This window comes from Pinus tabuliformis, chromosome 8, assembly GCF_031772625.1.
Source record: "Pinus tabuliformis cultivar Carrire ecotype Pingquan chromosome 8, CPIR1, whole genome shotgun sequence".
Lineage (NCBI taxonomy): Eukaryota > Viridiplantae > Streptophyta > Pinopsida > Pinales > Pinaceae > Pinus > Pinus tabuliformis.
The window spans coordinates 1,770,353,532-1,770,425,156 of NC_142294.1; the positions used below are offsets into that span (position 1 = coordinate 1,770,353,532).

Below are 71,625 nucleotides of genomic sequence, written 5' to 3' on the forward strand. Positions count from 1 at the left end.
TAACCAACAAATAACCAACATATAAACCATGGCAACTCAGCCATAATATCACTAACACATTGCAAATAAATATACATGAATCACAATATAAGAATAACTCTTATTAACATAGGAAAATACAAACCAAGTCAAGGACTTCCACGTACCACCTGACCATAGATTGGGTTGAACCAAATTTCTCTTTCATCCAATCACCCCCGTGCCATATTCCAAGTGTGAATGTGGGATCTCATGGAATAAACCAATCAAAACCAAACTAGGGCTTCCAAAAGTGAAACCACCTCAACCCTCAACCAGTGATTCCAACTCAGGGTCTAACGTCACTAACACGAACTAGATCGGTCTCCACCCAAGCCCTCCAGGGCTCCATGAACTAATAACTCAACCCACATCCTTGCAGGGCTCTAGAGCATTTGTTTGACCCAGCTCTAGGACTAGTAACTAAACCCACCAAGGGCTCCAGAGCATTTATCCAACCTAGGCTCTAAGACTAGTAACTAAACCCAAGTTGTTCCAAGGTTTCCAAAGCATTTGTTCCAACCCACAACCATAAGTAATTACGATCACCAACCAGAAAAAAAATCATGGAAAAAAACCCACAATGCCATGGCTATCAAGGAAATGGCAAGGCTAGGCTAAAACCACTATAAATATAGGAAATCCTCCATGCCAATGAAAAATCATAAGCAAATAATCACATGCATATACCATGCATCCATAAATCAGCAAGGAAATCATACATGCAACTAAATATATGCAAAGCAATCTTGTTGTAGTTGCTAATCCAAATATTCCCTTACGCTTTCCTACTTTCCTTTTCCTTCTTTCTCCAAATCCAATGTATGCCAAAGTGCTCCAATAATTCTCCAAGGATACGCTAAGTGTGCAAGAGAATGAGAGAATGATAGAATAGAAGAGAGCTCCAAACTGAACTGACAAATGTCTCACACACTAACAAAAGTTGTGAATTGGTCCTCATAAGCCTTTTTATTATTGAGGCCTCTATTTTCTTCAATTTCCCTCTCATGCAAACCTCTAACCTTTCATCTCACTTTTTTCCTATTTTCCTTTATTTTCATAAATAAAATGCCAATTAATTCCCCTTTTCCTTTGCCAATGCCTTTGCCAATTTCCTTAGCCATAATAAACTAGAGTGAAAACCCACTAGGATATTTTAGCCAGTATTAAGCTTGGAATACATGTTCCATGGCCTTGGTCTCATTATTTTTCCTTTATTAACTTTATTACATGAAATTTTAACCCAGGGATGTTACATTGGTTTACTGATGTTAACTAACTATTATTAATTTCTTGTAGAGGTGAAAACTGGTACACTTGATTAAAAGTTCATTTACTTCCATATTTCTTAAGCTTGAGGAAAAATTTGAAACATGATTTGTCTTGTACTTCCATGAATGTTGCACTATCATGTTCAGTTAATGCAATAGTTGGGATTAATTTCCAACAATCCCCCTTAATCAAAACTTCTGATGCTCATAATTCCCAAGATATCTCTTTGACAGATTAAACTCTCCTTTTCCAATGGTTTGGTGAAGATGTATGCAAACTGCTCTTGCGACCTGCAATGCTACAAAAGAATTTCTCCATTGTTGATCAACTCCCTAATGAAATGATACTTTGTGTCAGTGTGCTTACTTCTTTTGTGAAAAACTGAATTTTTGGACAACACAATTGCAAAAATATTGTCACAATAATTTTTTGTTGTTTCTTATTGTCCATGCCATAAATGTTGCAACATTCTTCACATCGAAATTTCCTGGCATGTTTCCCCTTTTGCTATGACATACTCAACTTCAGCTATGGACAATGATACTATTGGTTGTTTCTTGGAGTCCCATGAGATGACTCCCGAACCAAAATGAAAAACATAGACTAATGTGCTTTGTCTATCATCTACACATCGTGCCCAATCATTGTTAGTGTATTCAACGTTCCTAAAATCATTTGCTACAGTATACATAATGCCATATCATTAGTTCCATTAACATACCTTAAAATTCTTTTAGGTTCTTGCTAATGTATCTCAAAGAATCTTGAAACTAAACTCATTACATATATTAAATCAGGCCTAGTTGAATTCAAAGACAACCAACCATATTTTTGTATAGTGATGGATTTACATTGTTGCTATAATCTTCTTTGCTGAATTTAAAACCCATGGCTATTGAAGTTATTGCAAGATTGTTGTTCTGCATTTTAAACCTCTTTAAGATGTCTAAAACATGCTTTGATTAAGAAATAGAAATTCCATATTCCATTTTCTTCACATCTATTCCTAGAAAATATCTTAACAATCCCAAATCTGTCATTCAAACTAACTTTTCATGACCTCTTTGAAAGAAAAAATGAGGAGATCATCACTCCCTACAAAAAGCAAATCATATACATATAAAACCACAAATACAATCTTACCTTCACTTTCTTTGATGTAGAGTGTAGGCTCACTATCACATTTGTTAAAGCCATTGTACAACAAATATGAAGCTATCATGTTTTACCATGTGTGTGGTGCTTGATTCAGCCCATAAAAATATTTCTTTAGTCTGTACACTTTTTCTTCTTGGCCTCGAACCTCATAACCAGGTGGCTTCTCCACACACACTTTCCATTTCAATACTCCATCCAAACAATTTGATTTCATGTCCATTTGATATACCTTCCATTTATGTTGCACTGATATTGCTAAAATCATCCTCAATATCTCCATTCTTGCAACTCATGGAAATGCTTCAGCATAATCTCTTTCTTTTTGTTATTTGTATCCCTTAACGACCAACCTTGCTTTATGTCTTTCAATTTTTCCTTCAACATTGCTTTTGGTCTTATAGAGCCACTTGAAACCTATCACTTCTTTTCCTTGTGGAGATTCACTAACTCCCATGCATCATTATATTTTATTACCTCTATTTCTTCGTCCATTGTTGCTACCTATTTTTCTTCCTTGATTTCATATTGAAACTTGATTGGATCATGTACATGAGAAAATAAAGAAAACAAAGAATTCAAACATGTGCTGCTTTCACCTTCATTTTTCTCATAAATGTCAATCAAATTTCTAAATTCTTGTATTCTCAAGCTTTCCAAAGATGGATTTGATCTGTCACTTCAAGTTGTACTTGGAACATGTTCAGTTGTTGATCCTTGTTGTGCACTTGGGTATTTGCTTGAATGTGTTACATTGTCCTATTAATTGTTGATGATGTCTCTTGAGCACTACCTTGTTGAGCTTGAATAGGTGTAGGAGGAGTCGCCATTGAAGAATTACTTGCTATTTCTAATTTCTCTTTGTCTTCTTGTGATAGACTTGTTGCTACATTAATTATATTCTCCAAACTCTCATCCCATGCTTCCTCTTCTATGAACTGCACAACTCTACTGATTCTAAAGTTTTTGGTTATTGGATTGTAGGCTTTATATGCCTTGGATTCATCACTCTAGCCAAACAATATACATTTCTCCCGCTTTCTTTCCAACTTCTTTCTTAACTCATCTGGGACATGTGCATAAGCCACACATCTAAATACTCTCATCATCATGTTTTTTTGTGTTTTTTAGCCTATGATGTTTCAACCCATTGTAATATAATTATAATAAAGCAATCCAATCCATGTCAATAGACTGGTATAAATCCATCTTAACCATGGATCTAGCAAGCGGTGGGAGGGAACAAATCTCTTAATGTGAAAACCCTTTTTACAGTGCAAACTTTGAAAAATGCACCTCCAAATATTGCATCTCTAGGGACTTGATAGATGACGGTTGACGTTGAAGCATGGAGCCTACTCCTAACCAAAATTGACTCCAAGAAGCTTCCAGAAGGAATCTGTGGCACCCGACAACAAAGGATATGAATTTCTGATCTTTTTGTAAATTTTAACCAAATATTTGTACGCATGTCATGGTAGAGGATGACATTCCTCATTCTATGGTTTTTCTTTTAAATAAGCAACCTACAAGATATCAAGGGGCACCAAATCCTTGAAAATATTAGGTCAATGGAAGAGGCTAGGGAAGTTTTAGGTCAGGCCTAAGACGTCGTATGTAATCATTTCCATTTTAATATAAGTATTCCTATGTGTTTTAATCTACGTGTTCTTGTTTTTCTTGTGCCTCAAACCCCTGTCTCTGTTTGTGATTACCATGTGTGTCCAAATCTTGACTGCCAATAGAAGAACCTTAATTAGAGAGGGTGACAAAATTAGTATTCAAAATAAAAGAGGGCGTTAAGTCACACTTAGATATGGGATTTGGGAAACCCCTGTCTCTGTTTGTGATTATCATGTGTGTCCAAATCTTGACTGCCAATCGAAGAACCTTAATCAAAGAGGGTGAGAAAATTAGTATTCAGAATAAAAGAGGGTGTTGACTCACGTCTAGATATGGGATTTGGGAAGTTCATGTAGAGCAACGAGGAATGTCGACCAAAAGTAAGTGTGTATGCACTAAGAAGGGTGTCAAAGTAACCAAGACCTCATTCAATGTAGTCAAGACAAGGAGCGAACCAGCAAACCACAACACCGACTTGTTGGGGACCTAGTTAGCCCTTGAACTAGTTAGGCACCTTCGAGTTGAAGGTGGGCGAGAAGTGTTTGACCCGACCTTTGGCGGGCTAGTGACCCTTCAATACAAATGGTGCATGGAATTCTAGTTAACCCCAGTCGGCGAAGTTAGGCCCTTGTGTATTTCGACAGGGAGTATTGTAAGTTCTAACCTCTGACTAGTGAACTAACGTCGATGCTCGACCTATGACACCAGGTGGACCTGTGAGGCAGTGCTGGAACATGGATATTTGTTTCGCACAACAGGAGTATGGTGAGCCATCAACACTCTGTCCTCGAATTCACGTGAAGTTGCTAGTGGCCTAAACATCAGTGCCGACATTGAAGATTGGATTGGAATTAGGGTTTGATTGGAAGGAAACTTCGTTGTCGCAATTAAAAATGCAAGAAAATCCATAATCGTGGACACATAACCCATAGGGATTTTAATCATTTAAAATATATTTTAATTTTATTTTTAAAATCACACCTGTAAACTCCATATTAAACATAAAAGAAATCATACATCATTTTTATACTAAACTATAAAATAAACCTCTAAACTTAATAATAATTATTATTATAATTACTAATTATTATGAAATTTTTTAACCTTAATTAATGATTAGAACTTTCACCACACTCTCAAATAAATTAATTCACATTATAAAGAACCTATTTATCATTTTACATTTCATCTTCTCTATATAATTATATATTTTACATTTCATCCTTCTCTATATAATTATATAAAACAATATTAGTTGATCTCAAAATTTCTAAGCTCTTGAAGTTGTCTTAAACTTCTAACCTCTTGAAGCCCCAAAAATTAAATGCAAACCATTCACCACAAGTTTTAAAAATTAAATGGGCAAACCATTCGCTACGTGTTTAAGACCCTGGAAGCCCACACTAAAAAGTTTCAAATTCTAAAGTCATGAACTTCTAACCTCTTGAAGCCCTAAAAATTAAATATTGAATAGACAAACCATTTCATCACGTATTCAACCCATTAGAAGTAAAAATTAAATATTGAATAGACAAACCATTTCATCACGTATTCAACCCATTAGAAGTCAACACTAAAAGGTTTCAAATTCGCATTCATCTAAGGTAAAAACAAGTTACATTTTTACATGCTATGTGAACCGAAATATAATAAAATTAATGAATGTTTAATCTTAATTTAAATTTAAGATAAAATGAGGTGTAAAATTAAAAAAATACAAAACATAATTTAATAATTTTAATAGTATTAATATATTAATTAATTAATTAATAAAATTTATAAAATAATTAATTTTAAAAATAAAGCGAAAATATAATTTAAATTTCTAATAAATAAAATGTTTCATTAATATATTAAAAAAAGTCTAATTTTCAAAATGAAAGACAAAATAAAATGAAACAACATTAAGTATTGCCCAACGCTACAACAATTTATTACCCGATAAGGTAAAGTGCTTCCACATGATGCCAACTCTTCCCAAGCCACCACATCCGCACCAACGTGGGTAATTCTGATAAAGAAAGCCGAGAGAACAAGTTACTTGGAAAATTTTGTGTATACGGAACGGAAGATTATAGCAAGGAAATCGATAGAAAGACAGGTGGTTGAATCGCAACACACAAAGACATGAAGTATAACTAGTGTGAATTTATTGAAAGAGCCCACCATGATAGGTTGTCCCTCCTTCAACTAATTCTACTAAACATGACTCTTCGATACGTCCACACTTAGGCTTTTCCCTGATTATTAAGGGGATCTAAAAGGTTTATACTAGCGACTTGTCTTCCATGATAAAATACAGGCTATAAGAGCTCCTGTATGCAGGCTATGCCCAGCTCGACTGGAACACATCCCAACTACGCCATGTGCAATGGAACGGATACCGGAGAGCAACTTCACAGGCCTTATACAGCGAAGACGCCTGAGCAGTAGCTTTAATCCACAAGGATTTGTGATTTTAGTTTTGAGATTGAGATGAAGCCCAATATTTTGATGGAGAGGTATGAATTAGGGTGCCTATTGGGGCAGGGGATGTTTGCCAAGGTGTACCAAGGTAGAAATCTCAAAAGTAGCGAGAGTGTCATCATTAAGGCAATGGACAAAGAAAAAATATTGAAGCTCGGGATGACAAATCAGATTAAACAGAAAATCTCCGTCAAGATATTGTCTGACACCCCAACATCATTTGGCTTTACGAAGTCATGGCGAGCAAGTCCAGCATTTATATCGTCATGGAGTGCGTTAAGTGCGGCGAGCTCTTCAACGGGGTTGCCAAAAAGGGGAAATTGAAAGAAGGTGAAGCGAGAAAGTATTTTCAACAGTTGATCAGCACGGTGAATTTTTGCCATAGCCGGGGCGTGTACCACCGGGACTTGAAGCTGTAGAATTTGTTATTAGATGATAATGGCAACATGAAGGTCTGCGACTTCGGCCTCAGCGCACTTGCAGAGAAATTTAGACAGGACAGACTTCTCCGCACCACCTGTGGCACACTGGCGTATGTGACGCCAGAGGTCATAACGATGAAGGGCTATGACAGCGTGAAGGCTGACATATAGTCATGTGGGATCATACTGTTCGTGCTTAGGGCGGGTTACCTGCCATTCCAGGATGCAAATCTAATGGCACCGTATAAGAAAATCTACAAGGACAACTTCAAGTGCCCACCCTGGTTCTCCTCTGACCTCCGGCAGCTCATCTTCTGACTGTTGGACCACAATCCCCAAACAAAGATCACCATTCCACAACTCATGGAGGTCCCCTACTTCCGACTAGGCTTCAAACCCCCACAAGCCGACAATGTCGATATCGGCTTCCTTGACGATGTCGAGACAACGTTCTTTGTTCCAAAGCCACCCCGCTTCAACGCCTTCGACACAATTTCTGCCATGCCCCCATACTCGTGGTAATCTTCCAACCGCACTATAGCGAGGTGTGGCACCACCGAACACTTTCTTTTCACCAATACTTATGTTCATGGACTACGCCTAACCATTCATACTTAGTTTATTTTTCATTACCAAGTATTATCTTTATCCTTTATACAAATGAAAACCCATACATATTCATCATCAACAACATTATACAAGAGAAATGCACAACAGTATAAAGGGAGGGGCAACTCCCTGCAATATGACTCTGCCCGAATCAATATATATAATTTTCCACTTTTACAAAGTATAAGCTAAATCTTGGGAAACCCCAAATTTACACTTAACCAAATTTCCAACTTCGGCAACCTCGGTTGCCCAGCTCGTCGGAGCCTCTGCACGGTCACTACACGACTCACCAACCCTTTGTTCACCTCATCGCATGTCTTCACCTGACTCGCTCTCCGTTTGTTCAGCAAACGCCCAAATCGTGTTATCCTGCCCAACCTCCGTTCGCTGGACCACACATAGTCCCGCCTGCCCAACTCTCGTTCACGACCTTCAGTTCCAACCTTCGTTTCGGCGTGCACGGCGTGCCTTCACCTGGCCATCCATCTGCACGTTCACCCACACCTTCGCATGACTCACCTGAGTCACCTTCGCATGACTCACCCGAGTTCGCCCAAACGCCTTCACTCGAACTCGTTCACCTGGGTTGCCCGACAACCTCACTCGGCTTGCCCGAATGACTTCACTCGGGTCACCCGATGACCTCACCCGGCTCACCCGAACGACTTCTCCTGGGTCACCCGACGACCTCACCTGGCTTGGCTGAACGACTTCACCTAGGTCGCCTGACGACATCACCCGGCTCGCCCAAACGACTTCACCCGAGTTGCCCAACAACCTCACCTGGTTCGCCCAAACAACCTCACCTGAGTTTTCTACCCAATGACCTCGCCTGAGTTTTCTACCCAACGACCTCGCCTGAGTTCTGCCTGAACGACCTCGCCCGATTTCTACCTGAATGACCTCGCTTGAGTTTTCTGCACGAATTTCCTGCATGAGTTTTTTGCTCGAGTTTCTCACTCGACTTTCCTACACGAGTTTCTCACCCAAGTTCTACCCATCGTGCGGGCTCATCCATGCACCGCAGAACTCCTTGATCGAACTTGTGTTGATTGAATGATTGATGGCTCATCTCCAAAAACGCTCCACCAATATATACAAGCAGGTGGCAAGTTGTGTCACCCGGCCGACCCATGCCCAATGCCCAAGCCGACTCGTTCAACATGTTGCCTTTTCCCTAGTGGAGGGTCGGCCCACCCAACTCGTGGGACCGCCCTCTCAACTCACCCAACATCGTATAAACTCATCTCTTGGTTGTTTCACTTCACATTTTGCATGAGCTCCTCGCTCATCCTTCACACGGTGAAGGTGACCCAGACCGCAGGCCCTTACATCCTCCCCCACTTGAAGTCATTGCTATCCTTGACAATATCTCGTCCCGGCAACCATCTATTACCAAGATATCCATACCAAGGCATACACCTCATCGGTATGTCATACATCAGAAAATCATCTCAATCCATGATCATCAACCATCTCATCACAATCTCCACATGCTGCTCCCATTGTGGAAGGCTCACCCCTCCATCCCAAGCTACATGCTTCTTGCAACATATCATGTCGACCTCATCATGTATCATCATCGTGTGAACTGCTACCATGATACTCCAACATAATGCTAACACATCTCTGCACACTGGATCCCCTCATGACTCAAACTAGTTGGGTAGCTAATCCAACTGTCATGCCCAAACCACGAGAATGCACATCCTCATGCCATCATCAGTCATTTCTCAGAGTATCCTGTCACATCCTTAACTCAATCAAGAATCCATCTCCATACTAGTAAGCCATGCTCAGGTCCATGAAGTAGTCTCCATATCATCTGCAACATGTTGTCCATGAAGTTTGGTACCAATGTGCTGCATGAAATCAGCCGCATCTATCCCAACATCATCATCCATCTGCAAAACATCCATCTCCTCAAAGTGAAGAGATCATCTCATCAAACCCGACTCTCGATGTGCCACATCCAGGTCCATGAAACAACCTCCATCATCTCTGTTATGTGCCATCCCTTAAGTCTGCCATAGAAACAAGTATACACCTGTCTCATTTATCCATGAGCTGCCCACGATCATAGATCAATCATCTCCCATGTGTCAAAAGTGGTTGAGTCTCGGTGTTGGGTCCCTATAATACTAGTGATTATCCCATTACTATTGTAGTTATACCCCTTATTTACATTGTTGTGCCCCTATTATCCCCATGTTGTTATTTTTGTGCCCCATAGAATCCCTCTATTTTTATTTTTGTGGCTTTATATTATTATTGTTAGGTCGGCTGGATTATATTGTGACTCCTTAGACTCCTATATATAGAAAGGAGGTTTTGTCATTTGTATCATCCAAGAATTGTTCATTTATGTAATGTAAAGGAGGTTGCCCCCTCGAAGAGGCTGAATTCTAAGGCATTGATCTATCTTTTCTATCTTTTCTTGAGTTGGTTTCATAACATTTGGTATCAGAGCTTTGGATTTTAGGGTTTCGCTGCTCTAAACAGGTCATCGTGGAATTTTCGCTATAACGTTTTTTCTGTGACATTTCAAAAGTCACAAAAAAAAAACCCATTTGAGAAGAAATCGCACTGAACCTTGGGTCCAAATTTCAGATCTTTTTGCGCAATATTTGTGGAGATATGATCTAAGGAAGTTGGTCTTTTTGTAGACTCCTGAATTACATTCATAACAGGTGACCTGGGGAAAATCTTCATAACTTTCTCTCTGGGGATTGGATTGAAATTTCGTAAGAAGGTACATAAAGAGGACGGACTGTAGTTTCTCTTATGCATGTTTCAGATCCAAAGGTTGAAACAATGACTTGTGGCACGACGTACAAGTTCTCTCTACTGAACTAGTCTAAAAGCAAGTCACTGTGGGAGATTTCACATAACTCTTCCTTGGAGAATCCAATTTGGGTCAGACTTGTGGCATTGGAAAGAGGACGCAGAAGGCTACTACGGGTCACAATTTCAAAACTGGATGATCCGAAATTATAGAGATACATCAGATTCAATATCAGGCTTCTATAAAGTGAAAAAAGGTGTGTAACTTTTTTTTTTAATTTTTGTGTAAGCTTGGTTTAACGGAATTCAAAGGGCATAGTAAAGCATTATTATCAGTAACTGATGCCCCGAGGAAAGAAAATGCAAACACCTAGTAAGGAACCTGAAAGCTCTAGCATGACTCATGAAGAAGAGGAAGAAATGCTACATGATATATCAAAATTACAAGAACAAGTGCAACAAATGTCACGCTCACAAAAGCTAACAGAAGATAAGATAAATGGCGTGGAATCTAAGATAAATGGCGTGGAATCTAAGATAAAGGGCATGGAAGCTAAGATGGATGATTCGAAGACAGATTTGAAGAGACACATGGCAGATTTGAAGACAGACATGGTAGATTTAAAGACAGATTTGACAAATTTTCTACAAGAAATACTTACTAATGGTGAAAAGGTTGTAAAGGAAACTCATGATGTGAACAAAAGTAATGTTAATCATGATTCCATAGACTCTAATGTTGGATCGAAGACCCACCATATTCCAAAAATCGATATGAGGAAGTTTGATGGCAAGGATCCCGCCACATGGATATTACAGATGGAGCAGTTCTTCGATCTCAATAATGTGCAAAACACACAAAAGGTACGTATGGCAACTGTATATTTGGAACCAAATCAGTTTGTATGGTATCAATGGCTTTGCTCTCGTAAACAATTTATCACTTGGGCAATTTTTACGGAAGAATTGATAGCACATTATGAAGATACAAAAAGCAACACTTTTTTTAGCCAATTGATAAGTCTCAAACAAAAGGGTTCAGTAATGGAGCACATTGAGGAGTTCCAAAAATTGAACATAAGGGTAAAAGATATTCCAGAGGAGCATAGGATTGATGTGTTCATAGGGTCTTTAAAGGATAATATCCAACATGATGTTCGCCTTTGGGAACCTGATTCATTAGAGAAGGCATTCAGGTTAGCAAGAAAAATGGAAAGCAAAATTATGGCAACCAGGAAGCATACCACTCACAACTATAAAGACGGAAGTGTTGTTGCCCCTAGTCTTCCACAACCTATAAGGTTGACACCACAACAATTGGAAGAAAAAAGAGCAAAAGGGCTTTGTTACAGTTGTGATAGCAAATACACTAAAGGTCATAAGTGTGCTGAGAAGAAATTATTCTACATAGATTGTGAAGAGGAAGAAGAAAAGGAGCAAGAAAGGTCAAAAGAAGAAGATATACTCCAGGAACAAAGCCTAGATGAAGAACAAATAAATCCGACCATATCTTGTAATGCATTGGCTGGAATTACCACTCCTCAAACCATCAAGATAGAAGGACAAATCAAGAAGAAAAAGGTAATAGTGTTGATTGATTCAGGAAGCACCCACAATTTTATTCATTGTAGGGTAGCAAAAGAATTGAATTGCTTCCTATATCCAGCACCAGAGTGTCAAGTGATGATTGCAAATGGAGGAACAATAAATTGCTCTGGAAAGTGCCATAATATCAAGCTATCCATGGGAGAATATGTATTGACTAGCCCAATGCTTTCCATTCCAATGGGAGGTGCTGATGTTGTACTAGGAGTCCAATGGCTACAATCCTTGGGTACAATAGCTTTTAATTTTCAAGAACTTTTCATCAAATTTTCTACGGAAGGAAAGGAAGTTGAATTAAGGGGTATTGCAGGGAAACCAGGAAAGATAATCAGCTCTAATGGTATGACAAAGCTTCTAAAAAAGGAGCAAAGAGGTGTAATTGCACAATTATGTTCGCTAGATGTTTCCACATCGGAATCATCTATTTCTCCAGATCTCCAAAAAGTCCTGGACAATCATTCCAAGGTATTTGAGACTCCCAAAGGTCTCCCACCTATGCGTGATCATGATCATGCTATTCATCTGATTCCAGGAAGTGTTCCTCCAAACATCAGGCCGTACAGATATCCCTATGTCCAAAAAAGTGAAATTGAACGTATGGTTGCAGAAATGCTAGAGGCTGGTATAATTCAACCAAGTCAAAGTTCTTTCTCTGCTCCAGTAGTATTGGTGCACAAGAAGGATGGATCATGGCGCATGTGTCCGGATTATAGGGAGCTCAACAAGCTCACTATTAAAGATAAGTTCCCCATTCCTGTCATTGATGAATTGCATGGATCAATTTACTTCACCAAGTTGGATCTTCGTTCGGGATATCATCAAATCAGAATGAAGATTGAAGACATTCCGAAAACGGCATTTAGAACTCATGAGGGTCATTATGAATTTTTGGTCATGCCTTTTGGCCTTACCAATGCACCTTCAACATTTCAAGGTTTGATGAATTCAATTTTCAAACCATTCCTTAGAAAATTTGTGTTAGTATTTTTTGATGATATACTAATCTACAGCAAGTCTTGGAAGGATCATGTTGAACATGTTGACAGGGTGCTACAACTATTGGAGGAGAAACAATTATATGCAAAAAGATCCAAATGTTTCTTTGGAGTCCAGGAGGTGGAATATTTGGGTCATATTGTATCTCATGAAGGAGTTAAGGTAGACCCTAGCAAAATTAAAGCCATTAAGGAATGGAAAATCCCCACATCCATAAAGCATCTGCGAGGATTTCTTGGGTTGACAGGGTATTATCGCAAGTTTGTTAAGAATTATGGGAGAATAGCAGCACCTCTAACAACATTATTGAAGAAAGATGCATTTTCATGGACTCTGGAAGCAACAAAGGCCTTTGAACATCTTAAAGAGGCAATGTGCCAAGCACCGGTCTTAGCTACACCGGACTTCACAAAAACCTTTATTGTGGAATGTGATGCTTCAGGAAATGGAATTGGTGCTGTTCTAATGCAAGATGAAAGACCCATTGCTTTTGAAAGTCGTCCAATCAAGGGAAAGTTTTTAAGCAAAGCTATTTATGAGAAGGAAATGTTGGCAATACTCCATGCACTTAAGAAATGGCGACCCTACCTAATGGGAAGACACTTCAAGGTAAAAACGGATCATGATAGCCTTAAATACTTTTTAGAACAAAGATTATCCTCTGAAGAGCAACAAAAGTGGGTCACAAAGATGTTGGGTTATGACTTTGAAATCATCTACAAAAAAGGGAAGCAAAATGTGGTGGCAGATGCACTCTCAAGAAAGGATGAGGATGTGGAAGCATTGTTGTGCGCCATTTCTATTATCCAACCAGATTGGATAAACGAAGCAAGGGAGGAATGGAAGAATGATGAAGAAGTGTGGGCACTTATTCGAAAGCTACAACAAGATTCCAGTACGTCTGATACATTTAGCTGGAAAAATGATTCGTTATGGTACAAAGATCGCTTATACCTCTGTAAGAATTCCCAGCTAAAACAAAAGATTCTTATGGAATTGCACACTTCTCCCTTAGGAGGGCACTCAGGATTTTTAAAAACTTACCACAGGGTTAAGAAGGAATTTTTTTGGGATGGCCTTAAATCAGATATTCAAAAGTTTGTGGCGGAATGTTTGGTTTGCCAACAAAATAAAGTTGAAACAATTAAGACACCGGGTCTATTACAACCTTTATCCATTCCAAGCCAACGTTGGGAGGAGGTTTCAATGGATTTTATCACAGGTTTACCCAAGTCTGAGGGAAAGAGTGTCATCATGGTGGTAGTTGACAGACTTACCAAGTATGCACACTTTTGTGCATTATCACATCCATTTAAAGCCAGTACAGTTTCTACTGCATTTATGGAAACAATTCAAAAGCTACATGGAAACCCAAAGATTATTGTAAGTGACAGAGATCCCATTTTCACTGGAAATTTTTGGACAGAATTATTTTCTTGTCTTGGTACTCAGTTAGCTCATAGCTCATCTTATCATCCTCAATCTGATGGGCAAACTGAGATAGTAAACAAATGTTTGGAAGGATATCTTCGTTGCTTTGTATCTGATAAACAGACACAATGGGTCAAATGGTTGCCTCTGGCTGAATGGTGGTATAACACTTCCTTCCATACAGCAACAAAAATGACCCCATTTATGGCACTTTATGGGTATCAACCACCATCCATCACATCATATTTAAGAGAAAATTCTAAGGTTCAGGCAGTGGAACATCACATCGAACATCAACAACAAGTCCTCCAACTCTTAAAGGATAACCTCGTGTTGGCACAAAATAGAATGAAACAACAGGCAAATCAACATCGCAGTGAAAGAAGTTTTGATGTAGGTGATTGGGTATTCCTACGGCTACAACCATATAAGCAAATGTCCCTAAAGCAAGCTAAGAAGGATAATAAATTATCACCAAAGTATTATGGTCCGTACAAGGTGTTGCAAAAGATTGGTACTATGGCATACAAATTGGAGCTTCCTGCAGCTTCTCGATTGCACCCAGTTTTCCATGTTTCATGTTTAAAGAAGGTTATAGGCAACAAGCTCCCAATTCAAACAATATTGCCAGAACTTGACGAGGAAGGAAAAATTATATTGGAACCAGAAGCAGTCACAGAAACAAGAACTCGACAGCTACGAAATCGATCAATTTCAGAGTATCTTATCAAGTGGAAGAACTTATCCGCTGAAGATTCCACATGGGAGGATGAGAATTTTATGCAGAAGTATCCAGAACTACTCAAGCGTTGAGGACAACACTTTTTTGAAGGAGAGGGGCATGTTGGGTCCCTATAATACTAGTGATTACCCTATTACTATTGTAGTTATACCCCTTATTTATATTGTTGTGCCCCTATTACCCCCATGTTGTTATTTCTGTGCCCCATAGAATCCCTCTATTGTTATTTTTGTGGCTTTATATTATTATTGTTAGGTCGACTGGATTATATTGTGACTCTTTAGACTCCTATATATAGAAAGGAGGTTTTGTCATTTGTATCATCCAAGAATTGTTCATTTATGTAATGTAAAAAAGGTTGCCCCCTCGAAGAGGCTGAATTCTAAGGCGTTGATCTATCTTTTCTATCTTTTCTTGAGCTGGTTTCATAACACTCAGCTCAATCCATGCCCAAGTGTTGCCACCAAGGCATCATCATCGCTGCAACTCTATCACTCCAAAGTGTCTCATATCGATCCTCCACATCAAGTCACTCTCCCAAGCCACACCCATACATGTACTCAAAAGTATGCACCCCATTCTGCATCAAAGTCTCTGACCTGAGCTCCTCAATGCATCAGATCCTCCAAGTCCATTATATATGAAGTCCCTAAAAGTCACAACCTCATGTCATCATGAGCTCCATGAGTCATCTCCAACCAACATCTCAGCAAGCATACAAGTCTCGGCCCAAGGGTCTCTGCAAGATGTCTCAGCTCTCCATGTAGTAGGAATGCTCCATAGTCTGCTCACAAATCCATCCAAGTACCTGGCCTTGTTGTACAAGAGTGCAAAACCTTTCGATCGGCTCATAAGTAAAACATCTCCATGTCACATCAGCAAATCTACCTACACAACATCCCTGCCTTGGCACTCCTCATTGGATGGCCATAAGTGACACATCTACAAGTGCTCCTGCATAATGTCCCTGCATAGATTGCCATGTTCCATGTCTCCAACCTGATGTCCATGACTAAGTTTCCCATGTGTCCAACTAAGTAAACCCATCACAACAGTCAATCATCCCCATCCAAGTCTACAAATTGGTCTAGTGAACTTGGTCACCCAACCATATCATCATCACATGCATCTCTCCACCATAGCTCCCCCACTTAAAGGTTCCACCAAGACTTTCTCCTGGTCTCAGCCATGAGAAGTCCAACCAAGCAACTAAAGTGTTTGCCCTTCTCCAATTTGTCCATGAGTCATGCCGGGCACTTAGCCAATTTCTCCATGTGACTAGAGCATGACCTAATCCTCTGCAATGATCATCATGTTCCTCCCTTGTCACGGGCCTTTGGACCTTCTACCATAAGGTCACAAACAACCCCAACAAGTCTTGCAACAATCAACAATCCTTGCTCCTCCATACAAGGTCTCATCGTAGACGTCCATGGTAAGATGCTCCCTTGCATCGGAAAACTGACTTTGCTCTTCCCTGCATACGGTTCATTTACCAAATGCTCAAGTGAAACACAAGTATCAATAATACTTACTTCATCATCATCATGAGGCTCCTCCATGTGAGTATCCTCATCCACCCATGTCTGCAAACTGCACGATCCTAGTCCAAATTGATCAATCTCAAGTTCATCCTCCATCACTGTCATATCTGCAACATCCTCAATCATCACAGCTTCCTCTTCCTTATCAGCACAATCTGCAACTTCATCCTACTCCATTTTCCAACAAAATTGAAGAAGTTCGTCTTCAACATTCTTTTCCAAGACTTCAAGTTTATCCCGAATCCGTGGGTTCTCTTCTTTCATCCACTTCAACCTGTATAAGGTAAGCAAGAGCTTCCCTTCGCATTCTTCCAAACCTACCATGCCTTGTCATTCAGCTTGGCCCAAGCACAAGGCTTCACCTCTGTTAAACCTGCTTCACCATTCACCTGAATCACCTTGATATTCCACCTGTCACCTGCAAAACTTGAACTCCCTTTGAAGTCTTCAATCTTCGTAGAATCAGTTCCCTGTTTCAACACACTAGCTCTGATACCACCTGTCATGCCCCTACACTGGCGGTAATCTTCCAACCGCACTATAGTGAGGTGCAACACCACCGAACACTTTCTTTTCACCAATACTTATGTTCATGGACTACGCCTAACCATTCATACTTAGTTTATTTTTCATTACCAAGTATTATCTTTGTCCTTTATACAGATGAAAACCCATACATATTCATCATCAACAACATTATATAAGAGAAATGCACAACAGTATAAACAGAGGGGAAACTCCCTGCAATATGAGTCTGCTCGAATCAATATATATAATTTTCCACTTTTACAAAGTATAAGCTAAATCTTGGGAAACCCCAAATTTACACTTAACCAAATTTCCAACTTCGGCAAACTCGGTTGCCCAGCTCGTCGGTGCCTCTGCATGGTCGTCGCACGACTCGCCAACCTTTCGTTCACCTTGTCGCACGTCTTCACCTGACTCGCTCTCTGTTTGCTCAGCGAATGCCCAAATCGTACTATCCTGCCTGACCTTCATTCAGTGGACCACACGCAGTCCTGCCTGTCCAACTCTCGTTCACGACCTTCAGTTCCAACCTTGATTTCAGCATGCACGGCGCGCCCTCGCCCGGCCACCCGTCCGCACATTCACCCGCACCTTCACACGACTAACCCGAGTTTGCCCGAACAGCTTCACCTGAACTCGTTCACCCGGGTAGCCCGATGACCTCACCTGGCTCGCCCAAACGACTTCACCCAGGTCGCCTGATGACCTCACCTGGCTCGCCCAAATGACTTCACCTGGGTCACCCGACAACCTCACCCGGTTCACTTGAACAACTTCACCTGGGTCACACGACGACCTCACCCGGTTCACACGAACGACTTCACCCAGGTCGCCTAACGACCTCGCCCGATTTGCCCAAATGACCTCACCCGAGTTTTCTACCCAACGACCTCGCCCGAGTTTTCTACCCGATGACCTCGTCCAAGTTCTACCTGAACGACCTCGCCTGATTTCTGCCTGAACGACCTCGCCCGAGTTTTCTACATGAGTTTCCTGCACGAGTTTTTCGCCCGAGTTTCTCACCCGACTTTCCTGCACGAGTTTCTCACCCAAGTTCGGCTCGTCGTGCAGGCTCATCCACACACCTCAGAACTCTTTGATCGAACTTGTGTTGATCGAATGATTGATGGATCGTCTCCACAAATGCTCCACCAATATATACGGGCGGGTGGCGGGTTGTGTCACCTAGCCGACCCACGCCCAACGCCCAAGCTGACTCCTTCAACATGTTGCCTTCACCCGAGTAGAGGGTCGACCCGCCCAACTCGTGGGACCGCTCTCTCAACTCGCCCAACATCATATAAACTCATCTCTTGGTTGTTTCACTTCACATTTCGCATGAGCTCCTCACTCATCTTTCACACACTGAAGGTGACCCGGACCGCAGGTCCTTACAATCTCCCTGTCATTGGCGTTCAATCTGTCGGGGTTGTTTGACGACAAGATCGTGAAGAAGGAGTTGTGGTTCACATCAACTCAACTGGCATCGAGCATTATATCGAAGCTGGAGGAGATCGGTGAAGTGATGGGATTCAGTGTCAAGAAGACTGAGGATTGCAAGATCAAGTTCCAGGGTTCAGAGGTGGGGCTGAAGGGTCGTCTATGTATCGATGCCGAGATTTTTTAAATCTCCCTCTCTCTTCATGGTACAACTTCACAAGTTCGGGGGAGATACGCTGGAGTACAGTAAGTTGTGCAACCAAGAGCTGAGACTGGCTCTCAAAAACATTTTCTAGATTTGGGATGGTAATAGCCAATAGAATAACGGATATCGTTTGAGTTATGGTCTTATTACACAGGGATGGTGTCTTTTGGTGGTGCCTTGACATTTAAGTGGGAATTTTCCAAATGATATGGTTCAAAACTCATTCTTCATTTACTGTAATTCGGAGAGATCCCCGAATACTGCAGGTCCTTCGCACAGACAAAGTTGAACCTTAAATTGTTTAAATTTTCGAATCTTTCCATCAGAGAGATTCCCAGATGGTGGAAGTCCTTGGGATAAACATTAAATTGTTTGAATTTTCGAATCTTTCAAACATGAGTGTTCTCTTGAAAAGCAGATTCTATGAAAAAGTGATACGTTGAAGGGCATTGCCTTTCACATTGGTCAAGAGCCAATTCATATCTTCTGAAATTGATCATTCAATTGACATTCAATTCAAAATAAATGTGAACTTTACCTTTTATATCGAATAATAAAAAATAATGGAGTTGTTTTGACTGTGATTTTTTTGGAAGTATTTACGGTGCATTTTTTTGGTGTAATTTCTTTAAAATCCGGTAGAAATTTATTGAAATCGCAAGATTGATGGATAATCGAAGTGTAATCGAAGCATCTTAGGGGTTTTCCAGGGTGCTGAATCCATATATACAGTCAAAAAACTAGTTTAAATAACACAAATCAAGATTTCACCTCAAATATTTCCACCGAAAGTCTAAAAAATCGCACTAAATACAACTCCAAAAATAATTGTATATATTAAAAAATTCTTAGCTTTGAGGTTTAGATGGATTGCTTGAGTTTTAGTTTATTATTATACAGAGGTTATTGGTTCAATTCTCTTCACACTTTCGTGAGTGAGGCTTTTGTAATTAAGTCCAAAAATAGTGATCATTTTAAGTGAATCTGTCTAATACAAATATGAATCTGTTTAATACAAATATTCAATAAACATAACTATCACCAATATCAATAAAACTCATATTATTTATATATATATAATTAAAAAAATTAAAAAAATATCATATTAAAAGAACAATTATGAAACAAAGAAAATAATCATATATGAATTTTTGTTTACATGTTTATTTTCACTTTTTCCTTTCTCCTTTCTTTAAGGTTGTGGTTGTGAGTGTTTTTCTTGCATGATAGTTTGGTAACTTTGTGACTTTTTCCACTTAAAGCTTGGACAGAAACATGATAATGTTCCAAATTTCCTTTAGATTATTAATTTTTTTTAATATTGTAAGTTAATTTTGTTAATATATAGCTTTATGTAACCAAACAAATACTATAATGTATAGAATTTAGATCATATTAAATTTAAATTATTTTTGAAATTTATTATTTTTTTAATTATATTTTTAAAAATAAAATTTATTTATTATAAAACTAATTTATTTAATTTGATTTGGTTTATAATATTTTAATATATTCATAAAATATTAAAAAATATCTCTAAATTCATTACATATTAATATATACCTCTCGGAATCTTAGTTTTGAATCTCACTCATCTTATTATTTTTATTATCCATCTCTTTATTTTTATTATATATCTAATTTTTACTACATAAACATCTCTGCCTTGCATTTTGCAATAGTTATACTAGCAATTGTCCCAAAAGGTACAAAGAGAGGCTGATAGGATTATTAAATTAGAATTGTTGAATTTCTCTAGAAGAGATGTTGGTTCAAGCCTAACGGATGAGCAATTTGAGCTGGCTAAAGGCCTTCTAATTACACTATTGTTTGGGTCTTGAAGTCTCGAGTGATTCTACTCAAACTTTTCTGTCTCAAGGAAAGTATGTCAGGAGATTTTTGAAAATGTTCAGAAAGGATCAGTGCAAAGATGCATCGGTGCCTTTACAACAGAATACCAGACTTCAAAATAATTATGGTTCTAAGAGGTCGATGCAACACTGTATAGACAACTGGTTGAGAGTCTAATTTACTTGACTACAAGTAGGCCCGATTTGGCTTTTGCAATTAGTTTATTGAGCCAATTCATGTCAAAGCCTCTTGAGAATCATTGGGTTGCAGCGAAAGGCGTCTTAAGGTATCTTCAAGGAACCTTAGACTTTGGTATTAAATATACTAATTCGTTTGATGTTAGATTGACATGATTCTCAGACTCAGATTAGGTCGGAAATATAGATGACCAACAATCCATAACAAGTTATGCATTCAACATTGGGTTTGGGGTCATTGAATTGAGCAGCAACAAGCAGAACAATGTATCCTTGTCTTCAGCTGAAGCAAAGTATCAAGCAATGTGAGGAGCAACACATGCGGTAGTTTCATTGAACAAAATTTTCCAGGATGTTAAAGAAGAACAAAAGGATGCAACAGTTATCAGGTGTGACAACAAGAGCTCAATCAAACATGCAAATAATCCAGTGTTTCATAAAAACACCAAGCATATTGATACATAGTTTCACCTTGTTAGTGAGAAGGTTCAGTAAAAGCAAATCCATATTGAATATTGTAATACTTGTGATGATGTTGTAGACATTTTTACTAAGCCTCTTGTAAGAATTAGATTTGAGTTATTTAGGGAGATGTTAAGAGTGCTACGGAACTCTTTCTCCATTAAAAGGCAATGTTAAAATTAATGGAGAAATGTACTCTTGGAGAGAGTTTGTTCATTAGTTTCATGTGAGACTTAGATTAGGAATTTGTTCCTACATTCCAAGTGACTGTTCTAACTTCCCTATTTGATTGTAAACTATATATTCTTGATTGTTAGTGAGAAGATCGTAGATTGTTCCGCTAGAGGCAGTCTCCAGGTGAAGCTCCTCACCTGAGATTTGCTATGTTTAATGAATAAATTCTTTTTCTTCCATTTTTTAACAATTACTTCCATAAGTTGCACCGCCGAGTAACTGAATCTCCGATTTAGCTTCTTGCATAAACACTACCTTGTCACCTTGTAAGTAACGATTAAGAAGATAATTCAAGACATGTGTAAGTGTTTCTTATGTTTCCTTTTGGATAGAACTCATATTCTTTAGAGAAGCTCAAGAGGTCCTAAAAGAGAGAACCAACTATACCAAAAGGACAAGCTTAGAGATAGCTTGGTTAGGTATTGAAACAAGTTGAGTAACTTGTTATTGCAGTGTACAAGTGGACAAGGTAAAGTTCACAAAGAAACTATTGATAGTCATGACATGGGTTCAAGGAGAAGTCATAGTAGATGAAAATAAGATTCCAAAGTAAATGACATAAGAAGAAGGATGATTCAAGAGGAAGTTCACTGAGAAGTTGGTGAGATAAAAGTGCACCTGAATGTACTAATGTAACAAGAAGGTAAAGAAGACCAAATGTTTAATGGATTATGTGGAAGAAATTAAAGTGGCATAGGTTACAAGTGAAGCCAGAGCATAGGTTTAATGCTTAATTGAATGATGAAGAGCTCACAACAACCTAGATGGAAGTTTACTTTTGTGAACTTAAACATGGACCAATCCTTAGCAAAGATGAGGATGAAGAAGTTGATGAGATCCAAAGATATTGTGATTTTAAAACTAGTGAACTGTTTGTGAATACAAATCATGTAGTTGTAGATGATAGAGAGTTTCCTCATGAGGTAATAATGAGGAAATTCCAATCAATGTAATTGTAAATGAAATTCTTATTAAAAAAAAAAAAAGACATCTACGAAAAAGGGGATGAAGAGAATGACAAACTTATTGCAAGCCTCACGAACTTTGCGGAAATATTTCAAATTAGCATGATGATTTCATGTCTGAAACATCAAACAAAGCTGCACAGTCTTGTGATTTTAAATATGACATTTTTTTTTCAAGTTTGGTTGAAGGTTGACTACCAACGTAACCCAAGATCCCTGGCATATTTTATTTTCACCATGCTTTTAAATTGCAAATTAATAATTCGTATTTCCTTTGGACACTTGTGCCTTCAATGTGATTTCTTCCAGAAATCATTTTCGTTAGTGGGTTGATGCTCTTGCATCAGACTTAATTATGATAAGACTGCAGCTTGGGCTCGTTTATTATGGATAGACAGTTATAAATTTGTGCACCTGAATTCCGACTTCTAATCAAAGCAATGTGATAAAATTCGATGCAAACGAAGCGTATACTAAATATAAAAAAAATGAAGTAAAGAACAATTAGCTAAACAACTACAAGAATTTGTTTTCTTGATTTAATTGCAATAACATATACAATAGATTCACGTGACCTTATTCAAGTATTTCACCAAATTTGTTTCCTCAATTTACAAAAGCCTCCTAAAGAGCTAAATACCATGGACAAACGCGTTGGATTTATGAGAAAGTGTGAGAAACAAACCATGCGATTATTTTTCATTACTTCATATATGCCATTCAATTCCACCAGCTGGAGGAGGAGATCTCTGAGTTCTTTTACATTTTTTTGCTATGTGAACAATTGAGTAACAGTGATAAAGATTTAATGAAAATGTGAGAAAATGTTTCTTCATAACATCAGATATGTCTTTGAACAAAAATAAAATCCACCAGAAGTATCTTTTTCTGAAATTCGATCTTCGTTTTATAGTTTTGCGGTTTGGAAAATCTTTCCCAGAATGTTTAAACCTTCCGCGCGAGCTTGAAGATCTTCTTTCTTTGCACTTTTATCTTGCAACAGCGTGTGGCACACATGTGAGAGGGTCTTATCTTGCAACACGATCTGGCAAACGTGCGAGAGAGTGCGTTCAATGTCAGGCACATTTACTTTCCAAAGTGAGTTGACAATCAATTCTTTGTTGGACTGTAAAAATGCTCCCAAATCGGCTTCACTATAATTCTCCTCCGTACTCCGCTGCTCTTTGATATCTTCTAATAACTGCAACAGAGCAAAAGCACCTTTTCCCGCTGTTTCTGAGCCATTCAGCTATAAATGACAAACCCAAATATAAGTCTCTATTCTTTCCAAGTTCCTTCGCCGGTTCTCTTTCATAGATGTAACCAATTGTCTACAGTACATTGTTTCCATTAGCTGCACCGTAACGTCAGATTTAGCTTTTTCTATAAACCCACCCTTGTCACCTTGTACGTACGGATAAAGACGATCTTTCAAAACCTGTGCAAGCTTTTCTTCTCTTTCCTCTTGTACTTTCCCGTTATCCGTGTGCTCGGCTTCAGTACAGATCTTCTCGAAAGAAGCCATAGAAGCAATTGTGGGGTGGCCTATATAGTCTTCAAATAACTTGCTTCCAAACAGCATCGCAAAGACTACTGCTGCCTCTATTATTGTTTCCATTGATACACCTGCCTTTCCATGTGCATCATATGATGCCCGCTGTGCTGGATCACTGGGAACATGGTAAGCTTCTCCTAATACCTGAAAATTTTGTGCCGCCTGAGGATCATTTTGACTTTACGAGGAAAAACCTGCCTGTCCTTCATGTAATAAGCATTCTTGATCTCTGCTTCAGTGGCCGTCGCACTCACTGCGAGTCTGTCGTAGTAACCAGTTTCCTTAACCAGTGCTAAAAGTCTGCAACAGATTCCAGAGTTCTGGCAGAATCAGATGACAAATCGATGTCCACCGGGAGATCTGGTTGTTCATGATTGTTGGGTATTTTTGCTGGGAAATACCAAAACCAATTTTCAAACACACACACAGAGACAATGCTCTGTTTTACTTTACTCCAGGATCTTTTATGCAGGAAGACTTAAAATTTTTTTTACTCAGAGAGACAGAGTATTTCACTACCATAAGAACATTCTATTCATTAAAATCTGATGCAAAGATTTACCACTGTAAAATCCTTTTTTTTTATATTCACTGGTGTGAAAAACAACTTATTGCTGTAATAAAAGGATTTACATAAGTTTACTGTTGTGAAAAACAAAATTACACAGGCTTACAAAATTTCACGCTCCACCATTTCCTTTATCCACTACTTGTCCAAAACCACACATGGTTTTTCAATTTTTTACTGCATCTTCGTATTACAATGCTCCAGACAAAAACATTACAACATATTTTGTGCACTGCTGTGCATTCAACCTCTGGTTCTTCACATTTTACACACTGCTGTGTGTTTTTCTTTTTACTGCACCCTCGTTCTTCTTACGCTGCTGTAGAAAACACTCTGTTCTCTCCCATGTGCGATTCATACAATATAAAAGTCAACACACTCAAAACATATATACGAGCTTCTTTTTTTTATTACATTGCATTAAAAACGACCATACCCATCTTTAAATGCTACATACCTTTTACGAAAAAAAACTTACGTGCTATAAAAAATATATATGTATATTGTAACGTGCCCATATTCACATTAAAAGGGCCCACCAAAAACTTGTACCAATCATTAACTCATTCATCTACCGCGGTCAACCATGAATCTTTCACTTCACGCAAAACATTGAATTGATGTGGGTTCGTATGCAGCTCCAGGTAATCAACGACGGAGAACACGGAACTAGATCGGACGATGGAGAGGATATCGGAAGGCAGATTTTCACCGAGCTTTAACTTCCGATGGGTTTCGTTTGCTGATGTCATGCGGGTGACACGCGTCGCCTCCAAATCGCATCGGAGCTCAACAATACGGAAACCACTTTTCATGGATGGCGGTGCGATATGATCCTGGCCGGTTTGTGGTTTCATGCTGGCGGTTTTGGACTGCGTACGTAGGGCGTTGAAATTACATTTTCAACACTCCCCTTTAATTTCAACAGCTGGGCATTCAGTCATACCCAGACACTTTCTCAAAAATTCAAAGCTCTTCTGATCAAGTGGCTTTGTCAAGATGTCTGCAACCTGTTCTTGAGTCCTGCAATGTTCTAGGACTATTTCTCCGTTGTTCACCAATTCTCTGATGTAGTGGAACCTTGTATCAATGTGTTTCGTTCTCTTATGAAACACTGAATTCTTTGACAATGCAATAGCTGAGCTATTGTCACAAAATATCACTGTCGCTTTTGCCTGCTCTTGGCCTAAGCTTCTCAACATTCTTCTCATCCACACTGCCTGACAAGCTGCTGCTATCGCTGCCACATATTCAGCCTCTGCTGTAGACAATGCTACAATGGACTGCTTCTTAGAAGCCCATGAGATGGCTCCTGAACCCATATTAAAAACATAACCGGATGTACTCTTCCGATCATCTACACTTCCAGCCCAATCACTGTCAGTGTATCCAACCAAATCTGAGTGTTCTGAGGCATGATATAAAATTCCAAACATTTTGGTGCCTTTGACATACCTTAAAATTCTTTTTGCTGCCTGCCAATGTGCCTCCTTTGGCATCTCCATGAACCTGGAAATTAAACTAACAGCATACATTAAATCAGGCCTAGTTGCTGTTAAATACATAAGGCTGCCAACAATACTTTTATACAAGCTAGGATCAAAATCCTTGCTGCTGTCCTCTCTGCTGAGTTTTAATCCCATCACTGTGGGAGTGATTGCTGCCTTGCATTCTTGCATGTTAAATCTGCTCAGTACTTGATTTACATACCTTGCTTGAGATATAAAAATTCCTTTTTCATTTTGATCTACTTCTATGCCTAAGAAGTATCTCAACAATCCCATGTCAGTCATTTCAAATTCATCCTTCATGACTGATTTAAAATTCTCAATGAGCTGATCATCATTACCTGTGAAAATCACATCATCAACATACAAGACAACAATTAAAATTTTACCATCCTTTTCCTTGATGTAGACTGTGGGTTCTCCTTCACATTTGTCAAATTCATTATCCAATAGATATGAGTCTATCCTGCTGTACCATGCTCTTGGCGCTTGCTTCAGCCCATAAAGAGCTTTGTTCAACTTGCACACTTTGTGCTCTTCACCTTTCTTCTCATATCCGAGAGGCTGTTCCACATAGACCTCTTCCATTAACACTCCATTTAGGAATGCTGATTTCACATCCATTTGGTAGACTTTCCATTTGTTTTGTGCTGCTATGGACAGCACTGCTCTCACGGTTTCCATCCTTGCAACCGGTGCGAAAGTCTCCTCATAATCTCTCCCATACTGCTGCTTGTACCCTTTGACAACCAGCCTTGCCTTGTGCCTTTCAATCTTGCCTTCAGCATTGCTCTTGGTCTTGTAAACCCATTTCACACCAATGACTTCTTTGCCTTTTGGTAACTCTACCAAATCCCATGTTTTGTTTCTCTCTATGGCATTCATCTCCTCATCCATAGCTTCTATCCATTTCCTATCTTTAATTGCATCTTCGAAATGAATAGGATCATCAACATGACAATACACGGCAAATAAAGAATTCATTCCTTCATTATAAATGTCACTTAGATTTCTAAACTTCTTACCTCGTTCACTTGGTGTGCAAGTGCTTGAAGATGCACTTGAATTTCCTCCTTGTGGTGTGCTTGGAGAAGCACTCTCATTGATCCTCAATGGTGTTCCTTGCTGTCCTTGTGTTGGCCTCAATGGTGTCCCTTGCTGTCCTTGTGTTGGCGCTGCTGTTTGGGGATGTATCTCAGCCACCTCCTCTTCATCTTCATCATGAGACAAACAGTTTTTAACATTCACTGTTTTCTCTATGCTTCCATCCCAAGCTTCCTCTTCAATGAATTGAACATCCCTGCTGACAAAGAACTTCTTGGTAGATGGAATGTACAGCCTGTAGGCTTTGGATTCCTCACTGTATCCAATGAAGATGCATTTCTCCCCTTTGCTGTCCAACTTCCTCCTTAGCTGATCTGGAATGTGTGCATAGGCCACACACCCAAAAACTCTCATGTGGGTGACTCCTTGCTTTCTCCCACTCCATGCCTCTTCTGGCACTTTGTTCATGACTGCTTTTGTAGGACACCTGTTCAATATATAAACTGCACAATGTACAGCTTCAGCCCAATACTCATTTGGCAAATGCTTTGCCTTCAACATGCTCCTTGCCATATCCATAATGGTCCTGTTCTTCCTTTCAGCAACTCCATTTTGCTGCGGAGTGTACCTTGCTGTAAACTGTTTATGAATTCCATTTTCTCTACAAAACTTAAGGGATTCATTGGAGATATACTCACCTCCTCTATCAGTTCTCAATACTTTTATGTGCAGCCCGCTTTGGTTCTCCACAAGTGCTTTGAAATTTTGGAATTTCTCAAACACTTCACTTTTGTTTTTAAGGAAATATATCCAAGTCTTTCTTGTACAGTCATCAATGAATGTTAGGAAATATAGGCTGCCTGCTAATGATGGAGCTTGCATTGGTCCACATAAATCTGAGTGGATGATTTCTAAGGGTGCCTTTGCCCTTATGCTTTTCCCTGATGGAAAACTTTCTCTATGTTGTTTTCCCAATATGCAGCCTTCACAAAGGCTGTCCGGCTTCTCTATCAATGGCAATCCTTTCACCATTCCTTTCCTACTCAACAAATTCAGACCTCCAAAATTGAGATGTCCAAATCTCAAGTGCCACAACCAATTCTCATCCTTTGGCACGCTTTGGAAAGCCTCTTGGGTAACTGCTGCAATTTCTCTTTTGTTTTTCAAATCTGCCCGGATCCTGAGAGGGAACATCCTGTTCCTTGTCATCTTCACTTCAGCAATGCATCTTTTGCTGGGTGGTATGTCCATGATGGTGCACACATCATTTACAAAGTAAACATTGTAACCCTTTTGGATAAGCTGTCCAACACTCAATAGGTTACATCTCATTCCGGGGACATAGTAGACATCTGCTATGGTTTTCCTTTCTCCTTGTTTTGTAAATATTTTTATCTCCCCTTTTCCCATAACAGACACTTTACAATCAGTTCCTAGTGTGACCTCTGATTTCAAATTCTGATTTAAGGCTGAGAAGAGGGCAATGTTTCCTGTCATATGGTTGCTGCAACCTGAGTCTAAAAACCATATGTCCTCACTATGTGTTTCAGCCATGTTACAAGCTAACAGGACATTGTCTTGACTGCTGTTTTCTCTTGTAACATTTGCATTTTGTCTGTTGTTCTTATCATGCTGTTTCTTTCTACAATCACTAGCATAATGTCCATACTTTTTGCAATAATAGCATTGAACATTAGATTTATCATACCTTTGTCCTTGAGCATGAAACTGTTCTCTTTGTTGGCTGCTGCCTTGGCCTTGGTTCTGATTTGGATTGCTGCCTCTTCCTTGTGCATTTGATGGGCTGTTCCTTCCACCTCTGTTCTGGCTTCTGCCTCTTCCTCTTCTGTTTCCTCTGCCTTGACCTCTTCCTCTTCCAAAGGACATCTGGGTCTTGAAGGCTTGCTCAAGAGATGAGTTTTCATTCCTACTCAACCTCTGCTCATGTGTTATCAGTGATGCATGTAGCTCATCAACTGAATAGCTTGAGAGATCCTTTGTCTCTTCAATGGTGGTGACTATGGCATCAAACCTTGAGGGTAAGACCCTCAATATTTTCTCCACTATCCTTCTATCTTCAATGGTTTCTCCATGAGTTCTCATTTGTGTGATTACACCAATCACATGAGTGAAGAAAGATTCAATGTTGTCTGACTCCTTCATTTTCAAGTTCTCAAAATCCTTTCTCAGCAATTGTAGTTTTGCTGTCTTCACTCTCTCCATGCCTTGATAGGCTGTCTTGAGGGTTTTCCATGCTTCATTTGATGTTTTAGCTGCTGCTATCCTTGGAAATATACTCTGGTCTACTGCTAGATGCAACAATAAAATGGCCTTTGCATCCTTCTTCCTATTGCTCTTCAGCTGATCTCTCTCTCCCTGAGTTAGTGCATTGAACTCATTTTCATCTGCTACTTCTTCAAACCCAGATTCAACTATTTCCCATAAATCTTGAGAGGCAAATAAAGCTCTCATGGTTATTGACCAGTAGTCATAGTTCTTCCCATTAAACTGTGGGAGCTGGGTGTTGAACATACCCATGCTTGTGCTAGCCATTCCTTGACTGTGTATTTTTTTTAAAACAACTAACTGTCTTCTGCAATAACAAAAGAAATGCTTTTGAAGAATACCTGAATCCTGAGCTGTCTGAGTCTTCTAACTGCCTGAGAGGTTTTGCTGCAGCAACAACCTTCTCCCTTCAGCTTCTTTAACTTCTTTAAAGAGCCTGAGCCTGCTCTGATACCACTGTTGGGTATTTTTGCTGGGAAATACCAAAACCAATTTTCAAACACACACACAGAGACAATGCTCTGTTTTACTTTACTCCAGGATCTTTTATGCAGGAAGACTTAAAAAAATTTTTACTCAGAGAGACAGAGTATTTCACTACCATAAGAACATTCTATTCATTAAAATCTGATGCAAAGATTTACCACTGTAAAATCCTTTTTATATTCACTGGTGTGAAAAACAACTTACTGCTGTAATAAAAGGATTTACATAAGTTTACTGCTGTGAAAAACAAAATTACACAGGCTTACAAAATTTCACGCTCCACCATTTCCTTTATCCACTACTTGTCCAAAACCACACATGGTTTTTCAGTTTTTACTGCATCTTCGTATTACAATGCTCCAGACAAAAACATTACAACATATTTTGTGCACTGCTGTGCATTCACCCTCTGGTTCTTCACATTTTACACACTGCTGTGTGTTTTTCTTTTTACTGCACCCTCGTTCTTCTTACGCTGCTGTAGAAAACACTCTGTTCTCTCCCATGTGCGATTCATACAATATAAAAGTCAACACACTCAAAACATATATACGAGCTTCTTTTTTTTATTACATTGCATTAAAAACGACCATACCCATCTTTAAATGCTACATACCTTTTACGAAAAAAAAACTTACGTGCTATAAAAAAATATATATGTATATTGTAACGTGCCCATATTCACATTAAAAGGGCCCACCAAAAACTTGTACCAATCATTAACTCATTCATCTACCGCGGTCAACCATGAATCTTTCACTTCACGCAAAACATTGAATTGATGTGGGTTCGTATGCAGCTCCAGGTAATCAACGACGGAGAACACGGAACTAGATCAGACGATGGAGAGGATATCGGAAGGCAGATTTTCACCGAGCTTTAACTTCCGATGGGTTTCGTTTGCTGATGTCATGCGAGTGACACGCGTCGCCTCCAAATCGCATCGGAGCTCAACAATACGGAAACCACTTTTCATGGATGGCGGTGCGATATGATCCTGGCCGGTTTGTGGTTTCATGCTGGCGGTTTTGGACTGCGTACGTAGGGCGTTGAAATTACATTTTCAACAATGATGCACACCCCGATGGGCGCGTGGCGTCCAGAAAATCTTGCGTTTTGCCAAAACGAGCACCCCGGCTTTTCGTGCTTTCTTGGTTTTCCGATCGACATTTTTTTGGGTTTTTTGATTTTCTATGGTGAAGTGTCTCTCGATCGAACGGAACAGGATAAAAGTGTTGACGAAAAAATTGATGCATAAGAAAGCCTATCGTCCTAAATATGTTGATTTATATGTTCATAATTTTAAAATTTCTTAATTAAAATATGTGTCAAGATGTAAAAGCAATCTCGTGTGAAATGAAAATCTTTAAGATTAAAGCATTCGGACGAACAGAATAGAACTTGATAATGTAAAATTTAGTTTACCCCTCAAATTTCCGCAATATTCCACTTACTTTTTCTGGAGGACTGGAATCCGCTTGCAGCAAAATTAACTTACATTATTTAGTTTGGTCTACAATCGTTTAGCTAATTACAGGTTAACAAAAATATATATATGTAATAGGTTATTGAAAAAAATAAAATTTTATCAACTTTATATATAACGTTTTAAGTTTTATGACGAATGCTTTGTTTTTCTATGATAATTTTTTTATTAATTTTATAAATTTTTATTTATGGTTTGGAAGTACATTAATTTTGTTGTAATCTTTTTTATTATATGGATAGAAATGTTTATTTTGAAATAGAATTTATAGAATTTTAATTGAAATCTCAATAATTATTAAATAAATGGTATAGATTTAAATTTTATGGAAATCAAAAATTAAGATTTATCTATAAATTAGTTATATGTGATATTTCTAGTAAATTTGTTTCTTTTTATAGATTTAATATTGGACATGTGACTGAGAAGTCAAAGTAAGACAAGTAATATGATGTGACAATGTAAATATTTATTTTGATTAAGAGAAAAAATATTGTTTTGAGAATGATTATTCTTGAAACAATATTAAAAGCTACCATGTGTGAGATTAGACTCATATCTCCCAGGAAAATAGTTGGAATTAGTTACGCCCAACTAGGGGCATGAACAAAGAAGAAAAATCCTCTTTTTATCTCTAGAGTGGGAATTGTAGGCAAGGCCAACCAAGAGAAAGCATGACTAGAGATAAATTTCATAGGTCCAAGCTAACTTAAAGAAGCCAGATTAAAAGAAAGGGATACTGGGAGAGAAAGGTTGTACCTAAACCCATAAATTAACAGAGGCTTTAAGGAGGTGTGAATTGAGAAAGAACTATTGATTTGTTCTCCTAGGAGGGAGGAGTTAGAGTGAGTTAGAGTTCACAATTGGGAGAGGTGTGAATCAAGAAAGAAGTGTTGATTTGTTCTCCTACGAGGGAGGAGTTGAAGTGAGTTGGAGTTCAAGATTGGGAGGAACGTGGCAACCTTTAATCCATTTCCATTTTCAAGACTTCTTTAGATAAGTATATGAATGTCTAGATAATCAAGTGTTATTTATATCACTTTACGGGTTTTCAAGGTGATGGAAGAATGAATAGGGTTTTCTTATGATTTTAACTGTCTATGGGTATTTTTAGAAAAATGAATGGATAGCCCTACTAAAGTTTTGCGAATGGAATATATGTATGTGTATATATATGTATTTATATTATTTGTTTTTGCAAAAAAACTGATTATTACAGGTATAGAGTTTGATTAGGTTAAAAGAAATACCTAGGTTATAAGAGAAATGACCGTATTCAAACAATCTGCCTTTAAATATTACCATTTCACGTGCATTAAGAGCTGTATTCTTAATATATGTTGAAATATATATATATGTGAGATTATAAGACAGTGAGCAATATAGTTGAATGGAACTTATAAAGTTTTATGTCTAAGTTAATTGTTGTAGGCCACAACAAGCATGAGGACTTGGTTGGCTGGCCAAATGACAAAAAGTCCTAAATAAAAAAATATTAATACTGAGAAAAAACCATAACTAGTCCACCAGGGCTCTGGCCTAATTTGTAGCTTCTCAACTAAACTATATAACAATTACATATGTGATTTAGATTATCATTCCAATCATATGCTTCAGTAGAAAAATACACTATATGCAAGTACAAAATACGCTATATACATGTATGGTTACAGGAAGACAAATAAAATTACCAATGCCATAAATTTCAAGATTACCATGATACACATGTGCAATAACGTAAATGTTTTCATTATACGCATGCATGGAGAACATAATGAAAACAAAGCTATCAAGGGTGTAGAAATATTGTATATTAGCATGTAAGATCTCAAAGAAAGAAACATTCAGTTTGTCTTTCCAAAACAAAAAAGAAAAATCTCAATTCTGGCCGTGCAAGCTACGGCCGTCATTTAAATAACAGAACACAGAGTTTTGAGCTAACAAAGGGTGCACAACTCCTCATATAAATATATGTGGACATTATAGTTACGACGACGGGGCCGTATTTTCAATAATACAACACAGAGTTGTGAGCTAACAAAGAGTGCAAAACCCCTCATATAAATATATGTGGACATTATAGTTACGACGACGGGGCTTTCTGCCCGAAAGAGTTGTAAAAAACCCTCAAAATGATCATACAAGAAAAATGTAGCCAGCTACAGACCATTTTGTATAAATAACCTAACTATAACCACATTATATGCAGTTGGCGGAAAAATTGAAGCTTCAATATGGCATCGAGGACCTGTAAAGGGATAATAGTAAGTGAGCATCTAGTGGTCATAGCATAATAGTAAGTGAGCATCTCTAGTGGTCATAGCATAGTTACCAAATTCGGCCGAATCGGCCTGAAGAATTCGAAAATTCGGCAATTCGGTCCGATTCGGCCATTAATACGCTGAAGTTCGGTTCAGACACATTACAGTCTCCCAAATTTATTTTTTTAATTTTCTTTGATTTGTGTTTTTCAAGAAGTCGTACTCCAATTTTTGTGCGTTAGTTTCGTCATGCAGTTGTAGAATATTGAACCTTTTAAACTTAATTCTTCCTGCTGGTCGAGGGATCCAGTTAGACAGTTAGACAATACTTAAGATAGAAGGGACAAGGATGTTATTGACGGTTTGTTTTATTTTTATCAAAGTTATTTTGATGTGTTAGTAACTTTCACCTGTTATTAATTTTATTAATTTTTACATGGTTTGTTCAATGTAAAAAAATCTATATAAAAACTAAATAAATAGTTATATTAAATTTTATTTTTACAAAAAAAATATTTTTTTGTTTCTTTTTTTTTTAATTTCTCATTTTCACGATAAAACATTTTTTTCCTATTTTTTTTAATTTTAATTTTTTTCCTATAATATTTTGGCTAGTAAGTAATGAAAATGGAATTATTTATTCATAATAAAATTGGTTGTAATTTAATTGTTTGTTTTTAAGAAATTTGCAAAGAAAATATATTATATGGTTTCTAAATCTTTTAAGCAATTAGCAAAATAGCAAGATAGTTCTAATTTGATAATTCTTGATAGTTCTAATTTGATGTTTTTTTATCTATATTTTATTCAGTTAGTAATTAGGAAATTTTCTAAATATTTATCATTAAAAATTATAACATTAGTTACTATCTATTGATTGACCAAGAGGAGTTGTTTCTACTAATTTCAATATCTTATTCACTTCCATTTGAAAAATTAAGAAAACAACAAGAATTCTAATTTGATAATTCTTGATAGTTCTAATTTGATGATTTTTTATCTATATTTTATTTTAGTAATTAGAAAATTGCCTAAATATTTATCATTAAAAACTACAACATTAGTTACTATCTTTTGATTGACCAACCAACAATTTTAAGGGTGTCTTTTTTTAATGTTAAAGAGTTTGTTCTGACCATGGTATCTTATTCACTTCCATTGAAGAGGAGTTGTTTCTACTAATTTCAATATCTCATTCACTTCCATTAAAAAGGAATTGTTTCTACTAATTTCAATGTCTAATTTTATTTGCAATTCTATAATATAATTCACAATTGTTAATTTAAATTATTCAAAATTTAAAAAAATATTATTAATAATAATGTAAGATGTATATTCCCGAATTTTTTCTGTATTACATTTTAGAGAGTCGAATTTTTTCGTATTGAATCGAATTCGTATTCGAATTCAAATTCGAACTTGAGTAGAAAGAAGAATATTTGCAAGTATTTAGTTGGCGGAAAATTGAAGCTTGAATATGGCGTCAATGACGTTTAAAGGGATAATGGTAAGTGAGCATCTCTAGTGGTCATAATATAAAGAAGAATATTTGCAAGTATTTAACCCCAGAGATGCCACAAAACCAAGACCCAAGCACGACCATGGACATAGTAGAAAGAAGAATATTTGCAAGTATTTAACCCCAGAGATGCCACAAGAACAAGACCCAAGCACGACCATGGACTAACCAGAGAAACAACGAAAATAATTCTCTTAACCCGGTCTCAAAATACTGAGAAGTTCTTCGTAAAAATATATAAAAAGAATTCAGGGTAGATGGTATCTTTTTTGGACAAAAGAGGGCGAAATCTCCGCTTTAATGCTACACTACAGTGAAAAGAATGTATCGATATCGAATATACATATAAATAAAATATTTTTGGAAATAATTAAGTTAGGGTTTTGACTTAGATTTAAATTCAGAGAAATTACCGTGAGGAAGCCATAAGAAATGTGTAGCATTTCCAGAATCCTTGTGGAAGATGGTTGCTAGGGTTTGACTTGCAAATATACCACAAACCAAATAATTAGTGGATGTAATCTATGAAAATGTTGTCAAAGATGCACATATATACATATAACCACACAGAGAAACATATAACCACAAAGAGAGAAGAAATTACAATTATATAAGGTCGAAGTAGGACTGGTATTCTCATTTGTTCTGGACAGAGTACTCATGAAGACAATTGAAATCACAATAGTAAACCTTTCAAATGTAGGGTAAAACCCTTGTTTTTTACCAAAATAACCATGAGATTGTAGAGCTCGGTTCTCAACCGGATCAACAACAAATGACCCCATACGTTGGAGAGGTCGACGGTAGATAGTTACCCTAACGGTGACCGAATAAACCTCATCGTCGATCAACCCCAATTCAATCACCACCGTCGGGTAGAGACATTTGTCTAGGGTTTGATCTGACATCGCCGGCCCCTCGTCCACATAGTTGCATCATGTGAACTGAGTTACATAAGACCTCCATGCATGAATAGGGTGCCACAAAGGCTTCAACAGTCTAGAACATTCGTTGCACATCAATATAAACAAGGCCAACAAAGAGAAGTAGTGTCAAGGATAGGTATATATTCATATATAATGCGTAGAAGGTAATCACCACCACACCAATATAATAAGCGTTGTCATAATTGTACGACAGTTGGATATATATATATATATATTACGAGGTGAATGGTGGTGTATTAACAATCTAGTATAGCCATGACCATGAATTTGTATAACAAGGTAATACACAAGTAAAGTTCAATACCATGTTTAACTAAGTTTGGGTGTGAACCCTGTAAAGATAATATAATGTTGATGCAGGAGGTACAAAAGGTAGGTTGGAAATCTGAAAGGTTATTTTTGCATCTTAAAATTTTTAAGAGGTTAACATGTTAAAGTGGTAATTAATGCATGTATCATATAAAAAGCAAAATTATTTCTGTAATTAATTGTAACATATAGTTATTTTTTGTGTGATTTTGAAGGGATTTTATATTATGTCATTTTGTCAATTGAAATAATGTATGGTTTTTTGGAAATGTAAAATTGATAACTCATGATATTGACCCATGCTGTGGTAACAATACATATTTACAGATTAAAAATATACATGATAAAATGCGGTTAAGAATCATGTTCTTTTAAATGTATATATATGTCTAACTTATATATTAATTCACCTTCAATTTTTTTATAAAATAATTTAAAATAAAATTATATTTAGTTAGTTATTAGGAATTTTTACATTTTAGTAACATAAGTTATATAAATATTGAGATGAATTCACATCTAACTCTTAATTAATTAAAGTTGAGCATGAAATTATGTGTGCACTGATTGAGAGAGGGGTTCCATTCTTCATTTCAGGATGCACTTTGAGTTGGTAAGGGTGAATATTGAGTTGGATTCATTTTTAACTATTACTTAATTTAAATTGACCATTATCAAAGTTAGAGTTCATTCCTCATCATTTTAGATTAAAATTAATAATTGCATGATTTTTGAGTAATTTATCTTTGTTGTTACTCTTTTTGGGAGGGAGACAACATGAGTTGTATAAATATTGAGATGAATTCACATCTGAATGTTAATTAGTTAAAGTTGAGCACAGAATTATGTGTGCACTGATTTAGAGAGGAGGTCCATTCATCACTTTAGTCTAAAAGTAATAATTGCATGATTTTCGAGCTATTTATCTATGTTGTTCCTTTTTTTGGGAGGGAGACAATATGAGTTGTATAAATATTGAGATGAATTCATGTCTGACTATTAATTACTTAAAGTTGAGCACGAAATTATGTGTGCACTGATTCAGAGAGGGGATCCATCCTTCATTGTAGGATGCACATTGAGTTGTTAAGGGTGATATTGAGTTGGATTCGTTTTTAATTGTTACTTAATTTAAATCGACCATGATCAAATTTAGAGTTTATTCTTCATCAGTTTAGATTAAAATTAATAATTGAATGATTTTCGAGCTATTTATCTTTGTTATAGGAAATTTTTAATTTTAGTAACATGAGTTGTAAAATGAAATAAGTGTTTTGATGTTTAGTATAGATTGATGTCTATCAAAGTTTATCAATCATTTGATTTATATGGTTATATTAGTGGCAATAAAATTGACAATTCAACATGTTGAAATTGATAATCAATCATGTTAACATGCAAATTAAAATTTTGAACTTTAATTATAAATATTTAGATATAATATAAGATGCATAGAAATTGGATTATATAAAAGTAAATCTATTTCCAAATTCCACTTTATTGACAAATTTTTATGTAAAAAATAAAAATATATATTAGATATACAAAATACCAATTAAAATTAAAATTAAATCTAAAAGTAATTTTCTTTGGATTATAAGATTAGACTTGATTTTCCATCTTTTATCTTACCATTTATAACCGACCACCAAACATTACATTTGAAATAAAAGAAAAACAACCACCATATTTAAAAAAAAAGCTAAATCATCCACTTGTTAAAAAAACGTACATTTAAACTTAAACTTTTAACATTTGGAATTGAAAACATCAATTAAAGAGAAAAAGAAAAAGGGAAAAAATGATTTTGCCATCTCGTTTCCTTCGAGACATATGCAAGTTCTTTTGAAATGTTTTTACCTGATTTGACCATCTCATTCACTTACACATGTACAAGTTTTTCAATGAATTCTTTTGATGATTCTTTACGTAAATAAACAAATTAAGGTGGACGTATGTTTTTTTTTTCGAAGGTGGAAAAACCTATCAAACTCAGGTGTCAAACCAACAGTACTATCTCTGGCTGCTATCCGCGAATGTCGGTGTGACTCATCACTGTTATCAAGGAAAACCACTTATCAAGGAAAACCACGCCACCTGTAATAACCCGCTGGTGGTCAGTGAGGGAGCAGACTTTCACTCCTGCCAGATGCCTCTGGGTCTTGGGCCGTTAACCTGTTTCCTTACGTCCGAGGAAGACGAGCTCTTAGCCAAGCAGAAGCAGTTTTACGGCATACTCCAGGCCAAAGGTGAACGTATGTTTTGTGCCTAAAAGAAACGAACTAAATTGATTTAAGATTTTTTTAATGAAATACTTTTATATTTAAAAGTAAACATATATACAAATTTTCTAATGGAATTTCTTTTATGATTAAAAGGTATATATATTGTATATGAAAAAGAAATTAGATTACTTCTTTTTCCTTTGATAAAATATTTTTATATTAAAATACAGTGTAAATGACAAACGTTGGAGCTCATCGAAAATGACGTGTCGCTAGTTAGAATAAAGGAATGCTTTTTTTTCAAAAGACAAAATAATAGAATTCTGTGTGTAACGGAAGTGACGAGGCCAACTCTTCTCCACAAACGAACCTTTAATAGGAAATTCGGAATGATGCGGTGTCCCTTGACTTTACATAAATCCGTGTCGGATTAAAATGGGTTTCCTCGTATCCATTCAAGAAAAATATTTCCGTCAATATCAGCCCTGGTCATCGACTCCACTGTTTCAAATGTGGGGAGCTTCCAGTTGCCGCTATTAAAATAATCCAAAGCACCCAAGTTTTCGCGGTATCAGAAAACGCAGAAACAAAACTGAACACAGAGCTTACTCATTCGATTACCAAAGAGCGGTTTTTATACACCATGGAGAAGTGAAGTCGAGAAGTGAAGTGGGTGATGGTGGCTTTTTTGCGAAGTTATTTAATTTTCGAAATTTTTTCTTGAAAGTTGGAGAAGAAAGTAGACTCAACACATTTAATGTACGTCGTTGGAATTAATGCTTTTCATTACTATCTCTTAATTCCAACCATAAGATAAAGGAGTCGTCTAAAGAGGCAAAGGACTTGTCTGGACGGACAAAAGTGGTTGGAATCCGGGCAAAAAAGTTTCAAAAAGTCTTGTAGAGACACTGTTTGAATCGTGTTTTTGATAGTGGAAATAGATTGAGCACCATCAAAATCGTCTAGAACACTTAAAATTTTGAAGTTTAACAACTATAACTTGGATTTACAAAAATCTTTGCGGGATTTTCTCTAAATATAACCAGAATTTCTATAACTTTCTGGGCAACGGGCAACTCCTCCACCTCGGTGGTTAGACTACCCGTAAAATAAACACAGAAAATAAACTATAGCACAATACATACAACATAGATATATTCTTAATTGACATGTCCGTTGGTCTAAGTCTTAGCTAGGCTTACAACAAAATCTTGAATTCCTACAACATAGGACTTGATAACACATCTTTCAATTTTTCCTTCTTGCTAAAAGGTCCATGCTTGTTCATTGGCTGGTAAGGTTTTATCTTCACCTTTCTTTCCATAAGATAGTGATGGAGCTTCTCCTTTCTTGATTGCGGATTAACATTCTTTGTATTCAATATCGCTGCAGGTTCTTGGATTATGTTTCTCCTTAATACTTGCAATTTCTTCTTTTATTGCTTCTTCTTGGCTATGAATATCTGCACACTTAAAAGCAATGTTAGATTTATATAAAAGATCATAAAAAAACCATTGTCATCCTACTCTTTTAAGAGAGTTTTTCTTCCTTCATCTTTCTTTGCTGACATAGTTGGTTGATTCATGTCTTCAACCTCTTTAATCAATTTTGTTCCCGCAAACATGTTGTCCTACATTTGATTTTTGTATGGAGATAGGCAACTCTTCTCACCAAACAACAATTCATCAATAAGATGTTTTTCTTGCATGCAATTGAACCACTCTTCATGAGATACATAATTCTCATCAAATTTCACTTCATAGGTCTCTGTATGAGAGGGAATTTCTTCACTATAACATGCTACTCTATTTTCAACTACAGATGTATTTCAGTGTTGATCTAAGTTATGATGTTTTCAACACAATCACCATTTCTAACACCACCGACTTTTCCACTCCCCTCCATACTATACTTCTTTTTAAGAACATTCCAAAATATTTTTGCATTATGCATTTCACCAAATTCATGTAAAATACTAGATAAAATATTTTCATCTAAAGCTAATATAATGAGAAGTAATGCTACGACACTTCTACACTTATCATCAGAATTCATAAAAGTTTTTTGGACAAATTTCCATAAATCTACTGAACTAAGCAATCCTTCAATTTTAATTGCTCAAAGCTTAAAGTTTTTACTTGAGAAAATTGGCAAAACTGACATTAATCGCTTCAATATTGCATCATTGTCTTCAAATTCTTCATGTTGATTCATATTTTTATTAGGCATAAATTCTATAACTAAAAACATTTCTAATTCTTCTCTGCCATTTCATTCTTTCTCCTCAAATATTTCAATTTTCTCTGTGATGATTTGAATCTCTTTCGCTGATCCATCACTCTATCATAGAACCAAATCTCTTTCGCTGACCCATCATTCTATCACAGAACCAAATCTGCAACAAACAATGAACTCTGATTCCTCAACACACTTCAATTCACACCAAACACAATTTCGGAAAAAATAAATAGCATCACATACCAATCATCACCAATCACTTCACAACTCACACAGTGCAAAGCTAAAATCTGTATACCTTTATCAGCATACTCAACAACCATAATAACAAACTCAGTTTAACAACATAGAGCTGGTAGCCCAAACAACAATCGTGCCTTCATATTCTCACTTCAAACCATGAGGCATTCACGGTAAACAAATCCATTATATTATTTTAAGAAATAACATAAATACTTCCCCACAACTTTAATGACATTGTGTAAATGTATTAAATTCTTTGCTTTATTTAAACTGACCCACCTTCATTTTCCATTTCATACAACGCTGTGAAAAGAAAAGAGCATTTAAAAGACATTCGCCAGATTTAAAAAACATTATACTGCCCTCCTTCATTTTCTGTTTCATGCAACGCTGTGAAAAAGAAAAAGCATTTACAAGACATTCGCCAGATTTAAAATACATTACACTACCTTCTGAGAAAATTCAACTACCACGCTACGCCAAGCCGCAAGCTTTTACTCCATAGTCAGCATCAGCCAGGTCTACACAATCGGCCACACGCAATGGCTATCTTTTGACAGCGTTGGCATCCAACCACATTTCACAAGTCACAATACAACACGCAACGCTGGATTTCAAATTAAAATTTGTGACTCCACGCACACCAGATCAATTTCATCCATCAATCTTTGAAGAGTTTTTCTAAAATGAAAACACCAATTTTCACAAGTTTGGAAGCCAATAATTAATCAACACCACAAACCACCTTTCACTTAATTGGAAACTTCCATGGACTTAGGAGCACAATCTCAAAACAACTACGGCAAGTTTATTTTTAGTTCAAACTTAGCACGTTGCATAAACTTAGGGCTTTGTATTAACAATAAAAATAGCCAAAATTCATAAATTTATTTTATGGTAAATAGCCCCAATATGTAAAATATTCATTTAGCTCCAAGTAATTATCAACTTAATAAGTGTAACAAAAAACTTTTAACTTTGTTTTTCTCATACCAAATTTATCATACTAGTGTGCAGCGGCATTTATAAAATCAGCGCTAAGACTAAAACCAAAAACCTTTAACTTTGTTTTGCTCATACCAAATTTCTCATACTATTGTGCAACGGAATTTATAAAATCAACTTTACGCTCGGAATATTAAGTGCCTTGTTCACACACCTTGTTCCAACGAAGGCTCTTTTGAGCAAATGGACCGCACGAACTTGCACAAGGCCTACCCCGGTCACAACATAACATTTTTGACACAGGCCAGATCTATTTGATCTGTATAAACAATAGTTAACAAATAAGTTTAAAAATATAAAAAAATTCCGAGATTGTAACATGGTACACACAAAGTTTTACTTTTCATATTAATTATTGTTTCTGTGAATGATTATGCTTTCAAGAAAGTATTATCAGACACATGAAGGATAAGAGGGAATAATTCATTGATCATTTGTTTTGATAAAACTGAAGGAGAAAAAGTAAAAGTTTTATGTTTTTCGCCAAGTAGGCATTGACAGATAAAGGCTAGTAATTCACTGCTTGTCCAAGTTGAAATAGAAACTAGACATCCTAATTTTTTTGCAAGGTTCAATGTTTAGAGACATTTTATTGTGTTTTGTTGGAAATAATAATCCCAACCACCTCAATAAATAGCCTGACAGCAGCCATATATGTCAGACACTTTTACAGCGATACATGTCAGACACTTTTGCAGGTTGCATTTTTGCTTGAAGACATTTTTGTAGGTTGTGTCTTACCGTGAAGATAGATGTGAACCATTAAAAAACCCAGTAAAGGCATTTAAATAATTTATGTACTTAGGTAAACAGATATGGGCAAGCATTAATTCAACCTTGCCCACACTTCAGAAACACTTGCGTGACTCTGATCACACTCAACAACAACATCAAAATTAATTTCGCTCTGTCATGAATTAAATGTAAAATTGTATGTTGAGTTATATATGAATTGTGACTGTTAGACTGTGTAGAGAGGTTAGAGAGTAAGAAGTAAGAAAAGAGTGCAAGTCTCTGTGGAGAAAATGGTGGAGCAATTTTTGGTAGGCATGTGAAAACAACAATTACTTTGTTTTACTATGTGTTATTTCGTATAGCTTTAAATCTCTATAAAATTTTATTTTATTTTGTAAATGAGCCACAGTCTCATGTAGATGTATTTGCATGTTTAAGAAATGAATACTAAGTTTTAGTGTGTTGCTCCAAACCTATCTTGCTATTTTTACTCTGAGTATTCATTAAGTCTCTGGAATAGTTCTGAGGTGCGCGAAATCCAAGTCTGGGAAATTAGTCTCGTGGTTCGCGAAGGTAGCTCTGCGAAATCTTTCGCAAAATTCATAACTCTCTGCCTCTCCCCTTTGCGAAAACGAAAATTAAATTTGCCAGATATTTCTAACATGGTATTAGAGCGGGTTAAACTCTGTTAGTGTAAAAACAGGGATTTTTACTAACAGCGAAAATTGTTTTTGAGTGCGCATTGTTTTTTAGCATATTTACCCGCAGGTAGAAAGTTTTTTTTTTACACTCAGAAATGGCAACATCGAGCACAAGCTTGACTAATCCTCAAATACCTCAGTTTAATGGAAAAAATTATGATTATTGGGCTATTACAATGAAGGCCTTGTTTTCTTCTAAAGACATTTGGGATTTGGTGGATAATGGTTTTCAAGAACCAGCAGATGCAGTAACGTACAATGCCTTATCTCAACAAGAAAGAGATGTGTTAAGAGACAACAGGAAGAATGATTCAAAAGCCTTGTTTTATATTTTACAAGTAGTTCATGAAAGTATTTTCCCAAGGGTTGCAGCGGCAACGAAGTCCAAGTAAGCATGGGACACCCTCCAGACAGCCTACCAAGGCATGGCAAAAGTCAAAACAGCAAAGCTACAAATGTTGGGGAGAGATTTTGAAACACTTTGTATGAAAGAGTCTGATAATATAGACTCATTTTCACATGTAAGTGGGTTGGTTACTCAAATCAGTTCTCATGGTGAGACACTTGAGCAAAAAAGAATAGTTTAGAAAGTTTTGAGAAGTTCGCCAGCGAGGTTTGAGGCCATTGTTGTGGCCATAGAAGAGACAAAGGATCTCTCACAGTTCTTAGTGGACGAGCTTAATGCATCACTGATTTCTCATGAAAATAGACTGAATAGAGCAGCAAGCTCCTCATTGGAGCATGCCTTCAAGACACAAGTATCATTTGGTCAAGGCCGAGGCAAAGGAAGATCATATGCTGGAGGAAGAGGAAGAAGCCCACATAGAGGTGGAAGAAGCAGCCCTTCAAGCTCAAATGGAAGAGGCAGCAATCAAAATCCAAGTCAAGGCCCAACCCAAAATCAAGCACAAGGTCAAAGGTACAATAAATCTCAAGTTCAATGTCATTATTGTAAGAAGTATGGTCATTATGCAAATGAATGTAGAAAGAAGGAATATGATATTAGTAACAAACCAAGTGTAAATTTCACAACAGAAAATTAGAACCATGATAGCATGTTTCTAGCTTGTAATGTAGCACAAGAAAAACAAAGTGATATATGGTTTCTAGATTCAGGGTGTAGCAACCACATGTCAGGAAACATAGAAACGTTTTCTGATCTAAATGAAAGTGAGAAATCTGAAGTGACATTAGGGATTGATAGCAAAGTCTCTATCATGGGAAAATGAAGAGTTAATATCCTAACAAAGTAGGGGGAGAAGAAATACATCTCTGAGGTTTACTTTGTCCCCGGTCTGAAACATAATCTCATGAGCTTTGGACAGCTCATGCAGAAAGGCTACAATGTCTTCTTCAAAAATGATGTGAGGACAATTTTGGATAGGCCTCCAAGAAGACAGTTGATTGCAAAGGTTCATATGACAGAAAATAGAATGTTTCACCTAAAAATAATATCAGATTTGTAGAAAGAAGGTGCCCAAGCACAACTATTTATGAACTTACAAGAAAATGGAAGAAAAGGGGCAACTGTCACACAAGTAAACTTTCAAGTGGAGGTAAAAGATTAAAACTTGTTATGGCACTTGAGATTTTGACATCTCAACTTTGTAGGTTTGAATTTGCTGCATAAAAAAGGCATGGCGAACGGTTTACCAGTCATAGAAAAACTAGATAGCATATGTGAAGGATGTATCTTGGGCAAGCAACATAGAGAGACATTTCCAGCAGGAAAGTTAGTGAGGGCAAAGGCACCTTTGGAGATTGTCCACTCAGATTTATGTGGACCAATGCAGACACCATCAATTGGTGGCAGTCACTATGTACTGACTTTCATAAATGACTACACATGGAAGACATGGGTCTTTCTCCTAAAACAAAAAAGTGAAGTGTTTGAGCGCTTTCGCCAATACAAGGCTCTTGTTGAAAAGAAAAGCAGACACTTCATCAAAGTCCTTAGGACAGACAGAGGTGGAGAATACATCTCAAATGAATTCCTTCGATTTTGCAAGGAACATGGAATTCATAAGCAGTTTACAAGAAGATATACACCGTAGCAAAATGGTGTGGCAGAAAGGAAGAATAGGACCATTATGGAGATGGCAAGGAGTACGTTGAAGACAAAGCATCTGCCAAATGACTATTGAGCTGAAGCTGTTGCTTGTGCAGCGTATATCTTGAATAGATGTCCAACCAAAAACGTCCAGAACATTGTTCCTGAAGAAACATGGAGTGGAAGAAAGCATAGTGTCACTCACATGAGAGTTTTTGGATGTGTGGCTTATGCACATGTCCTAGATGAGTTGAGAAAGAAGTTGGACAGCAAGGGGGAGAAATGCATATTTGTTGGATACAATGATGAATCCAAGGCATACAAACTCTTTAATCCATTAACCAAGAAGGTCATAATCAGCAGAGATGTGCAGTTCATAGAAGAGGAAGCATGGGATGGAAGTTTAGAAAAGAAAATCAATGTCAAAGAATGCATACCACATGAGGACAGAGAGGAATTAACAACAGCAAGTAATGCCTCAATAGCGACTCCCTCTACTCCTATTCAAGCGCAGCGAAGCAGGTAGCAAGCAACGCCATCAACAAATAATAGGACAGTTTCATGCAGCCAAGCAAGTGCTTCTCCAAGCACACCGCGAAGCGTGACACCAAGTGACATATCAAGTCCATCTTCAGCAAGCACAAGAAGGCCAAAATTCAAAAATTTAATTGAAATTTATGAGCAAGATGAATTTGATAGTAGTGCAGGTCTGAATTCCTTATTTGCATTACTTTGTCATGTAGATGACCCAATTCACTTTGAAGATGCAGTCAAAGAAGAAAAATGGGTTGTGGCAATGGAGAAAGAAATAGAAGCAATAGAAAGGAATGACACATGGGAGTTAGTGAGCCTTCCGAAAGGAAAACATGTTATTGGGGTAAAGTGGGTCTATAAGACCAAAAGCAACATTGAGGAAAATATTTGAAGGCACACAAAAAGGCTAGTTGTCAAAGGATACAAGCAGCAGCATGGAAGAGATTACGCGGAGACGTTCGCGCCAGTCGCGCGGATGGAGACAGTGTGCGCAATTGTGGCAATTGCCGCGCAGCATAAATGGACAATGTATCAGATGGACGTAAAGTCAAAATTCTTGAATGGAGTGCTGAAAGAGGAAGTGTATGTCATGCAACTGCCTGGTTATGAGATTGAAGGCCAAGAAGACAAAGTGTATCAGTTGAGGAAATCTCTTTATGGATTGAAGCAAGCACCGCGTGCATGGTATAGCAGGATAGATGCTTACTTGTTGGACAATGGTTTCGACAAATGTGACGGTGAGCCTACACTCTACATCAAAGAGAGCGAAGGTAAGATTCTCATTGTCGTCTTATATGTAGATGATTCGATCTTTACAAACAGTGATGATTTCTTCATCGTTGATTTTAAACAAGTAATGAAGAGTGAGTTTGAAATGATTGACTTGGGATTGCTAAGATATTTTTTGGGCATAGAAGTGAAGAAAACAGAAAATGGCATTTTTATCTCTCAAGCAAAGTATGTGGCAGAAATTTTGGAGAGGTTTAAAATGCAGAACAACGAGTCTGCACCAACTCCCATTGTCATAGTGTTGAAGTTGAGCAAAGAAGATTGCAGCAGCAATGTCAATCCGACACTATACAAAAGCATGATAGGCAGCCTGATGTATTTGACTACCACTAGGCCAGATATAATGTATGCAGTAAGTTTGGTGTCAAGGTTCATGGAGACACCCAAGGAGACACATTGGCAAGCAGCAAAAAGGATTCTGAGGTATGTCAATGGGACAAAACAGTATGGCATTTTGTACATAGCAACCAGTGATTTCAAGCTAGTTGGTTACATTAACAGTGATTGGGCAGGCAGTGTCGATGATAGAAAGAGCACGTCAGGATATGTTTTTCATTTGGGTTTCGAAGCCATTTCATGGGCCTCCAAGAAGCAACCAATAGTGTCACTGTCAATAGCAGAAGCTGAATATGTCGCAGCAACAACAGCAGCGTGTCAAGCAGTTTGGATGAGAAGGATGTTGAGGGATCTTCGTCATGACCAAGAGGGCGGAACAACTATTTTTTGTGACAACACCTCAGCAATTGCATTGTCAAATAATTTTGTCTTCCACAAAAGGACCAAGAATAGTGATGCTAAATATCATTTTATTAGAGAGTTGATTAACAATGATGAAATTGTGTTGCAGCACTGCAGGTCACATATCTATTTTTATTAAATATTTTTAATGTGATAAACCAGGAAACAAAAAAGTAGCCAAAGAAGAGTGTAGTCCTTTTGATGTAAAGAAGAGTGTAACCCTGCAAAATCACAAGTAGACGATTTATGGTTTTCACAAAGGTGACAGTGTGGAATTACAGTGGAGAATATTGCAGGGAGGAACTTTCACAAACTTTGAAACTTTAAGCCCATAGATTATGGTATTTATTTTTCACTTTTTTAGTTTCGGCCCTATTTATTTTTAACTTTTTACAAGATGATTTTATTAAGTATATAATTTAATTTCCACGAATATATGCTATATATTATATTTTATATTGATATGGATAGGTGTATTTATTTTGGAATAATATTTTTAGAGTTTTAATTTATTTATCAATTATTAAAATAGTAAGAATTTAATTTTGATAAAATATTTTAAAATATTTTTAATAATAATCATAAATTAAAAGTTTAAATTTATTTCAAAAATAATTATGCACTTTCATAGTTTTTAATTAAATTAAAAAATCATATCAACATGTGTTATAAGAACATTGCTAGGGTAGTTCAAGTAAACCAATGGTTTTTTAGCTCCAAGATTATGATATCCTATGGTATTGATCCATATTATTCAATTAGTATATAGCCTATTTAAAGGTGGAAGAATGGAGGTAAATTTTGCCTTGAGGAAATTTGGATCCCAAACAATAGTGTCTTTAGACACCACCACATCTCTTGGTTTCATGATCCTAACAACTAGTATCAAAGTTGTGGTCAAAGTTATTGTCTATTGATTACGACATGGTTATGAATGACCAATGTTCTTTGAGAAATATGGAGAAGAAATGAAGAAAAAAAAGGTTGATACGCACATAAAACCTGAAGGTTTGAAAGAACACAACATCAAAGCTTGACCAAATAAGAGGCAAGGTTCATGAACCTAAACAGAGGTCTGTGACACATGCAAGTCACGCATCATTGTGGCCAAACATAGGTGCATACACTATGACTTTCAATGATGGATTGGAGGTCATGGATGTGACCAAAATGAAACCCTTATAAGAATGTCATCATGAGATATGCCTTGTTTGAAGGCATACACATGCAAGTCACGCATCATTTTGGCCAAACATAGGTGCATACACTATGACTTTCAATGATGGATTGGAGGTCATGGATGTGACCAAAATGAAACCCTTAGAAGAATGTGATCATGAGATATGCCTTGCTTGAAGGCATTAAAATGAGAACTTGAGAATCCAACGAATAGGAGATGAAGTGATGCAGGAGCATTAGAGCTTTGGTGTCATCAAGATTTTTGGAGATAAAGCTCCAAACTGGGCTTCAACATGGAAAAGGAATTTTATTTCTTATTGTAAATAATTTTAATTTCTTTATTTCTAAAGCAACTATGGATAGAGATAAGACAAAATAGATAAGATTTTAGCATGAGAAGCATGAGAGATTCTAGGGATAGATTGAGTGACTTTAGAATTTAGAAAAATGTGATTTATAGAGTGATTTATGCAAGAAAATGAGATTTATGGAGTGATTTATGGGTGGTTTATGGAGTGCTTTTAGGATTTAGAAATGATATTGCATTTCTCAATTCTACTTATTGTAAACCTATGAAAAATGAGAACTAATGACCAAATTAATGTTTAATGAAGTTCATAGAGAGAAACAAATGTTGGTTTTGTTAATAAAATAAAATTTCATACCTTTTGTGCATGAAGTGTCTTTGTGTACAATCATTGAAGAATTCTTAAAATTTGGAATTAGTAGAATTAATTCCTTATGTGTGTGAATTGGGCAGAGAAAACTTATTGAAAATTTAATGAAATTATATTTAGGGCATGTGCTAAATGGTGGAGAGTGGTATTATCTTATGAAGAATAATTATTCAATATGCTTAATGGAAAGAAAGATAATGGGTGCTCATGAATTATATTTTTATATTGAGTGTGCATGGTGAATGCTTCATGAAATGTTGTGAAATGAATGTAAATACACAGATGTGTATGGAGTGGATTCATGAAATTGGTGTTAGCGTACATTTGGTGCCATCACGAAGGAAGAAAATCCTCCAAGGTGTAATAGGTGACAAGTAGCATTGTATAGAAATTCCATCAAGTTTGCGGTAAGGGGTTTCGAAATAAGAAAATCAACAAGTTAAAGGGGCATGTTGATCTTACAAAACAAAGTCCATTAAAGATGATAGGTGGAACACATGGAGTGTAGTGGTACATGAGTTATCAAGTTATGTAATGGACCACTTGGATAGGGTACCGGTATCCCAACTTGAGTGGGGATCTGTGAGAGTGTGAGATGCTTTATGAACCATGCATGCGAAAATGTGTCCTATGTAACTAGTGTATATAATTCATGTATTGAGATAAATGGTAACCTCTTTATATGGGCTTCCACAAAGTGATTGGTACTAAGTTAATGTTTTAGAGGCGAGCTTGAGGGGGGGATTGCTAGGGTAGTTAGGGTAAACTTGACTTTGTTAAGTTACTGGTAGTTTTTGAGTTCTAGATTTATGAGAACGCATTTATTGTAACAAAGTCTGTTAAAAATCTTCATGATAAAGTTAGAATAAATCTCCACAATTAAAAACCTTTTTATATATTATTTAAATATATATATTTAATTTATATATTAATTTTTTTATAACACGTTAAAATAACATTATAACAGAAATTTTTAATTTTAATAAAAAAATTACATTAGTAATATACGATGTATAAATAAATGTTTATTTTATTTTATATTAATCTTTTATATCTTAATTATATATAAAATATTAAAATAAATATATTATAATATATTAGTTAAACGATGTATGTAACTTTAAACTAACATAATTGTTTAATTAATTAACATTAATTTTAAGTTATATAACCATATCAACTACTTTTCCAACGTAAATCATCTAACCACTTAACAATAATTTTAAATTGCATAATTATATTAATTATTTTTACCTTGAAGGAAATATAACATCTAAACAAATAAAAAACGTTCTTGAGAACGAAAGATATCTACTTCTAACGAGAGAACAAGATCTTCAGGACCTTCTGGAAATTTGCAAAAATTGAGATATATTTTGTAACAATACATATTTACAAATTAAAAATATATATGATAAAATGGGGTTAAGAATCATGTTCTTTTAAATGTATATATGTCTAACTTATATACTAATTCACTTTCAAATTTTTAATAAAATAATTATAAATAAAATTATATTTAGTTAGTTATTAGGAATTTTTTAATTTTAGTGACGTAAGTTATATAAATATTGAGATGAATTCACGTCTAACTGTTAATTAATTAAAGTTGAGCACAGAATTATGTGTGCATTGATTGAGAGAGGGGATCCATTCTTGATTGCAATATGCACTTTGAGTTGGTAAGAGTGAATCTTGAGTTGGATTCATTTTTCACTGTTACTTAATTTAAATTGACCATTATCAAATTTAGAGTTCATTCCTCATCATTTTAGATTAAAATTAATAATTGCATGATTTTTGAGTTATTTATCTTTGTTGTTCTTCTTTTTGGGAGGGAGACAACATGAGTTGTATAAATATTGAGATGAATTCACATCTGACTGTTAATTAGTTAAAGTTGAGCATGGAGTTATGTGTGCATTGATTCAAAGAAGAGATCCATTCATCACTTTAGATTAAAATTAATAATTGCATGATTTTCGAGCTATTTATCTTTGTTGTTCTTTTTTTTGGGAGGGAGACAATATGAGTTGTAAAAATATTGAGATGAATTCATATGTGACTGTTAATTAGTTAAAGTTGAGTACGAAATTATGTGTGCACTGATTCAGAGAGGGGATCCATTCTTCATTGCAGGATGCACATTGAGTTGTTAAGGGTGATATTGAATTGGATTCATTTTTAATTATTACTTAATTTAAATCGACCATTATCAAATTTAGAGTTTATTCTTCATCAGTGTAGATTAAAATTAATAATTGCATGATTTTCGAGCTATTTATCTTTGTTAGTTATTAGGAAATTTTTAATTTTAGTAACATGAGTTGTAAAATGAAATAAGTGTTTTGATGTTTAGTATAGATTGATGTCTATCAAAGTTTATCAATCATTTAATTTATATGGTTATATTAGTGGTAATAAAATTGACAATTCAACATGTTGAAATTGATAATCAGTCATGTTAACATTCAAATTAAAATTTTTAACTTTAATTATAAATATTTAGATATACTTTAAGATGCATAGAAGTTGAATTATATAAAAGTAAATCTATTTCCAAATTCCACTTCATTCACAAATTTTTATGTAAAAAAATAAAATAAAAATAAAAATATATCTTAGATATAAAAAATACCAATTAAAATTAAAATTAAATCCAAAATCCAAAAGTAATTTTCTTTGGGTTATAAAATCAGACTTGATTTTCCATCTTTTATATTACCATTTATAACCGACCACCAAACATTACATTAGACATAAAAGAAAAACAACCACCATAATCAAATAAAAACTAAATCATCCACTTGTTAAAAAAACCGTACATTTAAACTTAAACTTTTAACATTTGGAATTGAAAACATCAATTAAAGAGAAAAAGAAAAAGGAAAAAATGATTTTGCCATCTCGTTCCCTTCGAGACATATGCAAGTTCTTTTAAAATTTTTTTACTTGATTTGACCATCTCATTTACTTACACATGTACAAGTTTTTCAATGAATTTTTTTGATGATTCTTGCATGCGATTGAACCACTCTTCATGAGATACATAATTCTCATCAAATTTCACTTCATACGTCTCTGTATGAGAGGGATTTTCTTCACTATAACATGCTACTCTATTGTCAACTATAGATATATTTCAGTCCTGATCTAAGTTATGATGTTTTCAACACAATCACCATTTTTAACACCACCAACTTTTCCACTCCCCTCCATACTGTACTTCTTTTTAAGAACATTCCAAAATATTTTTGCGTTATGCATTTCACTAAATTCATGTAAAATACTAGATAAAATATTTTCATCTAGAGCTGATATAATGAGAAGTAATGCTACTCCACTTCTACACTTATCATCAGAATTCATAAAAAAAAAATTGGACAAATTTCCATAAATCTATTGAACCAAGCAATCCTTCAATTTTAATTGCTCAAAGCTTATAGTTTTTAGCTGAGAAAATTGGCAAAACTGACATTAATCGCTTCAATATTGCATCATTGTCTTCAAATTCTTCACGTTGATTCATATTTTTACTGGGCATAAATTCTATAACTGAAAACATTTTTTCTAATTCTTCTGCTGCCATTTCATTCTTTCTCCTCAAATATTTCAATTTTCTCGGTGATTATTTGAATCTCTTTTGCTGACCCATCACTCTATCACAGAACCAAATCTCCTTTGTTGACCCATCATTCTAATGCAACAAACAATGAACTCTGATTCCTCAACACACTTCAATTCACACCAAACACAATTTCGAAAAAAATAAATAACATCACATACCAATCATCACCAATCGCTTCACAACTCACAAAGTGCAAAGCCAAAGCTAAAATCTGTATACCTTTATCAGCGTACTCAACAACCATAATAACAAACTCAGGGTGACAACATAGGGCGGGTAGCCCAAACAACAATCGTGCCTTCATATTCTCACTTCAAACCATGAGCCATTCACGGTAAACAAATCCATTATATATTTTTAAGAAATAACATAAATACTTCCCCACAACTTTAATGTCATTGTGTAAATGTATTAAATTCTTTCCTTTATTTAAATTGACCCTCCTTCCTTTTCTGTTTCTTGCAACGCTGTGAAAAGAAAAAGCATTTAAAAGACATTCGCCAGATTCGAAAAACAACATTATACTGCGTTTTGAGAAAATTCAACAGCCACGCTACGCCAAACCGCAAGCTTTTACTCCATAGTCAGCACCAGCCAGGTCCGCACAATCGGCCACACGCAATGGCTATCTTCTGACAGCGTTGGCATCCAACCACATTTCACAAATCACAATACAACAGGCAACACTAGATTTCAAATTACAATTTGTGACTCCACACGCACCAGATCAATTTCATCCATCAATCTTTGAAGAGTTTTTCTAAAATGAAAGCACCAATTGTCACAAGTTAGGAAGCCAATCATTAATCAACACCACAAACCACCTTTCACTTAATTGGAAACTTCCATGGATTTAGGAGCACAATCTCAAAACAACCACGGCAAGTTTATTTTAGTTCAAACTTAGAACGTTGCATAAACTTAGGGCTTTGTATTAACAATAAAATTAGCCAAAATTCATAGATTTATTTTATGGTAAATAGCCCCAATATGTAAAATATTCACTTAGCTCCAAGTAATCATCAACTTTCCAAGTATAACAAAAAAATCTTAACTTTGTTTTTCTCATACCAATTTCTCATATTAGCATGCAGCGGCATTTATAAAATCAGCTCTAACACTAAAACCAAAAACCTTTAACTTTGTTTTGTTCATACCAAATTTCTCATACTATTGTGCAACGGAATTTATAAAATCAACTTTACCCTTGGAATATTAAGTGCTTTGTTCATACACCTTGTTCCAACGAAAGCTCTTTTGAGCAAACGGACAGCACGAACTTGCACCAGGCCTACCCCGGTCACAACATAGCATTTTTGACATAGGGCATATCTATCTGATCTGTATAAACAATAGTTAACAAATAAGTTTAAAAATATAAAAAATTTCCGAAATTGTAACATGGTACACACAAAGGTTTACTTTTCACATTAATTATTGTTTCTGTGAATGATTATGCTTTCAAAACAATATTGTCAGACACATGGAGGATAGGAGGGAAGAATTCATTGATCATTTGTTTTGACAACGCTGAAAGAGAAAAAGTAAAAGTTTTATGTTTTTCGCCAAGTAGGCATTAACAGATGAAGGCTTGTAATTCACTACTTGTCCAATTTGAAATAGAAACTAGACATCCTAATTTTTTTGCAAGGTCCAATGTTTAGAGACATTTGATTGTTTTTTTTTTGTTGGAAATAATAATTCCAACCACTGCAATAAATAGCTTGACAGTAGCCATACATGTCAGACACTTTTGCAGCCATACATGTCAAACACTTTTGCAGATTGCGTCTCCGCAATAAATAGTTTGACAACAGCCATACATGTCAGACACTTTTGCAGCCATACATGTCAAACACTTTTGCAGATTGCGTCTCTCCTTGAAGACATTTTTGTAGGCTGTGTCTCAACGTGAAGATAGACGCGAACCATTCAAAAATCCAGTAAAGGTATTTAAAGAATTTATGTACTTAGGTAAACAGATATGGGTAAGCATTAATTCAACAACCTTGCCCACGCTCCAGAAACACCTGCGCGACTTTGATCACACTCAACAACAACATCAACATTAATTTCGCTCTGTCATGAATTAAATGTAAAATTGTATATTGAGTTATATATGAATGTAAAAGTCATTTTGTGAGTGTTACACTGTGTAGAGAGGTTCTAAAGTAAGAAGTAAGAAAAGAGCGCAAGTCTATGTGGAGAAAATGGTGGAGCAATTTTTTGTTGGGCGATTGAAAACAATAGTTACTCTATTTTACTGTGTGTTACTCCGCGTAAGTTTAAATCTCTGTAAAATTTTATTTTATTTTGTAAACGAGCCGCAGTCTCATGTAGATGTATTTGCATGTTTAAGAAATGAATACTAAGTTTTAGTGTGTTGCTCCAAACCTATCTTGTTATTTTTAATGTGAGTGTTCATTAAGTCTCTGGAATAGTTCTGAAGTGTGCAAATCCAAGTCTGGAAAATTAGCCTCGCGGTTCGCGAAGGTAGCTCCGCAAAATATACTTCCCAGTAGCTTCGCGAAATATACTTCCCAGTGCGTGAACCTAGTTTTGCGTGTGCAAAATCCAAGTCTGGGAAATTAGCCTCGCGGTTCGCGAAGGTAGCTCCGCGAAATATACTTCCCAGTGCGTGAACCTAGTTTCGCAAAAGTCATAACTCTCTGCCTCTCCCCTCTGCGAAAACGAAAATTAAATTGCCAAATATTTCTAACATGGTATCAGAGCGGGTTAAACTCTGTTAGTGTAAATACAAGTGTTTTTTGCCAAATATTTCTAACATGGTATCAGAGCGCGTTAAACTCTGTTAGTGTAAAAACAAGTGTTTTTGAGCACGCATTGTTTTTTAGCATATTTACTAGCAGGTAGAAAGTTTTTTTTTACGTTCAGAAATGGCAACATCAAGCATAAGCTTGACTAATCCTTTAATGGCAAAAAATATGATTATTGGGCTATTGCAGTGAAGGCCTTGTTTTCTTCTCAAGACATTTGGGATTTGGTAGAGAATGGTTTTCAAAAACCAGCAGATGCAACAGCGTACAATGCCTTATCTCAACAAGAAAGAGATGTGTTAAGGAACAACAGGAAGAAAGATTCAAAAGCCCTATTTTATATTTTCCAAGCAGTTCATGAAAGTATTTTCCCAAGGGTTGCAGTGGCAACGAAGTCCAAGCAAGCATGGGACACCCTCCAGACAGCCTACCAAGGCATGACAACAGTCAAGACAAAAACGTTGTAAACGTTGAGTAGAGATTTTGAAACACTTTGTATGAAAAAGTCTAATAATATAAACTCGTTTTTTACATATGTAAGTGGGTTGGTTACTCAAATCATGTCTCATGGTGAGACACTTGAAGAAAGAAGAATAGTTGAGAAAGTTTTGAGAAATCTGCCAGCTAGGTTTGAGGCCATTGTTGTGGCCATAGAAGAGACAAAGGATCTCTCACAGTTCTCAGTGGATGAGCTTAATGCATCACTGATTTCTCATGAACATAGACTGAATAGAGCAGCAAGCTCCTCATTGGAGCATGCCTTTAAGACACAAGTATCATTGGTCAAGGTCGAGGCAGAGGAAGATCATATGCTAGAGGAAGAAGAAGAAGTCCACACAGAGATGGAAGAAGTAGCCCTTCAAGCTCAAATGGAAAAGGCAGCAATCAAAATCCAAGTCAAGGCCCAAGCCAAAATCAATCACAAGGTCAAAGGTATGATAAATCTCAAGTTCAATGTCATTACTATAAGAAGTATGGTCATTATGCAAACGAATGTAGAAAGAACAAATATGATATTAGTAACAAACAAAGTGTAAATTTCACAAGAGAAAATCAGAACCATGATAGCATGTTTCTAGCTTGTAATGTAGCACAAGAAAAACAAAGTGACATATGGTATCTAGATTCAGGGTGTAGCAACCACATGTCAGGAAACATAGAAATGTTTTCTGATCTAGATGGAAGTGTAAAATCTGAAGTGACATTAGGGACTAATAGCAAAGTCTCTGTCATGGGAAAATGAAGAGTTAATATCCTAACAAAGAAGGGGGAGAAGAAATACATCTCTAATGTTTATTTTGTCCCCAGTCTAAAACCTAATCTCATTAGAGTTGGACGGCTCATGGAGAAAGGCTAGAATGTCTTCTTCAAAAATGATGTGTGCACAATTTTGGATAGGTCTCCAAGCAGACAGTTGATTGCAAAGGTTCATATGACAGACAATAGAATGTTTCCCCTGAAAATACTATTAGATTTGTAGAAAGAAGGTGCCCAAGTTTAACTATCTATGAACTCACAAGAAAATGGAAGAAAAGGGGCAGCTGTCACACAAGTAAACTTTCAAGCGGAGGTAAAAGATGAAAACTGGTTATGGCACTTGAGATTTGGACATCTCAACTTTGGAGGTTTGAATCTGCTACATAGAAAAGGCATAATGAAGGGTTTACCTCTCATAGAAAAACTAGACAGCATATGTGAAGGATGTATCTTGGGCAAGAAACATAGAGATACATTTCCAGCAGGAAAGTCAGTGAGGGCAAAGGCACCTTCGGAAATTGTCCACTCAGATTTATGTGGACTAATGCAGACACCATCAATTGGTGGCAGACACTATGTACTAACTTTCATAGATGACTACACAAAGAAGACACGGGTCTTTCTCCTAAAATATAAAAGTGAAGTGTTTGAGTGTTTTCACCAATACAAGGCTCTTGTTGAAAAGCAAAGCGGACACTTCATCAAATTCCTTAGGACAGATAGAGGTGGAGAATACATCTCAAATGACTTCCTTTGATTTTGCAAGGAATATGGAATTCATAAGCAGTTTACAAAAATATATACACCGCAGCAAAATGGTGTGGCAGAAAGGAATAATAGGACCAATATGGATATGGCAAGGAGTACGTTGAAGGCAAAGAATTTGCCAAATGACTATTTGGCTGAAGCTGTCACTTGTGCAACATATATCTTGAATAGATGTCCAACCAAAAGTGTCCAGAACATTGTTCCTAAAGAAGCATAGAGTGGAAGAAAGCATAGTGTCACTCACATGAGAGTTTTTAGATGTGTGGCTTATGCACATGTCCCGGATGAGTTGAGAAAGAATTTGGACAGCAAGGGGGAGAAATGCATATTTGTTGGATACAATGATGAATCCAAGGCATACAAACTCTTCAATCCATTAACCAAGAAGGTCATAATCAGTAGAGATGTGCAGTTCATAGAAGAGGAAGCATGGGATGGAAGTTTAGAAAAGACAATCAATGTCAAAGAATGCATACCACATGAGGACAGAGAGGAATTAATAACATCAAGTAATTCCTCAACAGTGACTCTTTCTACTCCTATTCAAGTGCAGCAAAGCAGGTAGCAAGTAATGCCATCAACAAATCATAGGACAATTTCGCACAGCCAAGCAAGTGCTTCACCAAGCACACTGCGAAGTGCGACACCAAATGACATATCAAGTCCATCTTCAGCAAGCATAAGAAGGCCAAAATTCAGAAATTTAAATGAAATTTATGAGCAAGATGAATTTGATAGTAGCACAAGTCTGAATTCCTTATTTGCATTATTTTGTCATGTAGATGACCCAATTCACTTTGAAGATGCAGTGAAAGAAGAAAAATGGGTTGTGGCAATGGAGGAAGAAATAGAAGCAATAGAAAGGAATGACACATGGGAATTAGTGAGCCTTCTAAAAGGAAAACATGTTATTGGGGTAAAGTGGGTCTATAAGACCAAAAGAAACATTGAGGAAAAGATTGAAAGGCACAAAGAAAGGCTAGTTGTCAAAGGATATAAGCAGCAGCATGGAAGAGATTACGTGGAGACGTTCGTGCCAGTCGCGCAAATGGAGACAGTGCACGCAGTTGTGGCGATTGCCGTGCAACATAAATGGACAATGTATCAGATGGACGTAAAGTCAAAATTCTTCAATGGAGTGCCGAAAGAGGAAGTGTATGTCGCGCAACCGCCTAGGTATGAGATTGAACGCCAAGAAGACAAAGTGTATCGGTTGAGGAAAGCTCTTTATGGATTGAAGCAAGCACCACGCGCATGGTACAATAGGATAGATGCTTACTTGTTGGACAATGGCTTCGACAAATGTGACGGTGAGCCTACACTCTACATCAAAGAGAGCGAAGGTAAGATTCTCATTATTGTCTTATATGTAGATGATTTGATCTTTACAGGCAGTGACGATTTTTTCATCGCTGATTTTAAACAAGTAATAAAGAGTGAGTTTGAAATGACTGACTTGGAATTGCTAAGATATTTTTTGGGCATAGAAGTGAAGCAAATAGAAAATGGCATTTTTATCTCTCAATCAAAGTATGTGGCCAAAATTTTGGGGCGGTTTAAAATGCAGAACAACAAGTCCACACCAACTCCAACTGTCATAGTACTGAAGTTGAGCGAAGAAGATTGCAATAGCAATGTCAATCCGACACTATACAAAAGCATGATAGGCAGCGAGATGTATTTGACCGCCACTAGGCCAGATATAATGTGTGCAGTAAGTTTGGTGTCAAGGTTCATGGAGACACATTGGCAAGCAGCGAAAAGGATTCTGAGGTATGTCAATGGGACAAAACAGTATGGCGTTTTGTACATAGCAACCAGTGATTTCAAGCTGGTTGGTTACACTGGCAGTGTTTGGGCAGGCAGTCTCGATGACAGAAAGAGCACGTCAGGATATGTTTTTCATTTGGGTTCTGAAGCCATTTCATGGAACTCCAAGAAGCAACCAATAGTGTCACTGTCAACAGCAGAAGCTGAATATGTCGCAGCAACAGCAGCAATGTGTCAAGCAGTTTGGATGAGAAGGATGTTGAGGGATCTTTGTCATGACCAAGAGGGCGCAACAACTATTTTCTGCGACAACACCTCAGCAATTGCATTGTCAAAGAATTTTGTCTTCCACAAAAGGACCAAGCATATTGATGCTAAATATCATTTTATTAGAGAGTTGATTAACAATGATGAAATTGTGTTGCAGCACTACAGGTCACAGGAACAGCTTGCTGATATTTTCACAAAGCCATTGGCAGGAGAAAATTTTGTTTATCTCAGAAACTGTTTGGGAATTGTCAATGGTGGCAGTTGTGATTAAGGGGGAGTGTTGGAAATAATAATCCCAACCACAACAATAAATAGCCCAACAGTAGCCATACATGTCAAACACTGTTGCAGCCATACATGTCAGACACTTTTGCAAGTTGCGTCTGTGCTTGAAGACATTTTTGCAGGTTGCGTCTCAGCGTGAAGATAGAAGGTCTGAAGTTAGACGCGAACCATTCAGAAACCTAGCAAAGGCATTTAAAGAATTTATGTACTTAGGTAAATAGATATGGGCAAGCATTAATTCAACAACCTTGCCCACACTCCAGAAACACCTGCGCGACTCTGATCACACTCAACAACAACATCAAAATTAATTTCGCTCTGTCATGAATTAAATGTAAAATTGTATGTTGAGATATATATGAATGTAAAAGTCATTTTGTGAGTGTTAGACTGTCTAGAGAGGTTAGAGAGTAAGAAGTAAGAAAAGAGCACAAGTCTCTGCGAAGAAAATGGTGGAGCAATTTTTGGTGTGCGCCTGAAAACAACAGTTACTCTGTTTTACTGTGTGTTGCGTAAGTTTAAATCTCTGTAAAATTTTATTTTATTTTGTAAATGAGCCGCAGTGTTATGTAGATGTATTTTCATGTTTAAGAAATGAATACTAAGTTTTAGTGTGTTGCTCCAAACCTATCTTGTTATTTTTACTATGAGTATTCATTAAGTCTCTAGAATAGTTCCAAGGTGCGCAAAATCCAAGTCTGGGAAATTTGCCTCACGATTCGCGAAGGTAACTCCACAAAATCTGCTTCGCGGTGTGCGAACCTAGTTTCACGAAAGTAGCTTCACGAAAGTCATAACTCTCTGCTTATCTCCTCTGCAAAAACGAAAATTAAATTTGCCAAATATTTCGAACATTTTTTATTGTGAGTACGACATTCAGAAAACAACACATAGTGACCAAATTCGGCCGCATTGATAGTGACCAAATTCGGCCGCATTGGTTGGAAAATTTGTTCGACCCGGCTGAATTTTCGGTCAAATTCTATTCGATTGGTGTATTAGGGTTAGAGGGAAGCAGCACCGAGAAGACGGGGCAGAGCAGAGCAAAGGTGGGAAGGAGTTGTAGGCGTAGAAGTCTTTAGCCCAATATTTGTCATCGAACTTTCCGTACTTCAGAAATTAATTGAATATATCTTCAGCTATGATGGGTCTAACTCCCTCCTTTTCAGAATGATCATAATACCAACCGCGAGGAACTTGTTTGATCAAAGTTTTGGATAATATGGATGTGATTTCTTGTTTTGCAGAAAACATAATACAGTATAATTACTAAATTTATAATGAGAGAGATAACAATATGAATTTGATTGAACAAAGCTTAGATAATATGGACTCCTTAATTTGTAGAAACATAATTACGAAATTTATAGTTAGGGACACATGCACGAATATGATTTTCTAAAATAAAGATGCGGACATCTTATAATAATGATATATCATTTTCTAAAATAAAGATGTGGAAATCTTATAATGATATATTATTTGGCCTTATTTGGCCATGTATTTATAGCTGTGTTTTCTTTTTTTAAAATTAAATAGAATACATAGTATTAATATATTGAAGTTAATAGGATATATAGTATTTTAATAAATAAAGAGAAAGTTAATAACATTAATAAGTTTTATATTTTTTAACATATTTAAAAAAGATTACTATGCCAAGAAGTCTTTTTGAAACATTTTCAGTAGAAAAGATGTTGTAATTTTATGTTATGTTAAACATTTTGACTTAGTTAAATTACATAAAAACTAAAATAAATAATTAGAGAATATATTGTAAATCAACTTAATTCTATTTTAATTTCAGATTTATCAAACGCTAATAAAAAAATTATAAATTTAATCTTTTTAAAATAGATCTAAATTAATATACATAATAAGATAGAAAACTTATAATTATAATTTTTAATTATCCAAATTAAATTATATATAACCTTCTTATAAATATAAAAAAAATCAATAATACTTCTAAAAATTAAAATTTTTAACATAGTGAAAAATATAATAGATATCGGTAATTTACAATTAAATATATTGATAATTTTTTATTAAATATTTTTAATGTGATAAACTAGGAAACAAAAAAGTAGCCAAAGAAGAGTGTAGTCCTTTTGATGTAAAGAAGAGTGTAATCCTGCAAAATCACAAGTAGACGATTTAAGGTTTTAACGATGGTTTTCATAAAGGTGACAGAGTGGAATTACAGTGGAGAATATTGCAGGGAGGAACTTTCACGAACTTTGAAACTTTAAGCCCATAGATTATGGTATTTATTTTTCACTTTTTCAGTTTAGGCACTATTTATTTTTAACTTTTTTCAGGATGATTTTATTAAGTATATAATTTAATTTCCACGGATATATGCTATATTATATTTTATATTGATATGGATTGGTGTATTTATTTTGGAATAATATTTTTAGAGTTTTAATTTATTTATCAATTATTAAAATAGTAAGAACTTAATTTTGATATAATACTTTAAAATATTTTTAATAGTAATCATAAATTAAAAGTTTAAATTTATTTCAAAAATAATTATGCACTTTCATAGTTTTAATTAAATTAAAAAATCATATCAACTTGTGTTATAAGAACATTGCTAGGGTAGTTCAAGTAAACCAATGGGTTTTTAGCTCCAAGATTATGACATCCTATGGTATTGATCTATATTATTCAATTAGTATATAGCCTATCTAAAGGTGGAAGACGGGAGGTAAATTTTCCGTTGAGGAAATTTGGATCCCAAACAATAGTGTCTTTAGACACCACCACATCTCTTGGTTTCATGATCCTAACAACTAGTATCAAAGTTGTGGTCAAAGTTATTGTCTATTGATTACAGCATGGTTATGAATGACCAATGTTCTTTGAGAAATATGGAGAAGAAATGAAGAAGAAAAGGTCGATATGCACATAAAACCTGAAGGTTTGTAAGAACACAACATCAAAGCTTGACCAAAGAAGGAGGCAAGGTTCATGAACCTAAGGAGAGGTCTGTGACACATGCAAGTCACGCATCATTGTGGCCAAACATAGGTGCATACACTATGACTTTCAATGATGGATTGGAGGTCATGGATGTGACCAAAATGAAACCCTTAGAAGAAAGTGATCATGAGATATGCCTTGTTTGAAGGCATTAAAATGAGAACTTGAGAATCCAACGAATAGGAGATGAAGTGATGCAGGAGCATTAGAGATTCCATGTCATCAAGCTTTTTGGAGATAAAGCTCCAAACTAGGCTTCAACATGGAAAAGGAATTTTATTTCCTTATTGTAAATAATTTTAATTTCTTTATTTCTAAAGCAACTATGGATAGAGATAAGACAAAATAGATAAGATTTTAGCATGAGAAGCATGAGAGATTCTAGGAATGGATTGAGTGACTTTAGAATTTAGAAAAATGTGATTTATAGAATGATTTATTCAAGAAAATGAGATTTATGGAGTGATTTATGGAGTGCTTTTAGGATTTAGAAAAGATATTGCATTTCTTAATTCTACTTATTGTAAGCCTATGAAAAATGAGAATTAATGTTTAATGAAGCTCATAGAGAGAAACAAATGTTGGTTTTGTTATTAAAATAAAAGCTCATATCTTTTGTGCATGAAGTGTCTCAATGTACAATGATTTAAGAATTCTTAAGATTTGGAATTAGTAGAATTAATTCCTTATGTGTGTGAATTGGGAAGAGAAACCTTATTGAAAATTTAATGAAATTATATTTAGGGCATGTGCTAAATGGTGGAGAGTGGTATTATTTTATGAAGAATAATTATTCAATATGCTTAATGGAAAGAAAGATAATGGGTGCTCATGAATTATATTTTTATATCGAGTGTGCATGGTGAATGCTTCACGAAATGTTGTGAAATGAATGTAAATACATAGATGTGTATGGAGTGGATTCATGGATTTGGTGTTAGCGTACATTTGGTGCCATCACGAAGGAACAAAATCCTCCAAGGTGTAATAGGTGACAAGTAGCATTGTGTAGAAATTCAATCGAGTTTGCAGTAAGGGGGTTCGAAATAAGAAAATCAACAAGTTAAAGGGGCATGTTGATCTTGAGAAAACAAAGTCCATTAAAGACGATAGGTGGAACACGTGGAGTGTAGTGGTACATGAGTTATCAAGTTATGTAATGGACCACTTGGATAGGGTACTGGTATCCCAATTTGAGTGGCGATTTGTGAGAGTGTGAGATGCTTTATGAACCATGCATGTGAAAATGTGTTGTATGTAACTAGTGTATATAATTCATGTACTGAGATAAATGGTAACCTCTGCGATTTGTGAGAGTGTGAGATGCTTTATGAACCATGCATGTGAAAATGTGTTGTATGTAACTAGTGTATATAATTCATGTACTGAGATAAATGGTAACCTCTTTATATGGACTTCCACAAAGTGATTGGTACTAGGTTAATGTTCTAGAGGCGAGCTTGAGGGGAGGATTGCCAGGATAGTTAGGGTGAGCTTGAGGGGAGGATTGCCAAGATAGTTAAGGTAAACTTGACTCTGTTAAGTTACTGGTAGTTTTTGAGCTCTAGATTTATGAGAACCCATTTATTATAACAAAGTCTGTTAGAAATCTTCATGATAAAATTAGAATAAATCTCCACAATTAAAAACTTTTTTATATATTATTTAAATATATATATTTAATTTATATATTAATTTTTTATAACACATTAAAATAACATTATAACATAATTTTTTAATTTTAATAAAAAAAGTTTACATTAGTAATATAAAATGTATAAATAAATGTTTATTTTATTTTATATTAATCTTTTATATCTTAATTATATATAAAATATTAAAATAAATATATTATAATATATTAGTTAAACGATGTATGTAACTTTAAACTAATGTGATTGTTTAATTAATTAACATTAATTTTAAGTTATATAACCCTATCAACTACTTTTCCAACGTAAATCATCTAACCACTTAACAATAATTTTAAATTGCATAATTATATTAATTATTTTTACCCTGAAAAAATTATGACATCTAAACAAATAAAAAACGTTCTTGAGAACGACAGATATCTACTTCCAATGAGAGAACAAGATCTTCAGAACCTTCTGGAAATTTGCAATAATTGAGGTATATTTTGTTACGAATTATGTAGTCAAAACGCAGGCGATAAATTAAATATCAAGAAATTGGAAAAACAGAACTTTCAAATTCTTTCACACGGAAGGAAAATAGAAAAATAAGCAATTGCAAGAGTTGCGTGCCGTATAGTCTAAAAAATCAGTATCCAGTGTCATAGATAAGTTTAAGAATTCGAACAACCTAAAAGATAAAAAATGCAAAGAACCGTTTCACAAATATTTATTTAAGATTTATATTGAATGAAATTTTAACGGTAACAAAAAATTGTTAGAACATTTATCATTCCAAATAATTTGTATTACTACCACAATCATATTTTGATATTTATCAAAAGTGTTTTATTTCAAATTAAGATGGATGAAGATTTGTTGATTTTTTATTTTATTTTTTAATTGAGGGTCTAGATGGGAATATGCTCACCATATGCTTAGTCTTAATACTTATCAATAGTTGTAGTGTATTAAAGAGTTTGTTAGGTTGTATTGACTTTTAATAAATTAAAAAAATTATATTCTTGATTGGGCCCACCAATTCCTTAGGGATTTGAGATTATTCCAATTCTAATAACTTCCTCTATAAGTTCATCATTATTATTTATAACATTCATTTATATATAAATGAAATTTTATTTAGCAAAATGGTCCGTTACTTTTAATTATTAAAAATAGATTCGTGCCACATGACTTTCCGCCCACCAATTTCCTAGGGATTTGAGATTATTCCAATTTTAATAAGTTCCTCCATGATTAGTTCCTCATTATTATTTATAACATTCATTTATAATTCCTTTTTTTTTCTTAAGTTAAAGCTGACCCATAAATTTTTTATATATAAGTAATCACTTAAATGTGTGCATTAGTAAAGCATTCTTCATGTTGCAATAGTCTATTTGGTTATATGTATGAAGCCTTTAGTTATATCAACCATATTAATATTTATAATGTAGTTGTACAAGTAATAAATGTGGTTGATATACGTTTATGGATTTAATCTTAATTTTAATATTAATATTGATATTAATAAATATATAAATAAAATAATAATACAATAATAATAAATATTATTATCATTATATTATAAATATAATAATAATTATAACAATTATAATGACAATTTATAATAATTATTATTATATTAGAATAATATGATAATATTATCGATATTATCAATCATATAATAATTATTGATATTACTAATAAATGTGATTATTAATATTATAAACCATTTGGATTAATATTACAAATGTAAGTGATTTTTTTTAAACCAGAATGAGTAGTGTTTATATATATATATATATATATATATATATATATATAAATCGCTCTCATTCCCATGTAAAATTGGGATTTTACATCATATTGTCAAGTCTACTAAGGGCTTCTGAGACATCAATTGTTCCCCATCCCTTCCTTGAGAGTTTTCCCCGTGCTTCCTACAAAAAATTCTCATTTCTAGTAGCATATGGCTATACATTCGAAAAAACTGTAACAATAGATATATACATTTATGGTTTTCCATAGAAAAACATTTTTTAAAAACTAAGTGAGAGAACATACTACTCCTCTATTGGTGTTGGAATATTCATATCGAGTCCAATGAATTCTTCTTCATTTCTCTAGTTGTTCTCCTCCATCTTGAGCTTCAATAGCTCAATTTGTTAACGCAACACATCCACCTCATCTTCCAATTGTTGGATAAGCTCCTTCTTTTCAAGTTGTTGCTCCCGCATGGCTAGAGCCTCCTTTTGTTGTTGATGGATACATTGATGTGGAATAGCCAAACCATCCTGAATCTCGAAATGTTCCTGCACATAGTCTTTCCAGGAATTCCTATTGTTCCCACCTTCCCGAGCTTTGCCCTCCCTCGACCCCCTATCCTAGCCACATGACGGCCCTAGGAACCAAAAAAAAAGTTGTCCTTTGCTTAATTTTTGTGCACGGTTATGACCTTTTCAAGTATGCCATAGACCCTAAACTCCAGAATGCCTATAATGTTCTACTCCAACTCCCCCACCTGACTCTGCTTATCCACACAATTCTTGACCTCTCTCAGGCAACCAACACTTTGTAAATCAACACACAAGTTCCCTTGCGATAATAAACTCCTGTAGAGACACCCCTAAAGGTCGATGCTTTGACCCAAAACCTGCAACAGATGCTTCGTGACCCCAGCTTCAGCCACCAGGCATTCACAGAGACCACCTTAGCAAAGATTAACCATAAACCATAATAGCATATCAAACCATTACTCCTTTAATAAAAGGTTCAGGTTTGGATATTGATGTTGTACTGGATATTGGTACTCATGGAGCTGAGATCCCAATGCTCCTCCTTAATTTCCTATCTATCCACTATAATTTCCAAGCTCTTCTCCTCGTCCTTCATCCTCACCCATGCCTTCCTCCCAGGCATGGCCAGAGCAATTCTGAGCAAAGGGACTAAATGTTTCTTACGCTCTCCCAATAACTTACCATATCCTATGCTGGATCCCTAGCCTTTACAACAGATTCTATGTCATGGGGGTTGGGTTCTCATATTGTGAGATCTCCCTAAGCTAAGTGGAGTACCATTGTCAAGGATGTAGACACATTGTTGCAGCGAGCTAACCATTGCCACGAGGTACAAGGAAAAGCTAGATCAAGCAAAGTGCAATGCAATAGGGAACAAGGAGCAAGAGGCGGAATGAAAAGGACAAGGGGGCCATAACTAAATGGAGAGGAGGAGGACAATAAGGATGGGAGGTTTAACATGGTGAGAGGAAGAAGGGTGACGAGGGTTAGGGATAAGAGGTGATAAAGGAAAAGAGCGAAGGGGGAGGAAGGAGCGCGGGGCGAGGGGCGAGGTAAGATAATTAGCGACTAACCTTGAAATATCCAATTTTTTTTCCTTTGTAACCTCTTGGATGAGCCAAGAATTCCATCCTCAAACTAATAATTGAAATCATTACTAAGATTAGGGAATGCATATCATTTCCTCTACCTCATTCATTATACTTCTTTCTGCATTCAATTGACAAGCCAAATTTTCTTGCTTATATTCTTCCTGGTTATTCCCTCTCAGGATATGAAAAAATGACACCAAATCAAATAAGGGAATCATCGCTTGGGATTTCTTAATAACTTGATTTAGGTTCATGTTTTTCGCTGATGAATTATTGATCTGAAAATGAAACTACCTGTTTTTGTTGTTTAAGGTATTCATTTCCATTAAATTATATCTACAAACTGTTACTGATGTCTTGCAATAGAAACAAAGTGTTTTTGGTAAATTTCTGAGTCTTATGTGTGAAGGAGGATTTTTTCAATTTAGTCTTTATCATATCAAATCTGAAAAACACAGCAAGATAAATTCACATAATATAACATAGCAACTGATAAGGCAGTTCACCCATCCTAGGCTACATCTACCGGGTCCAAGGCCCCCAAATGGGCATGTCCATGCTCTTATTAGATGCTCAAAATGGTTATACAGTTATAAGAAAGCCTAAACAGGAAAAATAAGCTATGAAAATGAGTTTAGAACACAGAAAAGAGTCAAGAATGACTTTTGTTTCACCTCCATTGGTTAACCATAGCCCAACATAGCTCCAACACTCCCTAGGCCCTGATGGCTCTCCAAGCTTCTTTGCTAAAAAAACATCTGAAGATGAGCTCTGTTGGCTCTAAAACCTATACCAATGGCTCTGGAATGCTCAGAATACTCAAAATCAAAAAAAACATTCGCTCCAAAAGGATCTCCCTAGTGAAAGTTATGTCCTCCAGAAGTTTTGTTCAATCTCCCCTAAAGAAAATCCACTAAATGTGGGTTAACTACAGTTAACCCCGCTAATTTTGGCAACCACACCTAAAATGGTGGACTCTGCAAAACTGACCGCTAGTTGACCATAACTGCTGGCGGTAATGATGCATGTGACCATGGGAACTGACCCTTAACCGTCGAGTTTAATGTTTATCCGCCGATTCTAAGTGTTTGGTTCTGTGCTAGGGTTCTATTATAAGGGGGCTGGCCCCCTTTACCACCACCCGCACCATATTGAAAATTCAAATAGGCAATGTGACCATAGAGTGGTAAGAACCAACGTGTAGGCGGGCCAGTCGGGCCTGTGGGCTGGTAGCATAGAGACCCACGATTGAATCCTGCGAGCTCCATAAAATTTTGCCAATGAGAAAATCTGCAGTCTTGGGGCCACGTGGCGGCCTTTGGGCAGGCCATGTGGCGCTCATAGATTGGTCAACCAAATAGCATATTCTGGGGAATATTTTGGAGAATATTCCAGGGAATATTTTGGAGAATATTTTAGGGAATATTCCTTCATGCAATCTTATAGACACATACTCATATCAAGCAATTAATCAAACATTCAAATAACGTATAAACATACCATGTTAGATAAAGAAAATAGACGACATAATAAAACTCATACCTCAATGTATCTTAGGGGAGGTTATCACATTTGGACAAGTCAGTCCAAATTAGTACAACACAATATCACAAATATATCAACTCGTATCTAAATATCACAACCATAACCATCTACATATGCCAATCCAGATTAGCATGATACATATAACATTAGGATCTTAGCTACAATGAACATAATCATTATGCATATCACCAAAATGCATATATGAACAAGTTAACTGTCATGCATGACTAACAGATGCATAAGCATATCACTGCATTGATTAACTAGCATCTATCATGCATGTAACCACAACAACAATAGAATGTTAGACATAGCTATAACCACAATGCTTATAACAACCATTAACCAACATACATGCATGCCAGACATACAATACCTCTACGGTGATCTACTCTTACCCCGAGGTCTAGTGTTCAAACCTTGCTCTAGTAATATTCATCTTCTGCTCCATCTCAGCCAACACATCAACATCATAACATATAACTAGCATCATGATGGCACAAACTGCATACAATGATCCCATGCATGACAAGAATAACCGTAAAAATGCATGCATAACTACCACATAGACACATACATGCATGAATGACAAACACATTCTTCCCATCCACTCCAAGTGTTGAACCTGGGAGCTTTGAAACCACCATGTGGTATCATATATAACCCAAAGAGAACATAAACCCACTCTTATACAACCCTGTAACCAACCCTCCCACATTTACCCAATTTCATCATCCTTCTAGGGTAAATGTGAGATATAGAGTTACTATGACATTACTTGACCTCCTAGATCCAATTAAGGAAGTGAGGGCTAGCAAATGGAACTTACCAACCACAAACTAACATCCTACAGGGCTTACAGGACACCCAGGATCTAAAAAACCACTCCAAGTGCCCAAACCCCAAGCTAGGTTTTCGTTCTAGGGACTTGGGCCCACAACCACATGCATGACAAGGCCTCCATGTAGTTATAGGCCTGAACCTACATGCATAAGCCTATAAGGGTGCAGTTATGGCCCAAAACGTCTAGTTAAGAGGGCGTAGTCCCTGATTTTGTGCCACCATTTCAAGCTAGACTCCATATAACTACCTAAAACTCAATGATACTTTCGAGAATGATAAATAAAATCAGGAAAAATACATTCATACAGAAGTTGATCAAGGACTTGACCTAACGAGGCCTAACCATGATAGTCATTTCGTTAAACTTATGGTGAAAATGTACGTTATAGGTCATGAATGCATATCTGATCATAATAGTCGGAGAATCATTTAAGAATCCCCAAGAAGGCCCTATGCCCTCTCCACATAATTAAAACATCACTTATTAGTCCATGCATTCATTGATCATTCATATATTCATCAAACATGTCAAGAGCCATAAACAATATACATGATATAACCATCATATAACCAACAAATAACCAACATATAAACCATGGCAACTCAACCATAATATCACTAACACATTGCCAATAAATATACATGAATCACAATAGAAGAATAACTCTTATTAACATAGGAAAATACAAACCAAGTCAAGGACTTCCACGTACCACCTAACCATAGATTGGGTTGAACCAAATCTCTCTTTCATCCAATCACCCCCGTGCCATATTCCAAGTGTGAATGTGGGATCTCATGTTATAAACCAATCAAAACCAAACTAGGGCT

General features: G+C 36.0%; 2 pseudogenes; one reads left to right on the plus strand and one right to left on the minus strand.

Annotated features, from left to right (window-relative positions):
* The first annotated feature begins 6,543 nt into the window (after positions 1-6,543).
* Positions 6,544-7,478, plus strand: LOC149243234 (CBL-interacting protein kinase 18-like; annotated as a pseudogene).
* A 15,981-nt stretch (positions 7,479-23,459) lies between these two features.
* LOC149243235 (chaperone protein dnaJ 10 pseudogene) lies at positions 23,460-25,022 on the minus strand (annotated as a pseudogene).
* Positions 25,023-71,625: the final 46,603 nt, after the last annotated feature.